This window comes from Papaver somniferum, unplaced genomic scaffold (genome assembly GCF_003573695.1).
Source record: "Papaver somniferum cultivar HN1 unplaced genomic scaffold, ASM357369v1 unplaced-scaffold_107, whole genome shotgun sequence".
Taxonomy (NCBI): domain Eukaryota; kingdom Viridiplantae; phylum Streptophyta; class Magnoliopsida; order Ranunculales; family Papaveraceae; genus Papaver; species Papaver somniferum.
The window spans coordinates 7,435,332-7,506,981 of record NW_020619603.1 but is presented as its reverse complement, the minus strand read 5'-3'; the positions used below and the strand labels follow the sequence as shown (position 1 = coordinate 7,506,981).

The following is a 71,650-nucleotide window of genomic DNA, read 5'->3' as shown; positions in this document are numbered from 1 at the left end:
AGGGAATCATGTTCCTATGGGAAATGGTTCCTAATTTCTGGCATCGTTCACAAGTAACGCAGTAACTGTGGGAGTCTTTAAACAACGAAGGCCAATAGAATCCACACTGCAATATCTTAGCAGCAGTTTTCTTAGCACTAAAGTGACCCCCACAAGCATGATCATGACAAAAGGAAATAATACTGGACTGGTCACTCTCAGGTATACATCTCCTAATAATCTGGTCTGGGCAATACTTAAACAAATAAGGATCATCCAAAAAGAAGTGCTTAACCTCGGCTAAAAATCTAGAACGATCTTGTTTACCCCAATGTTGGGGCATTCGACCAGTAACAAGATAGTTCACTATATTCGCATACCAAGGTAATTGGGTAACAAAGAACAATTGTTCATCAGGAAAGCTATCCCTTATAGGAAGGGAATCATCTGGGGAACTAACAACTAGCCTAGACAAGTGATCTGCTACAACATTTTCGGCACCCTTTCTGTCTCTAATGTCTGGAGAAAACTCTTGCAACAACAGAATCCACCTAATTAATATAGGTTTAGCATCCTTCTTAGATAAAAGATATTTTAAAGCAGCATGATCAGTATATATGATGATCTTAGAACCTAAGAGATAGGGTCTAAACTTGTCTAACGCAAACACAATGGCTAATAGTTCCTTCTCGGTAGTGGTATAGTTCAACTGGGCATCATTCAGAGTTTTGCTAGCATAGTAAATCACATGAAGTAACTTATTTTCTCGCTGACCTAGCACAACAGCAATAGCATAATCTGAAGCATCACACATGATCTCAAAGGGTAGGTTCCAGTTGGGTGCCTGGACTATGGGGGCGGTAGTGAGTAATGACTTAAGCTTCTCAAAAGCCTCTAAACAAGCATCATCAAAGACAAACTTAACATCTTTTGCAAGCAAATTTCAAAGAGGTCTAGACATCAAGCTAAAATCCTTAATCAAACGACGATAAAAACCAGCATGCCCTAAGAATGACCTAATATCTCTTACGGTTTTTGGGACCGGTAAAGTTTTAATAAGATCAACTTTGGCTCTATCCACCTCTATACCCTTTGAAGATAAAATATGCCCTAGAACAATTCCTGAACGATCCATAAAGTGACATTTCTCCCAATTAAGCACTAAATTCTTTTCCTTACACCTAGTCAAAACTAATGACAAATGATGCAAGCACTCATCGAAAGACGAACCAAACACTGAAAAATCATCCATAAAGACCTCTAAGAACCGTTCTACCATGTCAGATAATATGCTCATCATGCAACGCTGAAAAGTCGCAGGGGCATTACATAGCCCGAAAGGCATGCGTCTATACGCAAAGGTACCAAAGGGACAGGTAAAAGTGGTTTTCTCCTGGTCTTCTGGGGCAATAACGATCTGATTATATCCAGAGTAGCCATCTAAAAAGCAGTTGTGACTATGTTCAGTTAATCTCTCTAGCATCTGGTCGATGAAGGGAAGGGAAAGTGGTCCTTCCTAGTGACCTTGTTCAATTTCCTATAGTCAATACAAACACGCCAACCCGTGGTCATTCGGGTCGGGATTAACTCATTGTTATTATCCTGGACTAAAGTAATACCATATTTCTTGGGAACAACCTGAACGGGGCTGACCCACTTACTGTCTGAAATAGGGTAGATAATGCCTGCATCTAATAGCTTAAGAACCTCAGTTCGAACTACTTCTTTCATATTGGGGTTTAGTCGACGTTGCATCTCCCTAGAAGGTTTGGTGTCTTCCTCTAAATAGATATGATGCATACAAACAGTAGGACTTATACCCTTAATGTCTGCTATGGTCCACCCTAAAGCTTCCTTGTTGTTTTGAAGGACGGTTACTAGCCTACTTTCCTGATCTCTATCCAAGTCGGAAGAAACAATCACAGGTAAAGTCTCAGACGGGCCTAAAAACACATACTTCAGGGTATCTGGCAATGGTTTTAGGTCCAACTTAGGAGGCTCTTCTAAAGAAGGAACTAGGGTAGACTTAGAAACTGGTAGTGGTTCGAACTTAGTTTTCCATAAATTACTAGTATCTAACCAAAGGGGTTGAATCTAACAAAGCATTCACCTCATTAATTACATTATCATCATCAAAATCAATCCCAAAGTGAGCTAGGCATTTTTCTAATGGATCTTCTAACAAAGTGTTTGGTAATGACTCCTCGACTAATGTTCCTATCATGTTCACCTCTTCTATATTCGAGTCATCTAGTTCAGAGGGTAGCTTACTAATATTAAAAATGTTCAGCTCAATAGTCATATTACCAAAAGACAAATTCATAATACCATTTCGACAGTTAATGATCGCATTGGATGTAGCTAAAAACGGGCGACCTAAAATCACTGGTATTTGGTTCTCTGGGTCAGGGACAGGTTGGGTATCTAGGATAACAAAATCCACTGGATAAATAAACTTGTCAACCTCTATGAGAACATCCTCGATCACACCACGAGGAATTTTAACGGACCTATCAGCTAACTGAAGTGTCATCTGGGTAGGTTTCATCTCACCAAGTCCTAGCTTAAGGTACACATGATATGGAAGTAAATTCACACTGGCTCCTAAGTCAAGCAAAGCTTTCTCAACACGGTACTTACCTATTGTACAAGCAATGGTAGGGGACCCTGGGTCTTTATACTTAGGAGTAGTGGTATTCTGAATAATAGAACTCACATGACTAGCTATGAAGGCTTTCTTCTGGACACTGAGCTTACGCTTTCGCGTACACAAGTCCTTAAGGAACTTGGCATAAGAGGGAATCTGCCTAATTGCATCTAATAATGGAAGGTTGATATTAACCTGCTTAAAAACCTCCAATATATCATTAAAGTTGGACTCCCTCTTAGTCGGAACTAGCAGCTGGGAAACGGGGCTCTGGGAACAAAGCCGGGCTCAACAGGACCCTCATTGGTCTCTTTGGAGACTCTATCAGTCTCCTCATTTTCTGGCTCAGCAGGGTGAACTACAGCATGTTCACTATCAGGCATGGCAACCTTGTTGTCAACTTTCTTTCCACTCCTAAGGGTTGTGACAGCATTCACATGATTGTACGATTTCTCTCCTTTTGGGTTGGGATCAGTACGACTAGGGAACCTTCCATCTTCTCTCTCACTTATGAACTTAGCTATTTGTCCTACTTGAAGTTCTAATTTGGCAAGACTCTGGGAATTATTCTTCAATTCTTGCCTAGTTTCTTGTTGAAAGCTCATGTGGTTCTTTGAGCATTTCATGGTTATTTGCTAACATAGTGAGAGTATCCTCTAAGGTAGAGATCTTTTTCTCGGAAGTGTTCTGAAACTGGGTTTGACCTGAAGAGTTCTTAAAACCAAAACCTGGGGGAGGCTGAGAATTGCTAGACTGGCCTTGACTCTGGCCCTTAGACCAAGAGAAATTAGGATGGTTTCTCCAACCAGGGTTGTAGGTTTCTGAGTATGGGTCAAACTTCTGACGGTTCTCAAACCTAGCATTGTTATAGACAGCATGGGCTTGCTCTTCACTAACCTGACCTTCCCAAAATGAATTATCGGGCTCTATTCCACAACTAGAGACTTGAGAGGCTCTATTAGGTTCAACAAGGGACCTATTTTTAGACTGACCCATTTCCAAAGCTTCTAACCTTCTAGATAAAGCAGCAAACTTAGCATCTGAACCAAAACTTGTATCTACCACATTGGTGCTACTTCTATTGACCAAGAGTCTTTTAGGGGGTTCAACACAAGATTCCCACTGTTGGGATTTTTCAGCGATAGCTCCTAAGAAGGTAAAAGCATCATCAGCATTTTTACTAGTGAACTCACCAGCGCACATAGACTCAACCATGGCTTTGGTCGAATAGTCTAAACCATCATAAATAATCTGTACAAGTTTCATATTATCAAATCCATGGTGAGGACACTGAGATAGGAGATCATTGAATCGCTCTAAAAACCTATAAAGAGACTCTCCCTCTTGTTGCACACTAGCACTAATTTTCTGCCTAACAGCTGCAGTTTTATGCTTAGGGTAGAATTTCATATAGAAACAGCAAAGTTCCTGCCATGTTTCAATGGATTCAGATGGTAGGTTGTTAGCCAGGTCTTGGCTTTATCTCTCAAGGAAAAAACATCTTAAGTTTCAAGACTTCATCAGTAAGGTCTTTATTCTAATTGTCCCACAGATTTCCTCAAAGTCCCTAATATGAAATAAGGGTTCTCATCATCTTTTCCTAAGAATATAGGGATCATCTGAAGAATACTAGGTTTTATCTCAAATTAGCCGTAGTGGCTGGCAATTTAATGCATGAAGCTCGGTTGGTCCTAGTTGGGAACATGTAATCTTTCAAAGTTGCCATCGTGGCACAACAGAAGTACTAGGGGTACTTTCACTCAGAGAAATTCTCAAAACTGAAGTTTCCAAAAACAGGGCTCTCCAAAGAAGAATCTTCGAGCTCCCTGCTTAAATCAGAAGAACTACTAGGTTTTTCGCTAATCAATCGACCTAGAGTATCTCTTTTCCAAGCCCTAAACAAAATCGGGCATACACTAAAAAAATTCAAAAAGAAATAAAAATCCTAACAGGAAGGTTCTAGCAATCACACAGCAGGCTGACTCGACTTTACCACAGCAAACCTAAAGATTTCTAGCAAACAACAAGCATGATGGCTCCACTTAGATTGTTTCTAGACCAGCTTCTAATCCTTCGAAAGGGAATTCGTTACAATTTGAGCAAACCCCTCTGGAATCAATCCGAGTTAAAGCAAGTTGAATCGAGGCGAGGGAAGCTCAGTGGAGCTTTGATACCCAAAACCTCACCGATCCAATGCGGCGCAGTCACGCATTCAACTCGCAGAAACCGTCAAGAACTTCGAGGTGTGCTTAAAAGTAACCAATATTTTTCGAATGATTGTCCTGTTAAGCTCGATACCCTATAGGTCTCTTTCTAGTCCAAATTTTAGGCTTAGGTTCGCTTTAGGTTTCGTTTTCCTAAGGCGGGCAAGAAGGGAGCGGTGATGAAATCCGAACCCTTATCTTGTTTAGGCCAGGCCTTGCCCTTTACTAGGAATATAAAAACAGTCTGGTTCGTCCTCAAACAATTATCACCTTAAGGAGTCAGTAACCCGCTTGCAGGAGATTCGCGGTGTTTCGATTGGACTTACCTCCCGTACCAGACGGGCGATGAACCGTGAAGTCGACTCGGGCCACGACTCCTATGCGTGTGCGAACCCGAGGGGCCGAGACGATATTAATCGTCGTCCTTCCCTGCACAGTTTATATTTAAGGACCCTTCCGTAGGGTTTAAAAATAAAAATAAAAATGTCCCAAAATTAATGTCCAAAGTCCATAAAAAAATACAAAGAAAAGAAAGTCTAAAAAAAAATTACAAAAAAAAATGTCTCTTTTTTTTCTCTCTTTTTATCAAAAAATAAAAAAATTCTTCTTCTTTCGCTCCTTTAGCTTTGCTTTTCTCCCAAACTTTAAATCACCACAAGCTTTGGCAAAATTTCTTTCGCTCCAACTTCAAAATCTGCAAGGAAACAAAAAAACCAAAACGTAAAGAAGAACAAATAATAAAAAAAAAATCTAAAAAAAATGCTAACTAAACACAGGTCCGCGTCGGCGGCGCCAAAAATTTGATGGTTTTCAAATTGATTGTAGTTGTAGTGGTAAAAGGTTCTTTTCAGACTTGTGAAGAAAACAATTTTTAGATTTAAATTAAACAACAATAAATAAAGTTTCAAAGTTTAGAGAAAAACCAAGACTAGGATTCCACCATTGACCAAATAAATAGTAAACTCTAAATAGTTTCATGCAATTTATCTTTAAAATAATTCTAATATTTGCCTCAAATATGTTTTTGAAGTAATAATTGTAATAAAAAAGTATAAAACATCAAAAGTTATTAAAACTCAGCATGCTTCATCAAATTAATTCACAACTATTCAATAAAAACTAATATTTCAATTTCAATTCCATGCAAATAATCAAATAAAAATATTGCAAATAAATAGTAAAATTAGAATTATACCAATTAATGTGGAACAATGGCTTCCTCCGTCTCCTTGGCTAATGGGTTTAGCTCCTCATCCCAAAAACACACACACAAGATAAATTCATGGCTAAAATAGGTGTTTTTATTGATGTATATAAGATGAAACAGGAATTAGCAACGCTGCAGAAGTGTTACAGCGTCACTGTTACAAAGGGGTAGGTGCTGAAAATTAAACGATACTTTTCTGTTGCTGTAAAACAACGACACTCGTTTCTGGTTTTAAGACTGATGAAGAACGACTGCCTTAGCAGGTCTGTTCTTCCTCTTCTTCTTCCTCCTCGAACAGCAGCAACAACAACAACAATCAATGGTATCTTCCTCGTTTCGGCGCTGAACTCTCTCCTATTTCTCTCTAAACTTTTCTAACCCTTCTTATGACTTGACCCAACCTTTTTATAACTCAACAGGGTCATCAAATCCCGATGAAATCTCCTCTTTTTCTTCTCTGAGGTTGAAACGATAATCAGTTCTGTTTTCTTTTTTTTCCACGTGCTGTTAGCTATATAATAGCTACCAAACTCTTCCCTAGACTTGAATAAGACCATGTACATGTTAATCCAGCGTCAAAGTCCTCCAGAAATCTCTCAAAAATCTTCTAAACTCGAAACAGAACACGTCTCTCTGTTGGGACTTTGAAACCCTCTCTCGGCCATTCCAGCCCAATTGGATGGGTCCAATCGATTGTACTAGGCTTGTTATTGTCTGGGAAGTTCATCCCAATCGATTTGCAGCATTGAATCTCCTTGAACAGCTCAAACAATTTGCTTCAAATAAGTACGATATCGAGCACTAACAATATATACAAATGAGCTATATTAGACACATAAATGTGTCTATAACTTACCAGAGATATACCCAAAAAACCTGTACTCCAGACCTTAGCTATCTACGCAGAACCTTGGAAGGCACTAAAGAATCTCCTTGGTTGGCATACTTATTGACTACAGGAAGAAGTACCCTGATGCGAAATTCCAATTGTTGTACACGAGTTTGCACTCAAGCATACTAAAATTCATATAAAGTGACATAGCTCTACTCAGATAGTTGCACTATGGACATCATATTCGGAGTCAAAACTAATCACATGGATAGATCAAGAAGATGGATATAGAAAAACATATATGGTTTTGATGTTTACTAAGTGAACGGCGTTTGCCATATCTGTCTGAAGGCCTCCGCCAAAATGAACCTATCCTAATGGATTGAGATACTAGTCTAACTAATATCAACACACTGGCATATACAAGGGTACCAGTGGTCGATAACCTAACTCTAGGTCAACACAACTGGCATATACAAGGGTACCAGTGGTCGACTTTATTGAATTTATTCTTTTTTTTTTGTTGTTTTTTTTTGTTTTTTTCAACTTTTTTTTTTTCATGGTATCTCAATCACTCTAATTCACCCTAGCATTGGTAACAACTTGAATCGTGGGCCCCACCTATCACTTAGAGAAACATGGTTTAAAAACAAAATAAAATAAAAATAGAAGTGAAAAGGACTCAACGAGATATGGTGAAACTATCATGTTATTTCTAACACCTGAGCTCTGTGCTTTTATGAATAGACTCTTTAGATGTTTCCATCTATTCAGATTGGTTCCTCAACTCCTACAACCAAAATGCTTCCATCCACTTAGATTGGTTAGTGCAATCCTAAATAGGCATAAATTTCTAAGCTCTGGAGTTTATTTATTGCAACTAAAAAGTTAACAAAAAAGTTTCTTCCCCACCCCCAAACTTAAATCTAACATTGTCCTCAATGTTCTAAAGATGAAATTAAAAGCATGAACAAGGAGAAACTATTACCACTGGAGGGAAAAGAAATAAGGAAGGATATTACCGTATCACATGAACGCGGGAGCCTCCCAGTAAATGCTAAATTTATAGTCATTAACTAGACATCAAATACCTATAAAAGAATTGTCACCTTCCAAAGTCGTATACCAATAGTCGAAACAATTGTGGGTCCATAAGACCAAATAGAACTGCCACGAATAGGAGACAAATGCTCAAGATCAGAAAAATGAGCAGATAGAGCACAACCTGATCTAAAGTTTCTCGCAAGACAACTGGATTTATCTGAGGTGCCCACTTGGGCTTCATATGAGTGTCTCGGCAAACAGATTCATTCGAAAAACGGGTCTCTAACATATGGATTTTCTCCTGGACAATATCAGGAGGATCGGGTTGTGGAGTCTGAATAGACTCAAGCGATACCTCAGATACACTAGGCTTGAGTCCCAAGTTAGGGACTTCTACTGGGGATAATTGACGATCTCCACCCCCAAATTTAGGGTAATCACTATTCTCCGTAAGACCTTTAACTATGGCTTGAATTTCCGGATCCGGGGAGTATTTAAAATACTCTAGAGCTCAAGACTTAGAATTTTCGGTGCCTCTACATAGACTAGTCACAATGTTCCTAATTTCTAGACCATCGGGTTCTTGAAAAAGGTCAATTGCTTTCTCTAAGTTATAATCAGCTGGTTCATCCTCTACTTGCTTCATAGCTGCTATGGTCCACTCTAAAACTTCTTTATTTTCTTGAAGCATGGTCTCTGGCCTATTCTCCTGATCACTATCCAAATCGGAAGTTATAGGAAAAATCTCATATGGGCCTACAAATGCATAATTGGGTTCCAACTTAGGAGGATCTTTAGGCTCTTCGAAATAAGGGCTTAAGGTAGATTCGGTAGATAGTAATGCTTCAAACCTAGATTTCCATCTATCGGTATCTAACATAGGAATAGAACCCAACAGAGCATTTACTTGTTCAATGTTGCTATCATCATCGAAATCCATGCTAAAACAGGCTAGACAACTCTCTAATGGATCTTCCGGTTCGGTGTTTGGTACAGACTTCGGAACTAAGGTTCCTATCATGTTGACCTCTTCAATGCACGTGTCATCTAGCTCAGAATTTAGCTTATTGACATTAAAAATATTCAACTCAATAGTAATATTACCAAAAGATAGATTCATAATACCATTTCGACAGTTTATGATCGCATTAGACGTGGCTAAAAACGGGCGACCTAAAATCACTGGTATTTGGTTCTCTGGGTCAGAGACAGGTTGGGTATCTAGGATAATAAAATCCACTGGATAAATAAACTTGTCAACCTCTATGAGAACATCCTCGATCACACCACGAGGAACTTTAACGGACCTATCAGCTAACTGAAGTGTTATTTGGGTAGGTTTCATCTCACCAAGTCCTAGCTTAAGGTACACATGATATGGAAGTAAATTCACACTGGCTCCTAAGTCAAGCAACGCTTTCTCAACACGGTACTTACCTATTGTACAAGCAATGGTAGGGGACCCTGGGTATTTATACTTAGGAGTAGTGGTATTCTGAATAATATTACTCACATGAATAGCTATGAAGGCTTTCTTCTGGACACTGAGCTTACGCTTTCGCGTACACAAGTCCATAAGGAACTTGGCATAAGAGGGAATCTTCCTAATTGCATCTAATAATGGAAGGTTGATATTAACCTGCTTAAAAACCTGCAATATATCATTAAAGTTGGACTCCCTCTTAGTCGGAACTAGCAGCTGGGTAAACGGGGCTCTGGGAACAAAGCCGGGCTCAACAGGACCCTCATTGGTCTCTTTGGAGACTCTATCAGTCTCCTCATTTTCTGGCTTATAAGGGTGAACTACAGCATGTTCACTTTCAGGTATGTCGACCTTATTATCAACTTTATTTCCACTCCTAAGGGTTGTAACAGAGTTCACATGATTATACGATTTCTCTCCTCTAGGGTTAGGATCAGTATGACTAGGGAACCGTCCTTCTTCTCTCTCATTGATAAACTTATCTATTTGGCCGACTTGAAGCTCTAATTTAGCAAAAGACTGGGCACTATTCTTAAAATTCTGTTTGGTTTCCTCTTGAAAATTACCCTGGCTTTTTACTAACATTTCCTGGCTTTGTGATAGCATCTCCTGGCTCTTCCTTAATATACTAAGGGTTTCCTCTAAGCTAGCTATTCTATTCTCAGATGGGTTCTGGGTCTGACCTGAAGAGTTCTTAGTATAACCAAAACCTGGGGGAGGATGAGAATTACTAGACTGTCCTTGATTCTGGCCCTTAGACCAAGAGAAATTAGGATGGTTTCTCCAACCAGGGTTGTAGGTCTCTGAGTAGGGGTCAAACTTCTGACGGTTTTCAAACCTAGAATTGTTATAGACAAGATGAGCTTGCTCTTCACTAACCTGACCTTCCCAGAATGAGTTATCGGGCTCTATTCCACAACTAGAGACTTGGGCGGCTCTATTAGGTTCAACAAGGGACCTATTTTTAGGCTGATTCAATTCCAAAGCTTCTAACCTTCTAGACAAAGCAGCAAACTTAGCATCTGACGCAAAACTTGTATCTACCATATTGGTGCTACTTCTATTGACCAAGAGTCTGTTAGGGGGTTCAACACAAGATTCCCACTGTTGGGATTTTTCAGCGATAGCTCTTAAGAAGGTAAAAGCATCATCAACATTTTTACTAGTGAACTCACCAGCGCACATAGATTCGACCATAGCTTTAGTAGAATAGTCCAAACCATTATAAATAATCTCTACAAGTTTCATCTTATCAAATCCATGGTGAGGACACTGGGATAGAAGATCATCGAATCTCTCTAAAAATCTATAAAGAGACTCTCCCTCTTTTTGCACACTAGTACTAATGTTCTGCCTAACAGCTGCAGTTTTATGCTTAGGGTAGAACTTCATATAGAAGGCATCGATAAGTTCCTGCCATGTTTCTATGGATTCAGACGGTAGGTTGTTCATCCAGGTCTTGCCTTTATCTCTCAAAGAAAAGGGAAACATCTTAAGTTTCAAGACTTCATCGGTAAGGTCCTTTATCCTAATTGTTCCACAAATTTCCTCAAAGTCCCTAATATGGAAATAAGGGTTCTCATCATCTTTTTCTAAGAATATAGGGATCATCTGAAGAATACTAGGTTTTATCTCGAAATTAGCCGTAGTGGCTGGCAATTTAATGCACGAAGCTCGGTTGGTCCTAGTTGGGAACATGTAATCTTTCAAAGTTGCCATCGTCGGCACAAATGGAGTACTAGGGGTACTTTTATCACTCAGAGATAAATTCTCAAAACTGAAGTTTCCAAAAACAGGGCTCTCCAAAGAAGAGTCTTCGAGCTCCCTGCTTAAATCAGAAGAACTACTAGGTTTTTCGCTAATCAATCGACCTAGAGTATCTCTTTTCCAAACCCTATTAACAAAATCGGGCATACACTAAAAAGAATTCAAAAAGAAATAAAAATCCTAACAGGAAGGTTGTTCTAACAAATACACAGCAGGCTGACTCGACTTTACCACAACAAACCTAAAGATTTCTAACAAACAACAAGCATGATGGATCCACTTAGATTGTTTCTAGACCAGCTTCTAATCCTTCGAAAGGGAATTCGTTACAATTTAAGCAAACCCCTCTGGAATCAATCCGAGTTAAAGCAAGTTGAATCGAGGCGAGGGAAGCTCAGTGGAGCTTTGATACCCAAAACCTCACCGATCCAATGCGGCGCAGTCACGCATTCAACTCGCAGAAATCGTCAAGAACTTCGAGGTGTGATTAAAAGAGTAACCAATATTTTTCGAATGATTGTCCTGTTAAGCTCGATACCCTATAGGTCTCTTTCTAGTCCAAATTTTAGGCTTAGGTTCGCTTTAGGTTTCGTTTTCCTAAGGCGGGCAAGAAGGGAGAGGTGATGAAATCCGAACCCTTATCTTGTTTAGGCCAGGCCTTTCCCTTTACTAGGAATATAAAAACAGTCTGGTTCGTCCTCAAACAATTATCACCTTAAGGAATACAGTAACCCGCTTGCAGGAGATTCGCGAGTGTTTCGATTGGACTTACCTCCCGTACCAGACGGGGGATGAACCGTTGAAGTCGACTCGGGCCACGACTCCTATGTCATGTACGAACCCGAGGGGCCGAGACGATATCGTAATCGTCGTCCTTCCCTGCAAACAATTTGTATTTAAACTACCCTTCCGTAGGGTATAAAATAAAAATAAAAATGTCCAAAGTTTAAAGTCCACAGTCCACAAAAATAAAGTGCAAAAACAAAAAGTAAATTACAAAATATTTCCTAATACAATTCTAAAAAAATAATAATAATAAAACTAAATCCTAAAAAAAAAAAAAAATTCTTCTTTTTGTCTTCTCTTTACGCTTTACGCTTTAAGATTTTTTTTTCAAGTCCTTAGTGTTCACTTCAAACCTGTAAATCAAAGACAAAAAGAAACGTAAAAAGGAACAAATAAAAATAAACAAAAAAAATAAAAAATCTAAAAAAATGCTACCTAAACACAAATCCGCGTCGGCGGCGCCAAAAATTTGATGGTATTTCAAAAGTGATTGTAGTTGTAGTGGTAAACAGGGTCTTTTCAGACTTGTGAAGAAAGCAATTTTTAGATTTAAATTAAACTAGACAATTAAATAAAGTTGTTCAAAGTTATAGAGAAAAACACCAAGACTCTGGATTCCACCATTGACCAAATAAATAGTAAACTCTAAATAGTTTTTATGCAATTCTATCTTTAAAATCAATTCAAATATTTGCCTCAAATATGTTTTTGAAGTAATAATTGTACTCAAAAAGTATAAAACATCAAAAGTTATTAAACCCAGCATGCTTCATCAAATTAGTTCACAACTATTCAATAAAAACTAATATTTCAATTTCAATTCCATGCAAATAATAAAATAAAAATATTGCAAATAAATAGTAAAATTAGAATTATACCAATTAATGTGGAACAATGGCTTCCTCCGTCGCCTTGGCTAATGGGTTTAGCTCCTCATCCCAAAAACACACTCACAAGATAAATTCATGGCTAAAATAGGTGTTTTTATTGATGTATATAAGATGAAACAGGAATTAGCAACGCTGCAAAAGTGTTACAGCGTCACTGTTACAAAGGGGTAAGTGCTGAAAATTAAACGATAATTTTTTGTTGCTGTAAAACAACGACACTCGTTTCTGGTTTTAAGACTGATGAAGAACGACTGCCTTAGCAGGTCTGTTCTTCCTCTTCTTCTTCCTCCTCGAACAGCAGCAGCAACAATCAATGGTATCTTCCTTGTTTCGGCTCTGAACTCTCTCCTATTTCTCTCTAAACTTTTCTAACCCTTCTTATGACTCGACCCAACCTTTTTATAACTCAACAGGGTCATCGAATCCCGATGAAATCTCCTCTTTTTCTTCTCTGAGGTTGAAACGATAATCAGTTCTGTTTTCTTTTTTTCCACGTGTTGTTAGCTATATAATAGCTACCAAACCCTTCCCTAGACTTGAATAGGACCATGTACATGTTAATCCAGCGTCAAAGTCCTCCAGAAATCTCTCAAAAATCTTCTAAACTCGAAACAGAACACGTCTCTCTGTTGGGACTTTGAAACCCTCTCTCGGCCATTCCAGCCCAATTGGATGGGTCCAATCGATTGTACTGGGCTTGTTATTGTCTGCGAAGTTCATCCCAATCGATTTGCAGCATTGAATCTCCCTGATTAGCTCAAACTATTTGCTTCCAAAATCAACAGCGTGAAACCAAGTTTTCCCGCCTTTTTTCAGATTTGAATTATGAAGATGACCTCCCCCTTATCCAGTTCGAGAGTCCCTTTAGTACATGCCCTGAAATGGGTGCCCCTTATCTAACTTAGGGGTGCCTTTAGCAATTCTTCTGGGATGTTTTCCGCACTTTTTCGGGGTTCCTCCGGAGTATTCCTGGGGTACTTCCGGTACAATTCTGGGGCGCTTCCGGCACGTTATCAACGGAGGTCCAAATGCCGCATTTTTAGCCAATTTCGCCACAAAGCCTTATTCTTCCAAAAACACCTACAAATAAATAAAATAACCAAATAAGTACGATATCGAGCACTAACAATATATACAAATGAGCTATATTAGACACATAAATGCGTCTATCACTACACCAGTAACAAAGACAAAAGAGGAAGTCTGTTGTTACGAAGGATTAGTTTGCTAGAAAGGCAAACTTCGTGTATTTATAGACAAGGAAGTTTGGACACCAAGGAATTTCCAAAACCGAAAATATTATCAAGAAATTCATTAAAGCCAAACTTCGGTTTTCATAATTCCTGGAAATGCTCTGTCCAAAAATAATGATTGAAGTCTCTCGGAAAATATAATTAGTAAATGCACATTACTAATTCTGGAATTTCCCTACAAAATGAAATTAATAACCTTAATTAAAAGATTCTGAACAATTATAGAAATAAACATTCTCAACACGTGTTCAAAGTTTGTTGACATCTTTACTTTGTAAGTTCTCTTTCACACTTACAACCTTGAAACCGATTTGCCACACTTCCAAACAAGTTTAGAATTGGTTCATCTGATTTTCAAGAACTATGTGATTGATCACAACCATGGGTTTACGGTTCTACCAAAACAAGTTTTGGTTCTACCTCCATGTGAGTACTACGCATAGTCACACTAGCTTCCCAAAAGATTTGGTTGACTAGGTAATAGGATCGGTTCCCCACATATATATGGTATCTAACTTATATGTGTTGCACATGTTCACAGGATTGGTTCCCCTTTCTGCTGTAAACCTTGCTGCACCCCATACAAGGATCGATTCCCCTTGATGTACTGCACCCCTTACAAGGATCGGTTCCCCCTTTCCCATACTATGATCGGTTCCCCTTTCCCTTACAAGGATCGGTTCCCTTTCCCCAAGGAAGACATAATTCGATCGTACCAAGGTGATTACTAAAGATTGGTTTTACCAATAAAAGTTATACCAATACAAAAGTCAGGCCTTTGTGAATAGTTCTACCAAAAACACAACAAGTTGTGAGCGGTTCCACTTTACCACACATATTGGTTGTTCATAAGATATGCAATGAATAACAAAACCAATAACACCTGGCAATTTCCTTTTCGGTTCAAAAAACAAGTTTATGAATTTACTTCCTTAGAACACATGTAAACATTGTTCCCTAGGATGAAATCCTCACCTCGTACCCATACATAATCACAATAGCATTCAAATGATTATGGAGATGTCTTATCTACAAAGTTTAATGGCTAAGCAATAAACCTCGTATTGTATTCCTTAATACCATGTCTATCTAGAGTTCAAATATGCTTCGCAGTTATGTTTTCAATATGCACGACTTGAAAGATACGTCAGGGAATGAAACAGTTCAAGTCAAATATCACTAACCTCAAGTGGAAGGATGATTGTTGTCGTTGTAGCTCCTTTCTTCTTCAAATCTTCAAGTCTTCGCAATACTTGTAATGTCTCATATCCTAATACTTTCAAGCTAACCTATACGAAGTTTAACTCTAGTACATAATCAAGCGACTCTTAACATGAGTTTTGATTCACTAAAATATGACAACCAAACTTGACATACCAACGCTTGGTGGGTTCAACCGAGCCATGCTCTAACACCTACCATCAACCAAGCTATTATGGACTCTACCTTGTCCATAAAAACACATCTTTTCTCGTGGAAATCAATGAAGGATTGTCGGCCTCCAACTCCAACATCTTCCCCCGATGCAACTTTGATCTGAAGACCATTGCTCATGCTTTGCTCCATTGTTTTGCTTTTTCAGATTCATGGCATGTCAATACAAATGTAACAAATGAATCTTTGGGTAGTGTATACCCACGTGTAATAGCTCTTTAAGTAATTTAATATAATATGCATTCTTCAAAAAAAATCATAACTTTATATAGATCTCGGTCAATGCTCGACGTATACCAAAGAAAGCCTTAATGGTTATGGGGAGTGTTGGAGGCAAGGACCGATTTATTTTCCCATTATTTATTTGTTATTTTTACATGATAAATGTACCAACCCAGCGATGTTAATATTTTAAGGTGTTATACTTACTTCCATGTTTGTGAAGCTTATTTCCACAATAACACCAATGGTCATCATGTTGTCGTTGTTCAGATGAATAAACGTTCATGCCGCATGAAACTATCCATGAGTTTGGAGATGTTTAAGCTCAGAGGATGTTAAAGATAATCCTTAAGAGTATAGTGTTATACAATCATATTTCTGGAAACTGTGTTTGGTATTATGCTGAAAGACTACTTCTTCAATTGCCGAGAAGAAGGGTGATATCTATTAACCCCTATCCAAGTGGAGAGATTTCTCAAGATGACTGGGTTAACAAGTTAAAAATTTGATCCCAAGAGTGATTACAGTGATTACCTTTATTGAATTTGCACTATTTACAAAGCCAATATTACTCTACAACCGCAAAACTTGGGTCGGGTAGATTTCCATGCTTTTGGTAGGATGTCACTTGCTAACGATTATCTTCCTTCCCAACCTCCATCAGATATGGGCGATGTATTTTCATATCCTAGTGATCAATCGGGTTCATCGTCGATTGTGGTACCATGGTATCGAACAGACTTATCCATATTAGGGTAGATTCTACACTGGAGCGGTATCAGAACCGGTTAAATGATTATCGTAATCTACTAGACAGTTTTAAGAGATTCCACTTGAGTGAGATACAAAAAATGAGAGAAGCCATTATGTTTGACATAAGTACTCCGCGATATTCCATGTAAGGTGGTACATGTCCAAGTCATGGTGGTGCAGGCCCAATTCAGGGTCGTCTAGGTACAAGTCCTGGTGTACGTTCAAGTCTCATGGTGGAAGCTAGCGAAGTTTGGGAAGTCGTGAAAACAAACAAAATGTGAGTCGTCTGTATCTGACTGAAATCACCTCAGCCATCTAGGTCTGCCTCAATATGTTTGACTCAAAATTATGTAATCCGGTAATTTGGTCTCATGAATTTGGGATATTTTGTTACCTGACTCAAACGAGTCCAAATCAGGAGTTAGGTCTGAGTCAGAAGTCGAGTCAAATATAACTAATAATTGAAAACAAACAGTTTGATACCTTATTCTCAACGAGTCAGAATTTGACTCAAATCTTAATTGCGAGTCAGATGCAAACAAACATGGTGTAAGAGTTCAATTTTCTTGCAAAAATGTTAGTGGAATTCTCTTAACCCAGACCTGTTCATGGAACATGTTTAGTCAGATGAACTGGCTGAGTCTGCTCCGGGTAGTAGGTCCATGTCTACTTCCACCCCTAGTTAGTAATTATCTGAATCATTCCCCAATGATTCACGAACGTATCCGAACTGACCGAATCCGAATGATACTTCCGAACTATTTGAACTCCGAACCTAGTTCCCGAATTATATGGACCTCACAAATGATTCGCGAACGTATCCGAACTGATCGAATCTGAATGATATTTCCGAACTAGAACTCCTGTAGGTAACTCTCTGACCAGAGGTCTGTTGATTGGTTTTTGTTTGACTTTGTATATACTTTATATTTAAATACAATTATTCAGTTAAAATTTTCTATAGGTAGTTGTTTAACTAGTGTTGTATATGCTGATTTTTGTTAAAATTCTATAAAATAGTTTTATAATACATTTATGTGATTAAATTATTTACTTCTTGTTAAATAATCACACTAAAATATTTTTTTCCATCTTATAAATCATATACAAATAAAATTAGTCTAGTAATAAGGTCATAATACTTATCAATTTATCATATATGTAAGCCAAATTTTAAGTGCGGAACTCACATTTATAAAACGAATATGCACGTTCCGAACTACTGTATGAATAACGAACCGTTGACCGAATCCGACCTATCTGAATCCGTAAAACTTCTGGTACGTATGGCGTCCCGAACTACTACCCGTTCCCCGAATTGCTAACTAGGCTTCCACCTAAAAATGAAATAAAAACAAGAAGGGCTATCTTAGTCATTTTCCCACACCATTTATAAATATTTTTGTTTAAAAATAAAAATTCATTCCAATGACCTTGTCTCCCTCTAGAATATATATTTATGCACACCAAATATATATATATATATATATATATCCTCGAGTTATTCATCTTTAACCTAAATCCCAAATGAAACACACCTTCTGACCTTCATTCTACACCAACAAACAATCAGAAACCAGAGCCACCACCATTGAAGAAGAAGTAATGGAAGAAGAGATGAGCAGCAGAAACCTCACTTCACCAAACAGGTAATAATTTTTCTGAAATCCTATGAATCAATTTCTGGAAATTTGATAAAGCCCCACATTCATATTCATGTTGATTAATCTTTTTTAAATTTCAAAAATTGATTTTGTGGGTGGGTTTAGAATTGATTTATGAATGGAAGTGTATTTGTAGTTACAGAGGATGGAGAGAGTGAGAGTGAGTGATTAGTTGAAAGGGCAGGACAAATCAAATTTTTTAGGGTTTTGACTTTTGAGAAATACCCATTTTTCTGATAATCAGTGTAATGCATTTGGGTATGAGGATTTAGGGGAATGATTTGAAATTTTATTAGTTATATATGGTTTGTAATTGATTTATTCACCACCTCCACCACCACCAGTTTATTCTCCACACCACCACCACCTCCACCAAATTCACCCCACCACCAGCACCAGTTTATTGTGTTGGAACCCCACCACCACCAAATTCAACTCCACCTCATTCGTCTCCACCATGTGTATTGAATTTGAGTATGAACCTCCACTTCCATGACTAACACCATCAGCAGTTGTTTATTTACCGCCACCTCCATCATCTCCACCTCCATCGCCAGTTCCTTCATCGCCACCATATGTCTATGAGAGCCCACCACCACCTGCCCCATCACCACCAGTTACAGAGGTTTCATATGCCGTCACCACCCATCTATTGTTAAATCTTTTGAGAATTTTCCTCTTACCTGTACATACTCCTATGGAGTGGTGCGGTGGTGGTGGTGTGTTTGTGTGTGTGGAAATGCACCTTCTCCCAACGGAATGAGTACAATGACTTGTGAGGACAGCTTTTATGGGGGAAATCGCCCTATGGCTTCTGCAGGATCTGCCACTGTGTGTGTGTGTGTGTGTGACAATTGAAATATGTAGAACTGATATATGTATATCTGCAGCGGCAAAGCCAGATATAATCCTATGGGAGGAGTGGTGGGTGGATGTGTGGGGTCTGGTGGGGCTAAATTGCGCTATCTCTCTAAGGAATGCGTAAAATGGGGGCAGCTGACATGAGGGCAGATGCCCCATCGCCTATGCTGGCTCTGCCCCTATGTGTATGTGACATTTGAAATAAGCTGAACTGATATTGATTCTCACTGAAATAAGTACTATTTGGTAGTTAAGAATGAATGGTTTGATTGTTAGAGTAAATCAGTTTTACCTTACTTTTATTTCTGGTTAATAATCATGATATCTTAGTGGCTGTTGCTATAACTTTTCCCTTCTTTGTTCTTGGTAAGGTGAGATATAGTGTTGGTTTTATCCTAATGCGTATGTAGAACCAAATACAGGGGAAACATCTGGGCAAGGTCTAAATTGTTCGTTTCTACTAGTAATTTGCACATCTAATTTGCACAACTTGTTAAGTCTGAAAATGTTATTTGCCTTATCATTTTGAAGGAATCGACTTGTTGATCTCATTCCACCTGGCAACCATTATTATAGCATTGTTGACTGCTGAGATTGACATTGGATTATGTGTAGATGGTAATCGAGATTACTTGCTGCAAATTTTTGTGTGTGGTTAATGGGGTATGTTTTCCTATTGTACACTGCAGGATGGTTGTTTCAATACCTTCTCTGAAGATTAAGGAAAATATGCATTTCCAAGCCACGGTTACATGCTTGTCACAAATGAAAACCATCAAAGTTATCGAGGAGAAATTAAATGCTAGCCAAATGGAGAAGTTTAGAGACACATGTTTCGGGCATCTAATGTGCATGCCCAAACTCAAATTCTGTGGAAATGTTGTGCATAGTCTACTGTTAAGAGAGTTAGGCGGTCCTTGCATCAACGACGAGGCCATGCAGTTTTTGGTAGGAGGACATGTGATCCAATTCTCCGCACAGGATTTTTCACTAGTAACAGGTCTTTCTTTGAAAACAAGGCCAAACATAGAGAAAGACCCACTCTTTTTGTCTCATAGGCTTCGGCATAAGTATTTTTCCGGTTCCAAGTCTATTAGCATGTATACATTGGAAGAAACTTTTATAAATTGTGAACACGAAGATGATACTATAAAATTAGCATTAGTTTACCTTTTAGAATTTTTCTTGTTGGGTAAAGATAAAAAAACGTACATAGATTTGAGATTCCTCCAAATAGTTGATGACTTAGATGAATTCAACATGTACCCTTGGGGTCTAGTTTCATATGAACGGACTTTTTCTTCCTTGGCTATTGCACTGAGGAGGCGAGCAGAGAAGTTCAAAGAAAAGCAACGAACAAATCCTAATCACTGGCATGAGACTTACTCCTTGAGGGGATTCCCCTTTGCTTTCCAGGTATGAACTGTAAGTTTGTTATCTTTATCTGTTGTAGAAACCGTGTTAAAACAAAATGTGAAAACTTGTTTTTCGATTTTCAGGTTTGGGCCTATGAAAATATTCCCAAACTTGGGGAAGCATTTGCCAAGAGGATCGATCCTGTGAATTGTTTTCCTCCTATTCTGCGATGGACGTGTGAGACTGCCCCATCCTATGTTGCCATTCAAACTGAGGTCTTCAACTGCAGCAATGTTGGTATTTAGTCCAATAGTGTTTTCCTACTTTGTAGCGCTGCTTCGAACTCGTAACCGCATCTTAACGTTTATATTTTTATTTATCTGTAGTTGGACATTTTATCACCTGTTCCCATCTCTTACAAGAAACCACAACGTTATTGCAATGTCAAAATGGAGAAGAAGGATGATGATGAATCAGATCCGATGGAAGAGTTGGAGGACAACTCTGATCACCATGACGCATATGCAGAGGATGCATACGAGGAGGAGTACGAGCAGAAGCCATCAAAGAGGGTGAAGCGTAATCAGGATGTGTTCGGTGAGATTAAGGAGCTGCGCGAGGAGCTTAAAGAGGTGAGGCAGCTGTTACGAATGCGTGACATGGAGATCATGGAGTTAAAGGAGCTGGTCACTACACAACAACAAACCCTGTATTCACATATGCTGGAGTCCAGAACCGAGTTTCGGAAGTTGGTAAGAAAAGCCTTTTTCTTTGAACTCTTGAATTGTAAGTACGTTCAGTTTTTTCATTACTTGCTTAACTCATTTTCTGAATGTTATTTGTTCAGAGGGCGGGCAAAAGAGGTGGACGTGGACGAGGATAATCAGGAAACGGCTATGCAGCAGTCAACTTGAACAGCCAGGTAATGCAAACAGATTCTGAAGTCTTCAACAAATTCCAGGATTTGGCAGATGTCCAAAAGAGATACCAGGAACCGGATTGTCTGTAAAAATGAATGTTTGGAGTAAAAAGTGTAAATATTGCAGTTCTGGTTGTCTCTTACTCTGTGTGGTTTAAGCAACTAGTTGTTTCTTTCAGTAACTTTCTTTTCAGTTTCACTACCTTACTGTACATCGAAACAACACAGAGAACATTAGTCCCAATGGGCACAGGAAGAACATAGTTAGGAATCTGTAAACACCAGTTGGTGAAGTAAAACTGCAGAAATAAACCAGGGAAAACTGTCATTCTTTCGATGTCTGAAGGATTGCCGTTGCGACTTGCGATACCTGGAAAATTTGTAGTTACCGAGACTTGAACTCCAGACTTGCTCCAAAATTTACCAAAAGTTCTTCACATTCCCTAGGGTTTATCCCCATCCACCATCTTGAAAATCTAAGATTGAGTTTTTTGTAATCCAAACAATATCATCATTGAAAATTGCCTTTTTCAATCATTTCAAAACATCAACAAGGGCAAATTTGACTTTTTACAATCTCAATGAGTAAATTGAAGACAAAAGCAAAAGCATATACCCTCTGAGCTAGACTCTCTCACAGTCTCTCACTCCTTCTTCTCAGTTCATCATCTAAAGGCATTTCTCAGTTCACCACCAGTAGAGAAGTAATGGCAACGGCAATGACAACATGGGTTCTGCTAGCTTCACTGTTCTTAGTCACTGTTTCAGCTGACAGTAAAAGTAAGTAGATCCACTTCAACTTCTACTGTTTATTTTCTTCATTTCTTATCCAATCTGAAAATCATACAGTAATTGCAGGCTTAATAGTTCAAGTGGGTTAGTTTCAAATGTTATTCTGATTCAGATATGAGTTTAGTTTCTTAGTTTTTCTTGAAATTTTGTATTTGGGGTTTCTTTTTTCTTGTCAAGTAAAGATTGTTTTCTGATTGAGTTTCTAGAATTCTCAAATGTATGATTTCTTAGGAATGTTAATTCTTCTAGGTTAGGATTCATCTGAGCATTGAGTAACTTCACTATGCTGCGTTTCTGTATCTTGGAGCTGAGAATGAGGGCAGTAAACCAAAACAATTTCATCATTTTCTTGTACATTTAGCGAATAGAATTTGTGGGTTTTCCCTGTAATACTGTATGTCATTTGGCTTGGGAGTAATCAGTTAGGAGATTTGCAAATTGAGACAGGAAACTGCTCTTTTCTTCGCTTTGCATCTTAAGATTTGAAGCTTTAGTGTGGAGAAGTGAATTAGGTGCAGCTATTGGTTGAAGCAACCGATCTCTAGTCTAGATTGCCAACGGAGCATTGAATAAATTCACTATGCTGCATTTCTGTATCTATAAGGAATCACCCATATGTCACCTGTAAGGAAATTTTGTGTCTTGGAGCTGAAAACAAATAAATTTTAGTACTTTGATTAAATAGAGTTTGTGGGTTTTCCCTGTATGACTGTATGTCCTTTGGGGTGGGAGTAATCAGTAAGGAGATTTGCATCGATACAGGAAACTGGCCTTTTCTTCATTTTGCATCCCAACGCTTTTGGGAAACAAATTATGCTTGTAAAGCTTTAGTGTTGAGAAGTGAAATCTCATAGTCCGTTAACTGTGAATTACATGCAGCTATTGGTTAGAGATTGCCAAAATGTTCCCATTTGATTTCGCCGAACAAACTGTTCAGATAGAGCTTATGGTGTAAACTGTAAACTAATGAGCTGCTCAATGCTCCTGGTCATTGATTTCGCTTCTGTCCACGTTCCTGTCATTTTCTTAGAGATTTTTCTATTGTTCTGTACATTTGTTTTCTTGATTTTGATTTTTTTTTGTTCGGGTCTTTCTTATAAGCTTCATACTCTAATAACTGGAGTTTGAATTGCAGATAACACTGCAAATGAGCTTGTGTCCGTACTCAACAGCAACAGAACTGGGCACAAAGCATCACTTCTTGCAGACAATCAAGGACTAGCCTGCATTGCTTTGCAATACATAAAAGCATATCAAGGAAAATGCGATGACGTAGATAACAAAAAGCCTCTTGACTCAGACATTGCTGATACATTTGCTCCCAGCTGTGGCGTCCAAGCTTCAACCTTGACACCAATAACCGGGCGGCTAATAGGTTGTCAATCTAAATACATCTCTGCACCTGAAGCGTTTTCTACCCTTCTGGTTCCAAGCAGCAAGGGGCTGGATATATTGTACAATAAAAACCATACTGAAGTAGGGGCAGCAGTTAAAGGTACCGATGGTGGGTCACCGTATTTTTGGTGCGTGCTTTTCAGTAATGGAAAATCGAATAGCAGTTTCGTCGTAGATGGAGGTGAGATCAAAGCGCAAGGACCTGGATGTTTCAGTGGAACAAGCGATGATTGCAGTAGTGCTAATGGATCTTACAGGGTTCTTTGGTTACAGACAATTGGAAGTTTGATTGCTGTTGTTTATGCATTAGGTTTCTGAACACTTTCTGCGCGCATTTTGTTTAGAAGTAGTTTTGATCGATATCAGAGATGTGCTTAAACTTGTTTTCTGGATTTGTTTTTGTATTTGTAGTGTTAAAGCAATATGAATGTTTCACAAGCCTCTCAATGAATTCACATTTTTTTGCAATAAAGCTGTTAAGCATAGCTGACCGGAGGCGTCTGAATCTGACTCATTACTTCTGAATCTAACTTATTACATCTGACTCAAAATTTTGTCAAAAACTTTTGAATCTAGTCCGATATGTGTGAGTCAGGTATAAAATTGTAAAATTGTACCCGAGTCAGAATACTATCTAGCCAAATATATGAACCGAGTCAGACATCAAAAAAAAAAAAAAAACCTAGTCTACCCCTGACTCGATGTGAGTCAGATATTAGACAGTTTGTTTTTAATTTTGAGTCTTCTTTTTGAATATCATGAAATCTGATAACAAACATTAGAATGATCCAAATAAAAAAAGATAGAAACTGATCACTAAATTTAGCAACTCCAAAACAAATTTTGACACAAAGGAAGAAAAAAAAAACAGATTGAGTCATGCTCCAGGCACCAGCCTTGCAACAGAAAAGAAAAGAAAAAAAATACAGGAAACTTTCAAAGAAGAATCCAAGGAAAAACCTTCTCAGTCCGACGTCTTTTCCCTCTGCCCAAATTTTCATCGCTTCCATTCTTTCCATTCCATTTAAGTCTCTGGAGCTCTCTCTCTTTTCTCTCTTCAGCCTCAGGGTTGCTTCTACAAATTGGAAGTACTGTTGGCATTGGCTTTAGCACAAACGGCAGGTACAGCTTGCCTATATCATATTCATATGCATTACCCAAGCAGAGCTCTTCAACGCTTCTAGTCTGGACATTGAATCCCCAAACCTGTTGCGGCCAACCGAGCAAAACAACATTAAAGCCTAAAACTCTGATTCTTGCAAATCCACTTAGCTGAGAAGGAAGTTCTATATAGGCAGGGCCTAATAAAATATTCTTGTGCGTTATTTCCCAGTTGACCTCGTTGAGCACCCAAACACTCAGAGTCAGTTCCTCGCCTGTAACTTGATTCTACCGTAACAGAGCCAGGCTTCTGATTCCCCAAGAATACTTTCGAAGTTTTTCCCATCATCATCTGGCAAATCAATCAAACTACATCGGTGGCCATCACTTCCGTTGTTCTTAATGAAATCGTAAACTAACATTCTACCCAACCTGTCAATCCAAAACAAAACACCATTAAGGATAACAGAATTAGCATACCCAAATCAGAAGAAAACATATGAACATTAAATTTCTTTGAAGGGACGTTAAATCTAGGGATACGTACAACCCAATAGCAACAACTTGTGAATGATGATGAGTACTCAGAGAATACACCATTAAAATCAAGATTACTAGGTGGGGATCTAGGTGGTGAAGGAAGTGAAACCCATTTCTGAGTGAGTGGATTGCAGACATGATACCTGCCTTTCTGATGTTCTGAATGTTTGGAATAACAAAGTAGAAAACCATTACTAGAACCTAAGGCGTAAAGTTTAGCTCCTTGGGATGGTTTCTTATTTATAAGACACTTAAGCGAGAACAAATGTTCATTACTAGTCATAAACTCTGAATGTAATTCAGGATAAGCATATCTAAATTTCAATGGGTCGTCAATAAAACCTTGATAAGTAATTGAATGATATTGTATCCATGGAAGAGACTTATTATTGGTTCTGAACCATTTGATAATGAGGTCTGAGAAATTAGATAACCATACCTTTGAAAGACATTTCAACTTATAGATCGACTTCAGAGGAAGATAAGTAAAGATCTCGAGCAATATATCATCTGTTAGTGATGATGAACAAAGCATAGAAGTCGAAGAATGAGAGGAAGCCATAATTTTAGATGGTAAGAAAAGAAACCGTAGATCAGAAAAATCCACCAATTAAAACAATACAAGTAGGGAGCAAAACACTACACCTGTGGCTCTTCCATGTCCAATGGTACCTGCATCCACCAAAAGCTATCATCATCATATGATCAACACAGATGTATCACAAATTTTATTTGGTTTTAAGCTAATAAAATCCTGACGGGTGAATAGATTTTCATATTAACCAATGTTTAAGAAAATTCAATTATCCCTGTCATTAAATCCGCCCCAATCAAAACTCTGTAACCTAGACACTTGCAATCTCTACCATGAAGCATTAGTACATTGCCTCACTCCTACACAATTCCAGTGTGGACTCTTCGTAGTGCTCTACTTACACTGTTTCATCCCTCAAGATAATGAGTTCTTTCTACTTCGCAAGAAATTCAGCAAATAGAAATGTAAACACAGCACAAAAGAAGCCAAATCCAAAGGCTTGTTATGAAAAGAAAGCCAAACTGATGGAGCTAAGCGAAACCAAACAACTTATAAGATTTAAAATTAAGGTTTTCTCAATCAACCAAAACAGGTTGGTGAACATGGCGCTGATCTCACGGCTAAAAACATATACTGGAGGAAGTTTCGCGCTTGTTCAACTTTTGTTCATGAGTTTATTAATGAAAAAGTTCTATACAAATATGGCATATATTCTAAATAACAACTTCAGTAAATGGTAGCACGACTCTGTGTCCCCAAAATATTGACTGAATAACCCTCATTAGCAGTCAATCCCAGTGTGACAGTAAAAACCCACAACATATAGATAGAAATGTTATGTAAGCCTAAGAAGTAAGAAGTAAAATCATTGATACAGATCAAAAAGAAGATAATATTAACGAAAACAAACCAAAAATCCTACACACTAATTTGTTTTTAACTTGCTTTTCCACGCTTCTCCGGCCTGTTCTGTATAGAATTGAAACACACCTAAGCGAGGTATTTTCAAACAACAAAATCATAACTTGTTCCAACATGATTGAACTTGTGCATTTTCACTACATGCACATAATTAAGAAATTCTAATCGACATTTAGTCGAACATTTCCATGGCATAATTTATGCCTCCAACAGTCACATACAATTCAACCCAAATTTTGAAACATTAGACTCAATCCCTGAAGTAAACACTATTACATGCCTCCAACAGTTTTCGTATTTCAGAATTATCCCCAAAACAATTCCCAAATCAAAATCATCACCACAAATTTCATCGATTTCAAAGATGTTGATTTGGACTTGGGATTCATGGTCTTCAATCGTGTAAGTAATATTCTCATTTTCAGTGGTCGATATTCATCAAAACTATCAGATAGATCAAATTAAAACTATCTAATCTAGATTTGATGTTCGTCAATACAATACTCACTACATCCAAATTATCACTAAATATTGAAATTGGAGTAATCATTGAATAACAAAACCATTGATAAACATAAGTAAATCCCTAAAACTGACAGAACCCTAGAATTAGAGAAAATAGCAGGAAAAGAATTTGATATGGGAAATGTACATACCTATTCAAATAAGAGTAAAGTTCGATTCCATTGGAGACTCTTTCGAAGATTCAGTTTGGGTTTTTTCAGAGAGTTGAGTGAGTAAAAGGAAAATTCTGAAAGAGAGAAAAATAGACGTGTTTGTTAATTGTTAAGTATCTGGGGGCTGTTTAGGCTAGTTAGATGGGACGGCAGATTTTAGAGATGGATATAATCCAACGTCTAACAGTAAAAGTACAAAAATACGTGCAGGAAACACTAGGATGCGGACACGTCATGAAATTGGTTATTTTATTTTATTTTTTTTCTTTCAGATTTCTTTCATATTCTAACAACACCGATGGAGCTGATAGAGGCCACCCAGGTATGGCGGGAGCAGGTTTCATTTGCAGGGACTCGAATGCACAAACGATAATGGCTCTTGCTCAACCGCTAGGATTAACCTCAGCGCTCACAGCATAAACTTGGGCAACAGTATTAGCAACCAGAACTGCGACGGAAAGAGGATGGCCTAAAGTGTTATTTGAGGCAGATTCTGAAAGTCTCATACACTTCATTAAAACTCCAGAAGAAGCCCCTTGGTATATTTCAGAAATGGTGACAGAAATTAAGTACCGGATGCGCCAAATTCCATGTTATGTTATTCAGCACAATTACGGAGAAGGAAACCAAGCAGCAGATGGTCTAGCGAACTATGCGGCGGACGATAGCCAAGCTGGAAACTACTCAAGCTCAATATGGGACCAGACGAACCCGGCTTTTCTTAATCATATTCTATTAGGCGATTCTAGGGGAATCACATTCCCTCGTGTAATAACAGTTTAGTTGCTTTTTATTATATGCATGCTTCAAAAAAAAAAACAGTAAAGCAGACTGGGTTGTAGTTACACCAAACATTCTCAAAAAATTAGGATGCGTACACGTTATGAAATTGGTAAAAAAAAATTGTTTTTCTTCTTTCAGATTTCCGTTGTTCGCATTAAAGCGGACTGGGTTGTAGCGACGCAGACGTAGACACCAAAAATTCTCAAAAAACTAGGATGTGGACACGGTATGAAATTTGCAGTATTTCCAAATAAAATGCATATATTATGGATGCAATTTAATTTCTCAACAATGTTGGTGAATTCAACTAAAAGACTATATCGTTATAGAGGCGCCAAAGAATGAAACAAATATGGATGAAAACTGGAGACAAAAACACAAAACAATTTCATCTTACGGTCCAACAAGGAAGAAGGAAAAACCAAATTTATTGCGTCCAAAATGGCGACCAAGAATGGTTAATAACTCCTAATGACATTGTTGAGGAGTTGATTTCTTTCTTCCAAAACTTATCTCAAGAAGATGTATGTGACGCCCCAATTACTAAACTTGCTTAGCTAACAGTATTACAACCTAACTGAAGAATCAATTTCATATTGATGATCTTAAGAATCTTAATTGCATAAAGTTAACTAAAACCAAACTTAACCCAACACTCCGATACTAATGAATGAAGAACTCTCAAATGATATTAATATATTAGTATGTTGTTTTACAATAAATGAAGAGTACACATACTAAAAAGATACATGAATGTAACACAATTTCGGTAACGCTCTAAACTATGAACATGGATATCTTCACGTGCATCATTTCTTTTGGTAACTGAAACTGAAGCGGGAACGAGTGAGCACATCATCCCAAAAGGGTGCTCAATGAAAACATATAACTCTCAAGTAATCACTAACATGCTTCACAGTTCTAAAAGAAAATAACGTGAAAGAAACAAGAATAAACTAATCATTCAACTATTCATGCATCATGAAGTAAGTCTCACTCTAACCTCGCCAAACTCATTGGAGAAGACGACGCGAGGGCAACCATAATCAATAATAATAACATCGTCCACACAGAGTGCCCATACAAAGCATGATTTAGAATATTACTCTCAAGATCAGAAAGTTAGTCATACAAGTATAGTATGCACACGAGTGATTTCCCCAAAATAAAATAGTATATATAATAATGAAACGGGGAAGAAGCCGCTCTACTAGGTAATATTATAACGGGGAAGAAGCCGCCTACTATATATTATTTATATACTATCAAAACAGGGAAGAAGCCGCCCTACTATTATATTGAAACGGGGAAGAAGTCGCCCTACTAAATAATATTATAACGGGGAAGAAGCCGCCATACTTACCTTAACAAAGAGCCATGGGGAATCACATACACTCCTTGCGAGGAAATCATACAACGCATATTACACGCACATCAAGACACATACAAGCATTTGCATAGATAGTATAACACACAAACGTGCCAAAAGTAATAAAGATTCTTCATGCTCACAATAGAAAGAATGCTCAATGATTACAAGAAGGTTACAGAGTTTCCACCTGGTTTGATGACAACCCTTGCCTACCTTGCGTTATAAACTCCATTAGCTCATCCATCCGTTTAATTGTTGTTAATAAAGACTAACTGTTAATCACACAATCACTCCAAGAGTTTAGCCAAAAGGCTCATACAAAGTTCACAACATAATTTCCTATAATTCTCTAGTTATAAACTAAGTGAACTATCTAATGCTTCTAGGCCCATTTATAGTTTTACATCTCTTTCATTCTCTACCTTTAATACTCTAAGAGTTTACTAACTCAATTGGGTTGCTTATATGGTCCATTAGATATGTCTTAAAAAGATCCACAACTATGTAGAAGGAACCAAAATCTAATTTGGACCGTAAGGGGCTCTAAAATATCAAACTAGGAATACATGGTAACTAAGCCCAAGTCAACCAATCCAGCCCATTAATTTAAGGTCCAATCCATCTGAGTTAACTAACGGTCACTAACAGTCATTCTCAGGTCAGAAGGTCAATTAACGGTCACCGTCAGTCTAAGGGTCAAGGTCTGGTCAAAAGGGTTAACTCTGTCAAGATTCACTGAGTCAACTAAAGAAAAATGAATCATACTGAATAAGCTCAGCTAGACAGACTAAGGGTCCTTCTCACACAACTAGATTTCTAACTCTACAATCTTAACTCAAATTCAACTTCAATCTAATAAAGCATCAATTAAATCATTCAAATTATAACTCAAAATGGATTTCTAAAGATAACACAACCTACGTGCAATTGCAGCTCTAAGAAACATTCTTACTCAATTCATCCCAAAGTTGTTTATCTCTATCATAGCTAATTCCTCACCAAATCGTTCTTAATTCAACTACTCTTTTGTCATCTCACTTCACCTATAATAGCTCATAAATCCCCTAATTCCTACATATAAACTTCAAATCAGACAACACTGTGCATCTACAAAATCGACAAACACTCGTCCATTCTAGATATGGTCAACAATAAACACGGTATCCAAATCACATAACCTGCAATTCCATTCATCATGACAACTCTGCAATGCCACCACTTTCTAACCATCACTTATACATACTACTCCAACTCAAAGAACTTTGACTGTAATTCAACAAACCACCACCAATTACATAATTTCATTACCCATTCATCTCAGAACTAATTCATACATCTAAAACTCAGCAGCAACACAACTCTGCAACTGCAACTCCAGTTCTGCAACAACCAACACACCCCTTATAACAAATCTGCCGAATCATTACCAACTGGAATCTTCATTCCTAATTCTCCAACTCAATTCTAAGCAACATTCTTACTCAAGTCATCTCAAAGTTGTTTAGCTCTATCATAGTGATGTAATTGTAGAAGTGGTAAATAAAGTATCGTTCGCTCGGACTTGATGAGATCTAATTTAAGACTTCAAAATAAAATAAAGAAAATATATTCACAAGGTTATCACATATATCCAGAGGTATTAATACTCATGGTTCCACCATTAATCAAAATCGAGTGATGCATATATTGATTCATAACAATTATAGCTCTTTTATGGACTCTATTTCTTTTGCTAAAAGTAGATTTTGTAAAACATTAATTGTAAATCACAAGAATGGCGCATCAAAAGCTCTAAGTCTAAGCATACGTCATCAAACGAAATCACAAATAATTAGTAAAAATTATAAATCAATTGAGTCAAGTGCAAAAGTCATAAATAATCAAATATAATTACCAAACCATTGTGAAATAAGGCTTCCTCCGTCGTCCCAGTGATGCGGTTTAGCTCCTCATGCTCAAAGCACACCCAAAATAATTATTCATAGCTCAAAAGGTATTTTTATTGAAGAAATAATATAACACAGAGATTTGAACGATGTATTGGCGTCACAAGATTCTCAATTAGTTGCAAACTGAAGATAATAGTTACTAATGGACTGTTACAGGAGTTTAAAATTTAAGACCCTAGGAAACGACTGTCCTGCACAGATTTATGTTCTTCAGCTTCGTTTTCTTCCTGCTGCTGCTGCAACTCCTCCTACAGCTTGAATTTTAGCTCTGCAGCGTACCCCAAACCCTCGACAGACTTCTGTAGTTTGAAAACAATCTATTTAAACACCACATGAAAATATCTTTGAGAATAAATCCTTTCCTATCTTCTCCATTTCTTTCTTGCCAAGAACGGACTTTCCCTTTTATTTCTCTTCTACGCGTCTTCTGTTATCTTGCAAACTCTATCTAAGGACTAAAACAGATCCAACAGAATACGTCGTCTCATTACTGCACGTAACTTCCAAGAATAAGTCAAGCAAAATCCCGTAACTTTCCTCCTCCCCTGTTTTGCCGAGAATAGAATAAATCTTCCTCTTTTAACGATTTCCAAGAATTTACGAATCCTGTTTTCTCGAGACAGCAGCTTTCCAAACAATTTGCCGATAAAATTCCGACCAAATTTCTTTTTGATTCTTGCCCAAAATACCCGTGAGTATATCTCTTTCAGGGGGTTAGTCCACGAGTGAGTTTGGGGGAGTTTAATGTATTTTGAATCTTGGGGATTTTGAGGGAGTGTAAGAGAATGTGGGGAGTTTGAGAGAGTTTGATGTTTTGAGTGTGGGGAGTTTGAGAGACTCTCCAGAAATCTCTACTTTTTTGAGAGATTTGAAGTGAGGAAAAAATACACTATAAACTCCCTAGATATCCCCAGAACTCCCCCAAAAACACCAACTCCCTATCATTCTAATTTTAACGACTAACAGGGAGTTTGAGAGTTTCTTTCAAACTCCCCCACGACTAACAGGGTTTTTTAGGGAGTTCGGGAGACTCTTCTAAACTCTCCCACGACTAACAGAGATTTCGAGAGACTCCTTTGAACTCCCCCACGACTAACAGGAAAAAACCAAACTACACCCAACTCCCCCAACTCCCTTGAGGACTAACACCCTGTTTGTTTCGCTTCAATCCAATAATTGGGCCCTGTTTAATCGAACAAAACACCCATGCTAACCCTGTTTGAACTTAACAGACCCAAACAAACTCCTTCCTGTGAAGAAATTCCGATGAAAACTCCACAAACTCTCGCCTGAAATTTCCGTGAAATGGTCATGCCCCTGTTTGGAGTCATCTTGATGATTCAGCCAAATTCGATCAAAACAAAACCCATTACCAGCCCTGTTATACCAAAAGAAAGACACCCATTTTATTTTAGCCCTTTAGTCTCATTATAGATCGCCCAAATCGCAAACCCTAATCTGCTGCCTTTGAAAACCAATTTTCCCGCCTTTTTCCTGATTTAAATTCTTGAAGATGACTTCCCCTTATCCAGAACAGGGGTGAGGATAGCAGGTGAGGTGTAAATAGCAATTAGGGTACCCCTCATCATTGAAGTACCCCTCAGTAATTGAGATGCCCCTTATCCAAACTGAGAGTCCGAATAGTAAGTATCCTCCATGTTCCTTTATCAACTTTTCGAGCCGATTTCTCCACACATGTTTATTTATCCAAAAACACCTACAAAGACATAAAATACCAAAATAAGCGCAAAATCGAGTACTAACATTACAAAGAATTGAGACTAATATAGAAACATAAATGCGTCTATCACATAGCCAATTCCTCACCAAATCATTCCTAATTCAACAACTCTTTTCTCATCTCACTTCACCTATAACATCTCATAAATCCCCTAATTCCTACATATAAACTTCAAATCATACAACATTGTGCATATAAAAAATCGACAAACACTCGTCCATTCTAGATATGCTCAACAGCAAACACAATATCCAAATCACATAACCTGCGATTCCATTCATCATAACAACTCTGCAATGCCACCACTTTCTAACCATCACTTATACATACTACTCCAACTCAAAGAACTTTGACTGTAATTCAACAAACCACCACCAATTACACAATTTCATCACCCATTCATCTCAGAACTAATAATTCTTACATCTAAAACTCAGCAGCAACACAACTCTGCAACTGCAGCTCCAGTTCTGCAACAACCAACACACCTCTTATAACAAATCTACCAAATCATTACCAACTGTAATCTTCATTCCTAATTCTCCAACTCAATTACAATTACATCTCCACCACCAACACACATCTCTTCCCCTGTAACATCAACATTAACAACACCACAACTAATTCACCTCATCAGTTCATTATGAGACCAAATTAAACCATACACATCAGACCCAACCTAGGAACTTCAATTCTCAAACTCAAATATTCAGAACATAAGGATGATAAATGAATTCTGGAATCTTAAATTGATCTTACCCTTTTCTCATGAGTCTTGAATCAATACCAACAACCTTCATTACCATCTTCAATTCTCACAAAACCCTAATTCTTAAATTGGGGAAGAACATGAAACCTTAATTCTTCGATTACTCTTCTTCTCTGAAATCTAATCTTTGAATTGACACAACAATCATCTTCTTCTATTCATGTTCTCGATACCCATCTTCAATTGGTGTCTCAAATCAAGCCTTCACCTAACAAAAACCCTAATGACGATTCTCTGGAATCCTCTTTTTCTGCTGAACCTAAATCAACACATAACCATCTTCACCACTAAAACACCTGTCTGACTCTTTACCAGCTTAATAACAATCTTAGGATCATGAATTGATTCTCAAATTCATCAACATATGATGAAGAAAAGAAGAAGAAATAAGAAGAAAGAGAAAGAAGAAGAATGAATCAGCCTTATCTGCTCGATGGGTTCTGATAAGGACAAAGGCAAATGATAAAGGCACACATCACTTGGATACGGGCACCCAGGTGGTTTATCTGAGAAATGAGATATCTTCTTCGTCCGGTATCTGAATGACACGTTCGAGTAGTCCATTACGCATAACTTTTCAAGATCCATCTTGTGGTACTAGTTTAGTATCTAGATCGTTGTTTGATTAATTTCTATTAATCAACGTTCATGTTTAACTAATCGAGTTATTATTGACTAAATCGTCTCTTGACTAGTCTAATAGCGTTGACGGGTTTAAGGGTCCTTACAATGTAAATACCCAGTCTCCATCCAATATGCATCCTATTTCTTTCCTTATGGACTCGAATTTAAATAACTTAATTGCAGCAGTACCTACCGGTGAAGACATTTGAAATGTAGTTAAAAAAATTAAATCTCTAAGCTCTCCATGCCTTGACGGATTCCCTGTGTTATTTTACAAGAAATGTTTGTTAATTGTGGGAATAGATGCAACATACATCATTCAACGTATTTTTTACTTCTGGAGAAATTCCTAGGATGGTAAATCATACCCATATTTGTCTCATTCCTAAAGTCAAAAACCCAACTACAGCTGTAGAGTGTAGACATATTGCTTTATGTAACGTTCTCTATAAGCTTGTATCTAAAATTATAGCTATTAGACTCAATACTTTTATGGGTAAATTTATTTCTTGGTCACAGAATGCATTTGTTAAAAGCAGACATATTACAAATAACATTGTCATTGCAAAAGAGTTATTTCACTCTATGTATAAGTCTAAATCAAAACAAGGTTTCTTAATTTGCACTGAAACCAGATGTATCAAAGGCATATGACTGTGTTTCTTGGTCTTTTTTGAACTTAATGCTTCACCAGTTGGGTATTTATGGCCACTCTTACAATCTAATAATGGATTGTGTTACTTTTCCCGGTTTTCCAGTTCTACTGAATGGATCTCCATGTGGAAACTTTAAAAGTAGAAGGGGTCTACGTCATGGATGCCCCCTGTCTCCCTGTTTGTTCAGTATATGCTCTCAAGTTTAATCTCTTCCTATGGAACATTATGAGTGCTTAAATCTATACCGTAGCAAAAAAATTAACAGTCAAGCACCCACCATAAGGTATCTCATGTATGCAGATAATTTGTTTTTTTTTGGGAAGAATTCTGAATTTAATGTTGAGCAATTATAATTTATTCTAGATAGATACTCTGCATTCTCCGGCAGATAATAAACTATTCTAAGTTTTCAATTCACTTCAGTAAGAGTTGTTTTATCAACAATAAATGTATTACAGTTCAGATATTAGGAGTCATGGAAATGCATCTGGATGAAAAATATTTGGGCACTTATCCGTTAAAATCAGAACGCATTATAGACACTTTTGAACCATTGGTTTCTAAGTTTGGTACTAAACTTGCAGGTTGGAGAACTTATTTCGTAAATTCCAAATTATACAATGGAGAACTGTATTCTTCCTAATGGAGCTCTTAATAAAATCTTTCAAATCCAGAGAGCTTTCTGGTGGGGTCATGATGTTACCATAAAGAAGTCGCATTTCATTAAATGGGAAAAGGTAGAAAGATCAAAAGAAGATGAAGGTCCAGGAATTAAAAATATATATGGAATCGGTAAACTTAATATCTTTGATAACTAAGTTGGTTTGAAGGTTTCTAACTAGTCAAGATACATCTTGGGTAAAACTTTATTAAACAAAATATTTACATGATACTTCTTTTTGGGATTATTGGGAAAAACCAGGTCATTATAATACGTGGAAAGATGTAAGGACCCTCAAGCTCGTCAACGTTATTAGACCAGTCAAGTGACGAATTAACCATTAATAACTCGATTAGTTTAACACGAACGTTAATTAATAGAAATTAATCTAACAAAAATATAGATACAAAACTAGTATCGTTAGATAGGTCTCGAAAATTTATGCGAGATGGACATCTCGAACACGTCATTAGGATATCTGACGAAGAAGAAATCATCGGATTAGTGAGAAGGAAAAACTAGTCATTTTGCTTTAAACCACCTGGCTGCCCTTATCCTTTTATTGGGTTCCTTAATCAGTTTCTGGTCGGCCTTATCAACAAACGTGTCGAGAGAAGAATCGTTTTATTTCTTTTCATCTCTTTCTTCTTCATCTTCATCTTCTTCTTTCTTCTTCTCCGTTCTTTCTCTCCTTCCCTCTGTCGATCTCATTCTCAAGGGATTGAGCTTGAATCTCTCGAGAATAATTCATATAAATCTTATAGTCATTGAATAGAAGAAGTAGGTGTTGGTGCTATGGTTGTTTGAGCACGGGAAGAAGAAGATTGAGTTGTTGTTATAATTGATTATATGGTTTCTGAAATTAGGATTTGTGGATTTGATTGATGTTATGAAGACTTAGAAGATGAAATTAGAGTTGCAGGTGAATGATTATAGATGGGTATGATATGAAATAGGGGATACGGTGGAAAAATCATTAGAATCTGAAGTTAGGGTTTTTGAAAAGATGAACTGAATTAGGGTTCTTGAGTTGATTGAGGGATTGTGTGAAATTGAAGATGAAATTGAAGGTTCATAAGTCTAATGGAAGATGGGTTTGTTCTTAATTGATGTTTGATTGAAGTTGCAGGGCTATTGAGGATTATTTAGGGTTTCTTTGTAAATCGTTGGTGGTGGTAGATTGAAATGATCTGCTGAATCGAGTCAGGAGAAAAGAAGGATTTGATTCAATTGTGGAGTGAAACTTTATTGAGGTAATAGTTCTTCTGATTTGATTATTGAAGTTATTTAATCTTTTCAATTGAGTATAAGAAGTAGACATGTGAGTTAAGATATGAGATGAGTATGTAAGGGAGTGCGGTTGTAGTTAGATTGTGTTAAATTACATAGAGCTGAAGTGGAGAACTTGTTGGTGTTGTTCAATTGGTAGTAGTGTGGTGGTTTTACAGCTATTGGAGATTTAGGAAAGGAGACAACATGTGCTGAGTTTAGTAGATCTTTTTGATGCTTGATTGTAGTTGAAGTTTAAATGATCGGGTTAGGCTAGTGGTGTTGATGGTATGAACTAAGAGGTATTGTAGCATATGAATGACATGAATTGGTAGTGGTGACAGCGTTGTAGTTCATGGAGTTTGCAGTGTAACTGAAGTGGTGTATGAATTGTTATAGGTGCGAGGAGAATGAAATTGGCAGGGTAATGAAGTTGGGGTATTGCAGCTGAACCTAGAACAAGGTTTGTTGTGCAGTTAATGTGAGTAGTGGATAATCTGTGTATTATAATTGAAGTAAAAATTAGAGACTGGTAGAGATGGAATTAGAACTGGTTTGGATATGTGTGTTTGTGGTTTAATGAGTTGTTTGACAGTTCAATTGAGGAAGTGAATTGAATTTTAGATAAAGCCGAGTTAATCGTGTTTATGAAAAGAAGATGAATCTGAGATGTGTTGTAATGCAGTGTTATTTGAATTGAGTAGAGAATGGATATGTATGAGTTCTGTAGATGACCTGCAGCTGGTGGATTGAACTATAAGGTTTCTGATCCAGTAAAAGAAGATTATGTGATTGAGGTTTTGGGATTAGGGTTAGATGAATGTGTGGAGTTGAATCTCTCTTGTAGGATCTTAGAGCTGCAATTGCAGGTAATCTGAGCTTATTTTTGTGGATAAATTTTAAAGTTTGTATGAATTAAATGTATGTTTGAAATGAAAGATGAAGTTGTAGGATTTATAGGTGAAGTGTAACTGCATTTGATTTATGCCTGTTAGTCATCCCAGTCAGTTTAGCTGACTCACCTGAATCAGTCTTAGTGACTGAGTTGACCCAGTCTTGACTCGTTTGACCAGAATAATTATACCTTGACTTCTTTGACTTATGACTTTGACCAGTAGATCAGACTTGACCAAGATAACCTGACCTTGACTTGGACTTGACCTTTACCTGACGTTTACTGTTAGTTGACCATGTTAGACCTGACGTTGACTGTTAATTGACCAGATGAACCAGGCCTTAGCTTAATGGGCATATTTAGTGAATTTGGGTTTATAGCCAGTTTTCCTAATGAACAGGTATTGAACCACTTATGGTCCGAATTAGATTTCGGTTCCTTCTACAAAGTTGTAGATATTCCATAAGACGTACTTAATGGACTATAGAACCAATCTAATTGAATTAGTAAATCTTAGTTATGTTAAAGGTAGAGAATGAGATACCATAAATGGGCTTAGAACCATAGAATAGATGATTCTTCTATGAGCCATTTTGACTAGATTCTTAGAGTTCTTGTGTGATTAACAGTTTGTCTTATTAACAACGATCGATTCAAATGATGAACTAGTGGATCATGGATCTCGAGGTAGGCGTGGCTTGTCATCAAAAGAGGTGGGAATTTACATTTAACTCTCTTGAAACCATTGTTGTTTCTTTTACAAAGATTTATGTTTATAAACTCATGCATCGTATATTTGTGCATTCCATGCATTGTTAAGTTTGTATTATGAGTGTTTTGTTGATTCTTTGTAATCTTTCCATGGTTTGGAAATGACTTGTAAGGTTTGAATGTCAATATGAATTTTTATGGGAAATAAGAATTTCCACCTGTGGTATATATGATACACTCCTTTACTTTTATACCTAGAGCTTTTATGATATATTGTTCAGCAGTTTGCGAGTTCAGAATTGTCGACATCCATATATACGATTAGGTGAGGATTTGCGAGTTCAGAACTGCATAACCATATTATACATTGTTTAAGAAGGAGTTTGTCCATATACATGTTTGTTTATTACAGTGACTTGGTCACTTTTTAATGTTTGGGAAAACATGTACTGTTTTCTATGTCTTGCCATGATTTCTTGAAAGTTAAATGTTATATTCCTACTGGGCACCCCTTTTAGGGATGATGTGCTCACCCATTCCCACTTTCAGTTTCAGAGACAGATCAGAGTTGCGCAGCGAAAGCTTCTAAATGTGTGGAGTGGAATCTCTCTTGTAGGAGCTTAGAGCTGCAATTACAGTTAATCTGAGCTTATTGTTGTGAATAAGTTTTAAAGTTTGTATGAATTAAATGTATGTTTGAAATGAAAGATGAAGTTATAGGAATTATAGTTGAAGTGTAACTGCATTTGATTTATGACTGTTAATCATCCCAGTCAGTTTAGCTGACTCACCTGAATCAGTCTTAGTGACTGAGTTAACCCAGTCTTGACTCGTTTGACCAGAATAGTTAAACCTTGACTTCTTTGACTTCGACCTTGACCAGTAGATCAGACTTGACCAAGATAACCTGACCTTGACTTGGAATTGACCTTTAACTGACGTTTACTATTAGTTGACCATGTTAGATCTGACGTTGACTGTTAGTTGACCAGATGAACCAGGCCTTAGCTTAATGTGCATGTTTAGTGAATTTGGGCTTATAGCCAGTTTTCCTAATGAATAGGTATTGAACCACTCATGATCCGAATTAGATTTTGGTTCCTTCTACAAAGTTGTAGATATTCATAAGACGTACTTAATGGACTATACAACCAATCTAATTGAATTAGTAAATCTTAGTTATGTTAAAGGTAGAGAATGAGATACCATAAATGGGCTTATAACTATAGAGTAGACTTGTATGATTCTTGAATGAGCCATTTTGGATAGATTCTTTGAGTTCTTATGTGATTAACAGTTAGTCTTATTAACAACGATCGATTCAAAGCATGAACCAGTGGATCATGGATCTCGAGGTAGGCGTGGCTTGTCATCAAAAGAGGTGGGAATTTACATTTAACTCTTTTGAAACCATTGTTGTTTCTTTTACAAAGATTTATGTTTATAAACTCATGCATCGTATATTTGTGCATTCCATGCATTATTCAGTTTGTATTATGAGTGTTCTGTTAATTCTTTGTAATCTTTCCATGGTTTTAAAAGGACTTGTAAGGTTTGAACGTCAATATGAATTTTTATGGGAAATAAGAATTTCCACCCGTGGTATATATGATACGCTCCTTCACTTTTATACCTAGAGCTTTTATGATATATTGGTCGGCAGTTTGCGATTTCGGAATTGTCGACATCCATATATACAATTAGGTGTGGATTTTCGAGTTCGGAATTACACAACCATATTATATATTTTTTTAAGTTAGGAGTTTGTCTATATACATGTTTGTTTATTGCAGTGACTTGGTCCCTTTTTGATGTTTGGGAAAACATGTACTGTTTTCCATGTCTTGCCATGATTTCTTGAAGGTTAAATGTTATATTCCTACTGGGAACCCCTTTTAGGGATGATATGCTCACCCATTCCCACTTTCATTTTCAGAGACATATCAGAGTTGTGCAGCAAAAGCTTCAAGGGTTGATTTCGTTAGTTGGTTAACTTCTGCTATATTTATTATGTTGCATGTTCTATTTGTAAACCAAATGACTATTGTATAAGTATCATTTGAGAGGATTTCTTGTGTGTATATATATATATATATATATATATATATATATATATTTCAGAGCGGGGATAGTTTCTGGGTTAAGTTTCGTAGAAGATTTTTTAATTAAATGTTTTAGTAAATGTTTTTAGATCCTTAGTGCCTCTTTATTTAGTTAATCTCTTGGATTAGTCAGCTTCTAGCTTTGGGAGCGCTACAAAAGACATGCTTTTTGTCATAGATTTGCTGAGAACTAATTGTTGTTGGTTTATTGGTTCTGGAGATTAAATTCACATATGGAAGGATCCCTGGATTCCTACTTTTTTTTCGGGATTTAGACCTTCTAAGTTGTTGGACTCTAATATCCAAGTAAATAAACTCTCAGAACTTCTTACTCTGCATTAAAGGAGATGGATTTTTGTTCGAGATTTTCCATCCAGATGAAGTTGAAGCTATAGTCAGTATTTACATTCCGCAAGAAGAGGAGGTTGTGGATAAGCTAATATGGCTAAAACCTGCTTCAGGTAACTTCACAACAAAGTCTAATTATAAACTTTTATCAGATAATAATGTTGCCACAAGTTTCTGTTTCTGCTTTTCCTTGTATTTTCGGAAGAACATGAAAACATAACCAAAGATCCATATTTTCATGTGGAAAATATTATATGAAGGTATGGCAGTCTACAATAATCTGAAAAGATTCAATAACCAGGTGAAAAATATTTTCCCATTCCGCAAAAGTGAAGAAGAAACAATACTACATCTCCTCTATAACTGTCAATATGCATGATTTGTATTTCAATCAAGTCCTATTTTCATTGACATTTAAAATAACTCCCATCCAATGAATGTTACTCTCAATTGGTTGATATATCCATACGATGGCATTATGCTGAATCTAGGTGCCTGCATAGTCTGGAACATTTGGAAATCAAGAAACAATTTGTTCTTCAAGGTTCTCAATGCATGCAAAAAGCTCTACAAGATTTTAAGATGTTTGATCTGCACCATACACTGAATTTTTGCTCAAACTCAAATATTACCCATATCAACTCAGTGGTTTGGGAGTGTCCTCCTCCTCTTGTCATAAAGATAAATATAAATGCAGCACTCAACAAAGGGAAAAAAGCTATGTGGGCAGTGAATAGAGATTTTTTTGGTAATCATTTGGGAAGTGGAGCTACTTGCTTCGACATTATCTCGTCAATGGTAGCAGAAGCTAAAGCTTATGGATTTGGTTTACATTTAGCAAACAGATTACAAGTGACTAAACTAATAACAGAGGGTGATGTTGGTGACATTCTTAAAACAATTACGGGCTGCGCAAGCGACATACCTTGCTGTATTAGATCCAATACCCTTTCCATCCGAGCTCACGTCAAGGAATTTTGTGAAGTAAAGTTCACGGATGTATCTATAGAAGCCAATTTTATTGCGCATGATTTAGCTCAATGTCTCAAATTATGTTAACAGATGGTGGGTTCATAATGAACCACCAAGTTGTATTGTTCAACATCTCATCACTGATGAGGACCAATATAAATAAAAAATATACAGAAAAACAAATGTCGGTAAATTATTCATAAATAACAAATTTGTATAAGAATAAACATATATACTAATAAAAAAATACATATATAAAAAAATCAAGCCTTTAGTAGACATTTGTATTAAGATAGTGTATGACATATGCATGTGACGTCACCACCAATGTTCTGTCCTGGAGATGCGCGCGGCCAAGTGTTGGCTGCGAGTCTGACACGGTTATGTGACCATTTCAGGCTCGTCCCTGCTACCCAGAAGTAGGGGTGTCAACGGATGAATATCCGTCGGATATTTATAAATCAAGCGCTATCGGATATTTGATATCCGATAATATCCTATAGGATATAAAAAATCAGATAACGATTCTGATAGGCTAAGTTATCTGATATCAGATATTTATCCGATAATATCTGGTTCTGACAATAAATGTTAAAAACCCTGTAAAACATGTTCATAATTGAAATTTAAGTTCAATTTCTCAAACATCTCATATCGGATATCGAATATTTTTCCTTACTCTTCTACTCGACTATAATATGGTTAGGATAAATCACAAATAAGTCCCTGTTGTTGGAGTTTTGATTAAACTCAAACTACTCGGACCAAATCAATGAACAAATTTAATACAAAATATTTTGAATTAATATTTCCAGCACATGTTCTACCGTTCTATCGGATATTAACAATTTGGATGGAGCCTAATTCGATTCCGATATATTAAGGAAGAAATATCCGATGATATCCGATAAAACAGATAAAATCCTATAGGATCTCGATTCCTCGAATACTCGGAAACAGATATTGCCAGGCTTACCCAGAAGGGGGGAGATGTTTATGGGTCGGGGTTCAGTTTATCCGGAACCGAATCGAAACTGAGACTACATATTTCGATTCAAAACACTTTTATTCCATGCCCTTGCTTATGAACTCCCACCAGCATCCTTACAACTACCTTTTCAAATCATGTTCATCTCTGAAAACCTTAAAACAAATCCACGGAAGAATTCTAACAACTGGGTCATCAAAGAATCTAGTCTTAGTGACTAAACTAATCACATTAGCATGTAATTTATCAGAAAACATGTTTTACGCTCGTAACATGTTCGATGAAATTCCTCTTGGAGATAGGGATGTTTTCATTTGGAATACTTTGATTAGAGGTTATAGTGATAAAGGTCCTTGTAAAGAAGCTATAGTTGTTTACAAGAAAATGCATGAGAATGGGTTCTTACCAGATCATTATACTTTTCCTTTTGTTATACGGTCTTGTGGGGTTATATCGGGTTTGAGACAAGGGAAAGAAGTGCATTGCAATGTGATTAAACACGGATTCGATATGAATGATTTTGTTCAGAGTTCTTTGGTTGCAATGTACTCTAGGAACGGAGAGATGTCGAGTTCGGAGCTGGTTTTTGGTGAGATTGTTGAGAAGGATGTAGTTACTTGGACTTCTTTGATTGCAGGGTATGTACAGAATGGGTTGTTTATAGAAGGGTTGAATGGTTTTCAGAGGATGGTGGCTTCGAGGATTCAGCCGAACAAGGTTACGCTTGTGAGTGTTCTCCCTGCTTGTGCTGTATTGAACTTATTGAATTTGGGTGAGACGATCCATGGGACTGGAATTAAGCTGGGTGTTGATTTGGATATTTCATTTATTAATGCGTTGATCTCTATGTATGGTAAATGTAGAGTTGATGGCAACAATGAGAATGTTAACAGGGCCAGGATTTTGTTTGATGGGATGGTTGTTCGAGACACGGTTTCATGGAATGCAATGATAGCTGCGTACGAACAGAACAAATTGGGTTCTGATGCTATTCAGTTATTTCGAAGAATGCTATCTCAGAATGTGGATTTCGATTACATTACTCTGGTTAGTGTGATTTCAGCTTGTGCTCAGTCAGGAGATTTTAACAATGGAGAATGGGTTCGTCATCTCGTTACTCGTAAAAGACTTGAAAACAGTTTGTCAATCACAAACGCTCTAATTGATATGTATGCTAAATGCGGAAGTATAGATTTGGCTCAAGAGGTTTTTGACAGGTTACCGGAGAGAACAGTGGTTTCATGGACGGCAATGATTTATGCTTGTGCAGTTAATGGACATGGAAATGATGCTCTTGACATGTTCTCAAGGATGTTAGAAGAGAAGGTGAAACCAAATAGTTTTACATTCATTGCTGTTTTAACGGCTTGTAAACATTCCGGTTTGGTTGAAGAAGGAAAAAAATATTACATGAGCATGAAAAAGGATTACTCCATTGTTCCTAGTGTAGAGCATTGTGCCTGTATGGTAGACCTTCTATCTCGAGCTGGTCTTTTAGCAGAAGCATACGAATTCATCGAGAAAATGCTAGTTGAACCTGATGCAGGTGTCTGGGGATCTCTGTTAAGTGCTTGTAGTATCTACGAGAATGTTGAGATGGCTGAGCGCGTTGCAGAACGTTTAAATAAATTAGACCTGAAGAATGAGACGTATTATGTGCTTATGTCTAAGATTTACGCGCAAGCTGGTACTCCGGAGAAAGCTGCCAGATTCAGAACCTTAATGAAGGATAGAGCTTTGAAGAAGACTCCTGGCCTTAGTTCAGTAGAATTTTATCTAAGATCTCATACATTCCCCTCAGAATCACATTCACATCCTTCATGAGAAAGCTAAACAAGTGGACTGCGCTAAGCTGGAGAATTTTCTGTTGCTGTTGCTGCTAGTAGGGTAAGAACTCAATATCCTGTCATTCCTTGGGATAAAAAATTATGGAAGTCTAGCGTACCATTGCTTGTAGTGTTTTTAAGTTGGTAACTGGTATTTGCTCAACTGATGAGAACATGAGAAATAGACCAAAGAGGTTTTGGAAATGTTTCTCGAGGTAATCCTGGAGCTGCAGGATATGGTTTCATTGGGAGAACAAGTTCTGGAGATTTTGAAATTACAGTTGCTGGTGGTTCGGGTTTGTCAGCTATCTAGCTGAAATTATAGCTGCTCTCTGTGCAGGTGATTGGGCAGTGGCAGAAGTATCATATTGTGATCAGATTTAATTCTAGTGCAGCTGGCACGCCCGAGTAAAGAAAGTACCGTGCTAAGCTCTTAGTCATCTGTATCATGTGTTGTTGTCTAAAATCTCTGCACAAGCTGGTACTCCCAAAAAAGCTGCCAGATTCAGAACCCAGGATAAAGATTTGTAGAAGATTGCTGGGCATAGTTCAGTAGAAATATGCATTCCCCTCAGATCGTCAAATCCTTTATAAGAAGGAAATATAACTGGACTTCGCTAAGCTCGTTACCATCTGACGAAATTTCACCAGAACACCTTACAAATTTACAATTGGTGTCAGGTAGAACCTGTAGCCTCTCTAATTTCCCCTCATGAACACGCGAAACTAAGCTCGTTACCATCTGACAGAAGTTAACCAGAACTCCTACAAGCTCTGTCAGATAGAACCAGATACTCGTTTTGGACCATCTTCTGAAGTGGGTTTAAGCCGCAAAGGACAGTGCGAGGATGAACTGGCTGGAGAAAAAAAAGTTTACTTTAATTCGGGCATGAACAGAACAACTACTGCAACTCAACACAGATCACATCATAGTATCTGGCATGGATTCGGTTATTGAAAGTTCAAAGCTACTCATTCTGGCATATATAATGCAGAAACAAGTGGACTGCGCGCTGAGCTCGTTATTGTCTGACTGAAGTTAATTGTAACCTGTTGCAAAAAGAAAGACAGCGCATGTATGACATTCAGAACTGACTGAGGATGAAGATCAAACCATGTAATATTTACTTCGCCTCGGGCATAAACAGAAGACGCTACTACAACTCAAACACAGATCAAATCAGAGTATCTGGAGGATTTGGATCATCGAAAACTCAAAACAACAATCATTCTGGCAGATAATAAAAACCGGTAGATTGCAGAATCAATGTTCAGTATATTAACAACAACTAACAATTTCAATAGATATTTATTTGTCAACACTTGTTTATACGAGCTCTACAATGAATGAATGATAATTTTTCTTTTTTAATGCTTCTCAACTTTCTCAAAGGCAAATATGAAACAGGAGGAGTACAAAATGTTTAAAAAAAAGAGAAAAAAAAAAGATAACGCCGACTAAGGGGATCGAACCCTTGACCACGGGATTAAAAGTCACGCGCTCTACCACTGAGCTAAGTCGGCTTTGGGTGCCCACTTCAAGAAAAGATCCATAAAATAGGAGAAGCTATAAAATTTGGTTTGGAAATTTTAATTTCAAATTTCAAATACCATATAAAAAGTCCCTCCAAAATCTCAAACCCCAAAAAGAATCATCTCTTCTGTTCCTTCTTCTTCCTCAGAAAATCAAATTCCCAAATCCCTAACTTTTTAATCTCATCATTGAAAATGAACAGCAGCATAGCAGTATTACTCAGCGTTATCATCATCGTTCTAATCATCATCACCATCAAACTCCTTCGTCACATAATCCGCCGTCACTTTTCCGACACCACCACCGCCACGACAACATCACCACCATCATCATTATCATCACTACCACCACCATCGCCACAACCACAGATCATTCACTCACCATCACCGCAAATCCGTACTCACTCGCTCAGGTTTCTATTTAACAACCAGATCTCACCAACACCTAATCCCCAATCAGATCAACACAATCAGGAGCTTATAAATTCTCTACCTACTTTCAGATTTGAATCAATCAAAGGAACTCGTCAATCTTCTTCTTCAATTTCTTCATCCGAAACAGCTACGGCGACGGCGACGCTTGATTGTGCGATTTGTATTTCGAGATTTGAGAAACAAGATCAATTGAGGTTGCTTCCGAGTTGTTGTCATGTATTTCATTCTGATTGTATTGATCAGTGGATTTTGCTGTCGAATTACAATTGTCCGATTTGCAGATCTGTTGTGAAACTTTCAGTTGACGGTGAAGATGATGATGATGGAGAATTGAAGATGATTTCGTCGTCTTCGAGGAGTTTCAGGATTGAGATTGGAAGTGTGAGTCGGAGTAGTAGAATCGAGATTGGAAGTTTCTCTGCTACTGCAAGTGATTTGCAGAATCGGTCTTACTCGCTTGGATCGTTTGAGTATTGGGTTCAGGATTTCGATGCTGAGGTTTTCGTCGAGTTGGAAAGGATTAATGAGAATCGAGCTCAATCTGATGAAGTTTCAGTTTCTGTTGGTGGCGCTGGTGGTGGTGATGTTGAGGAAGCGGCGGAGATTGTAATTGAGAATCCAGTTCGAGCTGAATCTGATGAATCTGCGTCTTATGCTAGATCTCTGTCTTATTCTTTGCAGTTTTCTGATAGGTTTCATGGCGGAAATGGACTGAGGAGTGGTGGTGGAATGGATGAAGGCGGCGGCGGCGGTGGTCGAAGGGTTTGGGATTTGGAGGGAAATCGATTCGGGGAAGAAATTTCTGGATTCTTTGGTTTTCTCTCGAGGGCATAATCGGTAATTTTAGATAACAGTCAGGGGTATAATTGTCAGTAGATAATAGTTATAGCCAGAGTGGCAGGAGTAGGTGATAACATACCACGGAAGTAGGTTAAGAAATAGGAAAAGTCAATATGATTCATGAATCAACGGTGTGGATCAGTGTACAGTCAACATGATGAGCTGTAGTTTCTGATAGTGGTGGAGTTAGGATTGATGAACGGATGAGATTTACTTGTAGGGTCTGATATACAATTGTGGGATGCACCTGAATATTCAAACATAATAATATGTTGGACTCGAATTTCTCAGATTATAGATTCCATCTGAATGATCTGATTCATGTAACATTTTGATTCAGACAGTATATTACGTAGTATAATATGGAAATACTTGTTACAATGAAAAAGATAGAAAATATGAAGCTGCATTTGATTTGTTTGTTTCAATTTACGCCGACAAGTGTTACATTTTTCTGAGTTAGGACAGTTGCATCCAAAAGAATCAACATTCATGAAAGAAACTCATACATACCAGTACAAAACTTCCGAGTTCAAGCAGGACTTGTTTTTGATTTGTTTCCGCAAACCCTCTTTAACCATTTCTTCTGTGTTGAAGTGAGATTTGAAAACTGTGAATGAGATGATGAGAGGTCTTGTCTTGATGTTGCTGTTGTTTCGTTTGTGGTTGGAAGTTCAGCAGGAAGTGCAGTTGCAGCGCTTGTTAATGCATTTAGAACGAGGAATGCTAATATTGGAGAGAGATCTAATCCTCCAAGTGGTGGAACTACTCCACGGAATATGTTCAAGTAAGGATCACATATAGTGCTGAAACAATAATAACTATGTCAGAAGCACAACCCCATTCATTATGTCGAACCTGCATTCAAAGTGAACTCTACTAATGTAGTGTATCCTAAATGCCAAATATTTCTATGCTAAAGCACAACCTTTCAGAAGTGTCCATCATGGATTTCATGCTTATAATGCATTGAGCAGTGATACTATCAACACGACACCTAGTTATAAAGCCAGCCATATGAACTATATGTAAATATATTAAGAATGTATATGTTTCCGAGAATCTTAAAATGCTCCCTAATCTATCTTAAGCAAGTTCAGCAGTTGAGCAACTAGGATGTCCCTAAGACCTGAAAAGTCCAAAGTTGTGGATTTTGTGGTAGTGTTTACGGAGTAACATACCTGAGTGGGTTAGTGATGGCAGGAGGAGAGTTAGGGAACCAGGTCAAAACGAGCCTGACAACCAAGATTGTATTGTAAATGTTCAAGAAGTTCAAGACACCATTAGCTGCCACAAGACCTGCTACTGAATCTCCTGGTAAAACTGCAGCAAAGTTGTGTTTGGATAACGAGTTTGACAATATGAATTCTCTGCGACGCATCTGAAACACAAAGATGCAGTGCCTTGAGCATAATTTGATGCATAAAGACCAAGGCAAAGAGCCAAAAGGTTTGAAATAGCATATATGTGCAGGCACAAGCATGAAACTCATCAGCAACAAAAAAATGACCCTGACACTATCTCAATCATGACTTAAGCAAAGTACCTATTTGGTGGTGCAAAAACTACATTCTGGTTGTACAATGGGAATTAAGATCTTAAGAGTCATCTATACAAAGCAACACATATTGCGATATTACCATATTTTTTATCCAAGTCCAAGTTACAGTAGATAACCAAGGAGAGTAACAGAATTCTGCAATTCCAGTTATGCTAACACACGGACACAAGTTTAACTATCCGAGTTTGTTGAAACAAAATCCCACCACCCTATTAGAGGTGATTTAACCAGTTCAATACTGTAGTCAACCCCAACTGCACCAATGTGATGGTAGCATCTACGTTTTCTCTTAGAAGAACAAATCCATATTCCGATTCAATGGGGTGTGAAGCACAACACTACTAACTCTAGGCCAGTTACTTGTTCATAACACAGACCAGTACAGTTGGTAAAATTGGGGATAGCATTCGACCACGTCTACGAGGTATGGTTTGAAGATAAGCACCCCCACCACATCAATGTAATCTTCCTCACCACCACCACCACCACCCCTAACCATTCTTCAAATTCTCTCTGTAAAATAACATTCTAACCATCCCACATTTTGAAATTATAAGTACAGCTCAAAAAATCCAATTATCCAATAATGTCAAACATTCCAAATTCAGCAAAATTCAGTCCACAAGAAAAAATTCCAAGACATGGGTTCTGTTCCTAACATTATCATGACCCAAAATTCATATCCACACATAAACAAATCAAAAACAAAAAAGATAACACTTTGACCAAAATTACCTGACAGAAATCATTGATATTGTTAGAGAAAGAGAAGAGCTTCTGCACCACTGGATTTCCAGCAGCAATGGTTTCCAAATTCCTCAGAAACTCATTACCTTTTGAGATTAAAGAAGCTTGGAAATTTTGGAGAGGATTATTGGGTTTTCTAGGGTGGTGAGGGGAGGATGAGAATGGCTGGAATGGTGTATGAAGAAATGCTGAAGAAAGTAGACAATTTGATATCAAATTTGGTTTCTCATCAGTAATCTTGATGATTTCATCTGAATGTTGATGGTCATGATCTTGATTACCCATTTTTCTGTGTGGGTGTGGACTGTGGAGTTGTTGTCTGGGTTGGTTGGACTGTTTGGTGCTTGGTAAAGTTGAGGTTGAAATGGGAGGATAATGTTGGGGATAATAAAGGGGAATATTAGAGGATCCTAAGGGTTTTTTGGGGATTGAGTGAATATAATGGGATGTCACTATTTTGAGTTTAGCCAGCGGTTATGGGGTAACCATATTTTTGTCACATAATAAAATGCACCATTGATCTTGCTCAATGTCATTGACCATGTTTGGTCCTGTAGTAGTTCAAAATTGTCTTATAATAGTAAATAGTCATCCACCACAAATAGCCAACAGTTTAACATTATATCAGAGGTGACTCGATACCCGGTTCAAATCTAATCCTTAACTCGGATCTGTTTGAGTCATATAACCTGACATATTGGACCAAGCCACTCACTCACATATTTTTGAATCAGTTAAGTCAGATCTAACTTAAATAACAAACATATTGAATCAGATCTGAATTAGTTAGGTGGTTGTTGTCTTGCAAAGAAATCTGAAATTATACTTCAAAAACAAAAACAACGTCATTACATACTAAACAATTCAACCTGTCTTGCAAAGAAATCAAATTATTTGATTATATTTATAGATACTTAAGGGGAGGATATCATTTAATATTAACTGAGAATAATTCCTAACAATTAGAATATATATCTCCAGCCTATCTAAAATATATCCTCAGCCTATCTAAACATGGTATTAATATTGAAAGCGAATATATACCCGAACGGCTAGTTTGCTGGTATATGAATATGGGTTAACTAATTTGATTTCGTTGATGCTTCAATACGCTCCCTCAAGTTGAGCGGGTTAGCGTGAATGGTCAACTTGTTCCTTGACTTTTCAAATCTGAGTGCAGGGAGACCCTTTGTTAAGATATCTGTTGTTTGATCATGAGTGGATATGAAACAAACATTGAGTTTTTGAGAAGCGACCCATTCACGGACAAAGTGGTTGTCAATTTCGACGTGTTTCGTTCGTGAATGAAAAACCGGATTTTCTCTATGATATGTCGTGGTAACATTATAACACCACGACACTGGAGGAGTTGTTTGCTTGATTCCCAATTCATGAAGAAGACATTGAATCTAAATAATTTCAGTCGTTGTGATAGCAAGACCAGCTATTAGGCTTCAGTGATGGAGCGAGAGACAATATGTTGTTTACGAGCGCACCAAGAAATGGTATTTGGTCCAAGAGAGATGCAATAACCACTTGTAAAACGTCGGTCATCTAAACATCCAGCCCAGTCAGCATCAGTAAAGGTACTGATGGAGAAAACAGAACTTAATTTAGAAATGCTAATCCCAAAGTCTACATTATGCTTCAAATAGTGAAGGTTGTGTTTGACAGCAAGCCAATATTCGTCAGTAAATGCATGCATGTACTGGCAGATTTTATTACCGCGTATGAAATATCTGGACGGGTAAAGGTGAGATACTGCAAGGCACTAGCAATAATTCGATATAGAGTGGGATCTGGAAAATTAGAGCCACTATGTTGATGAAGTCCGTTTCAACTGCTCATAGGGGTGGAGATCGGCTAAAGAGTGTGCTACAATATTACTTAGTCTATTAGCGGACTTAACGACCTATTTTATTTTTAATATCTAGAATTATATCCTGGTTAAACCAGTGAACACTAGGATTTTTTTCATTTATTGTTTTAACTACATTTTCGCAGCTTCGTTCCAGAATAACTTGTCGAACCCTTGTAATAGCAACCCCCGTTCCTAGTATATAGGGAGTCCGATGAATGTACGAATCACTAATTGAGCTATATGTACTTAATGGACTTAAATTTCATATTAATGAAAATATTTACTGATATACTTATTATTTGGTTAATATGGAACCAAATCAACTCATTACACAAATAAAACATGTTATTGAAGAAAAATCAAAACCTATAAGGGGATTTTGATAAAATATCCTCGTTATAAAATATATTAGATAAAAGTACTCCCGTCTTTTAAAACTTTTCTAAAGTATTTTTTTTTTCATTTCCATCCAATTAAATACTAGGTGGCAGTTATCTCATCTATGAAAAGTCTTATTTGTCTCTAAATCACATCTCCTTGGTGGGGAGGGTAAATGATACGATGATCTTAAAAGCAGTATAACGATCCTGAACTAGCTCGACGAACCTGGAAGCTGTATTACTATCATGAGCCGACTCGACGAACATGAAAAATGTTGTAGAAGCCTAGAAGATCAATTCTTCGTCAACCAAAAACTCCAAGACACTTAAAAATGACGAACCTTTTGGGAATTATGTAACAAACTTGAAAACGGTGAAAAGCTAATTTTAACAAAAAACTCCAAGACACTTAAAAACCAACATACATCTTTGATTTTGTACAATTTCATTGACCATTCTTCCAATAATAAAAAGTAGCCTAAATTATACTTTTGTTTATTTTGGTATGTAGGATCTGGATTATTGGATCGGTGTTTGCCTGGTATAAATAACAAATGATCTGATTTTGCATACAATTTAGTTCAGATGTATTTGAGTCAAGCGCAACTTGTATCTAATTAGTTGGTCATAATTTGACAAGATTCAAAAATAAAATAAAATTATACCATTGTTATCTAGTAATTTTTTAAATAGATATACAATAAGGAGAGAGGATCCGCTCATAATGTTATTCTTACATTAGCTCACAATATGGATGCTATCTTCTTTGTATAAACAATGACATGTTCATCTCATTATGCAATACTACTGTTTCTACTGTTTCATGTTCTTACATATCATGATTTTTCCATGACAACATATTATTTGAATCCAATATTACTCAGGGAAAAAAAACAAAAAACTTGACATCTTATTTTCCTAAAATGGTTGTTGGTTTTGTGTGTTTGCCAGGGAGACTGAACTATTGAATAGTGCTTCTTCACAACAGAGTATTTGAAATCCACCTCTCAAACATGCCATAACATTCTTCTGGTTTGTACTCTGGAGCTGTATGACCACCTCCCTAAATACAATAACAACAAAGAAATACTATTTAAGACATGTTATATATAGTAATTATTTATTCTAGCAGTTTTTATGTCATGCTATTTGTAACAATACTATTTATCAAGATGAATATTTCGGTAAAATTTTCGTATGTTAACTAGCTAGAATTATGTAGTAAGGTCTACTTGCCTTAACAGTAGCATATGTTAAGCCATTAGAAAAGGTCACTGTGTACCTAAAAAACAAGATAAATCAAGCCATGATTAAACATATCCATTAATTTAAATATAAGAGAACTTTGTACTTATTATCATTATTACATAAAAAAGTGTTATATAATAGAATTAACATCCAATAAATGTCAAATTTGTAAGTAGTATGTGTCAAAGGAATAAATTCCAGAATCAATTTGTGTGGGTTACATGTTGATATTTATATCCGACTCAGGCATTATATTATATCAAGCAATGGCCAATAAAATAAAAATATATTAGGTAATTTTCTAATTATCTCACATATTAATTACTTTTTAGGAAGTGAGTAAGTAAAACACTCCATAGTTGTACCAGGAAGTCTACAAGTTTGTAAGTGGGGACAAAAAGAAAAGTAAAAATTGGGGAATATGCAAAGTTATAAGGATTATCAAATTCTACGGGATTAAAAAAAAAATTATGATTGAAGGGTTGCTTCTTTAGTGGGAAATGTAATCTTCGTAGACCCAGTAGAATCTTGTTCATTAGACCCTGTTTAACTTATCACAATTTGGTTTAATAATTTAACATACCCTGCAACTTGTTCCTTCACGTTCCATAGACGCCAATCCTCTGCTATGGTCAAGTTGGTAAGTGACCTTATCCATGCTTTCGTCGATATATGTGGAACCATCATGTCATGGTCACCACTGCAATTTTTGGATAAGAAACATTGTGATATTAAAGTAAGACTAATCAAACTACATGCTAGAACATTAAGTGAAATATAACAAAAGAGAATGAACAACGATACTACATCCATCAGAGAAAATTCCGAGAGAAATCTGGCATCCTAGTTTCTGGATGAATTCTTCTCCTAAAGATTGATTCAACCTCTAATCAAAAAGGCATATTTTGATCGAATTTCATCTCTTTAGCACATTCACTAATGAGCATAACATTCCTATTTCTCCGATAGAGATAAATGCTTATAATTATCTTTTAGGGAAATTTCCAAACAAACAACTTCAACCAGTTTTTTTAATTTAAGGGAAATTTCCAAACAAACAACTTCAACCAGTTCTTTTAATTTATTTCTCTGTAAAGTAGTATGTATTCCAATATAATTTAAGAATTCTCCAGTGAACCCAGTTTAGACATGTGGCATAAGCTTGGGACTATAGATTTCAACTTTAGCAGAGTTTCATATCCATATTAAAATTTACTTTGGACGAATATTTTTATAGTAGTTTTATAAGAACTGCTGAAGAAAAACTAAGGAAAAACCGTCTTCTCACATGTTTACTGGGACCGGGATTAATAGGGGGCCACTTTCGGGCTTCATAATTTTAATAATGTGAGAGGGTAGCTTTCCCGTGGTTTTTTATCCACAAGTTGTTAAGAGTTTTTTGATATTTTTACGTGGGACTAAGGAACTATCTTTGTTCAATAAAAAAAAATACGTTCAGTAAAAAAAACACAAAAAAGGAACTATCTTTGTAGTTTAAAAGTGTTCCAGTAGAACCTACTTAGGCATGTGGCATAAGCCTGGGACTAATTGATTTCAACTTTCATTTAACTTTCTATCCCGGGTCTAACCACGGAATTCCCCATCAAATTAATGCCCATGACTGATTCATAATTATTGCAACATTACATCCTCAACAGAGTAATAAAAACCCATATGACTCTATATAGAGAAAAGACAAAACAATACACAGATAAGTCCTCACCTGTAGATGAGATATCTGTAACCTCTGGAGCTTATGTTCTGGTAGTATTCTATACTGCTTGTAACTTCCATCTTATATTGTAAATCACTGTTGCACCTAACCCATTTTTTAATCGTTCCCTGTGTTCAAAGCTAACTCGTTGGTGATTAAAAAGAATATGTATGTTAGAAATATTTTTAAGGTAAATATTTTTTACTTCAATGATGAGAAACTGATTGAGGAACATAATTGTGTAAATATTTTTTTATTTCTAATAATAGTTAACAAAGGGAGGATTCACTCATAGCGTTACTCACATTATCTCACACCTACGACACTTGTTTTTAGAAATCGTTAAGAATAATTAATACTCCTTTCTTCCCATTATTAGTTGACCTACTTTATAATTAAATTTAGTTATAAAGTAGGTCAACTAATAGTGGAACGGAGGTAGTATAATTTAAGAATCAAAATCAATTTACTCAAAACGTGTACATACCTTCCTAACATGGAGTGCTTTTTGAACCACATCATTGTTTGCCCAATACTCAAACAACACTGAACCATAATTTTTTTTTTCGAATACATAACAATGTAAGTAAATTCCAGTCCAAAACACTCTATAGTTACACAAAGTAGAAAATCTGACAACGTACCCGAGAGCAACCATAAGGAAGAAGATGTTTTCTTGTGAAGAAACGTTCATCAATTTTAACAAGAGACCTTCTCCTTCTATAGTTTGTCATCCAGTTAAGTTGTGGGATAGTAATGAGGCTGTTATTACAAAGTGGTTCCATGACTTGATTTTGATTTATTCCTGAGATTAACTTTAAAAGGGTCATCAAATTATTAACATTATAAGATTATTAAAGTTAACTTATACTACCTCTTCCGCTCGTAAAATGTGATAGGTAGAATTATAAAAATAAAAGACCCATTTTGTCTGGGATCCGCAGAGCTATTAGAATTATTCCAAAAAATATTGTATTGTAAAACAACTTAAACTCACATTGTAATATACTTGGCGGTCGTTTGAACAATTCCCGTTCGAAAGATCAAAATCCAGAAAATTTCCTTGACAATTTAGCCTCATTGACTGTACTTAGTTTGCGAAAGGATAAATTATTCACAAGTTAGAAGATTATTTAAAGAAGGAAAAAAAAGTGCCAAAACAATGATTTTAAGCACTGAGATTTATTACCTGGTAGAGTTCATAAGATATGAAACCCAAGTTATACGCAAATTGTACTTTTGCATTTTCTTCCATTCGAGCGTCAGTAACCGGATTTCCCAACGTATAACCCTAGTTGAGGGAACAACATGAGCTGCCTTCAAATATTAGAATGACACGCATTTTTGTTTACCTACGAGCCTCTCCGGTAACAACAATTGGTAAAACTGTTATAATGATAATAACTACGATCTAGGGTCAAAACTCAAAACTTGTTCACTATCTTAATTTTCCGATGAAAATAAAATATGACAAACCTTAAAGTTTAGAAAAGGGTACTTTGCATTGTCGATATCTGCAATCTTATAAAAATATTAAGGTTATTAATTATAAATATTACCAAGAAATTATCATTTATAGGAGACATGATAGTAGTAAAATAATTATCACCTCTGATCAGATCTTGAACTATAATTGGGACTATTATGCCTGAGTATGAATCACCGGAAATGTAAAGTGGGTTGGATCGGAATTCAGGATTTTGAGTCAACCACTGCCACGTAAAGAAGTGAATTATCAGATTTGTTAAACACTATATGGACTACTTCCGTTTTAGAAAAGGTGATACTTTCAGGTTTCCTGAATCCGAGGGAGTATCTTTTAGAAAATCCTACCTTTATAAGAAACTCATAAGTATTTTCAGCTGATTCGAGATCTCCGATTGTCGATTCATGCGAGGACTTTGAATGTGAGAATCCAGTGCCCACAGGTTCATCCAAGAAGATTATGTTGGCAATCTGAAAATTACTCATGAATCAAATTATGTGTTTGGGGGTAGTAGAGAGTTATGGGTTACCATTGATCCATTCTTACTTGGAGGAATATACCTTAGTCCATGAGTTCGGATTTAATGACAACGTAGGTATACTACCATTGTTGTATTGCACTACCTTGTCAATGTAAATAGGACCAATTTCGATAGCTAACGCACTGAACTCCGAGCAACGAGGACCACCAGTGAGCCATAAAACAAGAGGATCTTCTTTAGGATTTCTCTCCGACTTGACAAAGTAGTAAAAAAGTTGATTAAAACCGTCGACATCGTCCTGTGTTGAGGATTTACTACTTCTGCTGCCAACACCAATATACCTGCATCATCATCAACCAACACGACCGTCTAATGAATAATCGTCGCTTATCATCACACATGATATTCTGTTTAATTTGTGATGAAGTAATAATACAAACCCAGTTTCGAGATGGAAAGGAAGTGGTTGTACTGCTAATCCAGGTAGATAAGTGACCAGCTTACCGCTTGAGACTGCTTCTGAATCCTGACTCATGCACAACAGATGGAACGATAAGAAAATGACAGACACTCGGATAGGAGTACTAGTCGTCATTGTTTCAAGTCCAAATTAGAGAGGTGGAATTTCTATTGCAAGGTGGGTTTTCACATATTTACCCTTATTTATGATGCATGAGAATCATTGAAATTAATTTAACGAATCTAGTTACCGGAAATAGATTAAGAGAAAATTAGAATAAAAAATAGAAATTTATGAAAACCTAATATTTTTTCTTCATCTAAGATTTTAGAATTCCATCTTTATAACTTGGATATACGGAATATCTAACTTAATATATATGTACACAAATCACTAGGGCATTAATCGGTACTTCCACTGTTTTAAAATTGTTTATAGTCATCTTTATTACTAGAATCCTGATTGGTCAAAGGTTAACTCTAGTACATACTGTGGTTAATAATCCAAATTCCCATATTAACAGAATTTTTTTCTTGCAAAGAGCATATTAAAAATCATACGCAGACCTTTAAAAACAGTAGAATTAAAATTACGTTGGATACTTTGAAGTTTTCGTGCTGCACAAATTCAAATAAAAGCTTAGTTATCTGAATTTTCAACTTAACATGACTGACATATGTGACATTATGCCCCTTTTCTAAACAAGTTTGGCTCCATCGTATTCGGTTGCATTTATTTTTGGCTCCTCCTAATAATATCCTTTGTCTTCTTTCTTTTTGGATACACCGGGGTATTGGGTTTGATGGTCCCAAGTTCCTAATAAGAGAATTTGGAACCTTATTTTCATGAGCTACAACTAGGCTAGAACACAACAGCAGGGTCTTTCAAGAAACGGGAAAGATCCCTCAACAACATAATATGAAATTCAAAGGGCTGAAGATCTTAGCTTTATAATCACGTGTTGAAAACATAATTCCAATTGCTAGCTTAATTTACATACATTCGCTTGGAATACATTTTGTTCGTAACCCTCCCTTAGTCACTTGGCCTGAAATAATAATACGAACAGAAAATGACCCACAAAGAACATATAAATTTTCATGACACACAACTAACGAAAGATTCCTAGTGAGAAAGAGGCTGGAAAAGCGCGAAGGGATACCGCATATTCTGTATGTTGAGACTCAATTAACTTTAGATAATAAACAAACTTAGGTCTTTGTATAGCAGTTTACCGAATTTTCAAAAGCAATTATAATAGATGTAGCAGAACCAAGAATGGTGTTACTATCAGAGTTTACTCTTGTTTATATAAAATCTTAAGATTCAATAATTGTTGAGATCTTAGACTGGTTAAAGTGTTTGAATGCTATCACATTTTGATGGTTTACATTTGAATAAATGCTGGTATATTTTGAATGTTGTGACCAATTAATATTTTTCTTCTAAATGAAAAATAACCACAACTGCTAGAAAAAGTCATCAAAGAAATGACAAACAACCCAAACCATAGTTGTCAAAAAATTGACTTACAACAGAACCAAAAGTTGCCAAAGAATTAACATACAACTCTGACCATAGTTGTCAACAAATTTTCTACAACCCCAACAAGTGTAGTGTAGGAGTTATTTTCACAACCCAGATATGAGTTGTGTTAGGCATTAAGAGGAAATTTCGAAAGACATTCACAACTGAAGCAAACATCGTACAAAACTAAACGAAAACTATGTTTACGACTCTAACTGAAGTGTTGTAAAGATTTGAGGACTTTCTACGACCTCCTATGCAACCTATCGATAAACGTCGTCGTAGACGTACGAAAACTCTTTTCGGGAGTTGTTGATCACTGTTTTTCCCATAGTGATATGACATTGTATAAGAATATTACCACTTATACAGCATGGAACTTAAAAATCGGTAACGTATCCGTACCCTCGTACCAATATCGGGGCTTCACATATTACCGCAAGAACCTTTCAATAACTGTATAGTGAGAAAATATTATTACATCTAATCAAATCATGCACAATAATTGAGATTATAACGCCAGAATATGAATCACCAGAAATGTAAAGTGGGTTAGACTGGGATTTTGGATTTTGAATCAACCACTGCAAATCAAGTCATGAAATTTATTAATCATTTTTTCCGGAAAGTTACTTGTCAAATATTAAATTCCCACCTTTAGAAGAAATTCATAAGTGTTTCTAGCTGATAGAATGTCACACATTTTTGATTGATCATGTGAGGACTGTGAATAATATGAGAATCCAGTGCCCACAGGCTCGTCCAAGAAGATCATGTTGGCAATATATTTTTATATTAATGATGATATTAATGATCGTCCTGAGTTCGAAATTCGTTAGTAGTAATATATTTTTATTGATTGGGAGAAAAAAATGAGTGTGGGATAAATTACAGCGAAATCGTAGAAACCACACCTTTGTCCACGAATATAAATTCCATTTTAATGTAGGAAAACTATGGAACTCTGGGCCATGAATGTCGCAGGTCAGCAGATTTGTACATTTTCGAGTCAGTAATTCAAATATCTTATGAGAAAATGGATTTTCGAATAGGCAAAATGATCAACACTTCGCTTCGATAGTCTCGTCCAATTGAGGGATGACTTGATTAAAAGCCTAGTGAATAAAACAAAATAGAAACAAGTAAGTAAAAGTACTAATCTTATTTAATTATGGTAAATTTACTTAATAATGGTCTAATAAAAAATTTAATTTAAGAAAGCAATCATTTTTATAAAAGTTTTTAAAGTATGTTCTAAAAACGTCAAGGTATTAATTTAGGACTATGGGGATTTTTCATCAAATCAACAATATTAAATATTATTATGAAAAATAATCATGGTTTATAAATTTGTACCATTACGGCTTAAGAGAATAGGTATGGTCTATAAATTAAACTGCAATGACTTTCATGGTTAATAGTTTTAAAAACAAAGAGTCGTCGTGGTTAAAAGATGAATTTAAATTTTGGAGTACATAATTCGTACATCCTTAAGGAGTTATTCCTGGTAATTATGGGGTTCGAAGTCTTACTTCCGTTGTGAGAGGGAGCATACTAACCATCAGACCACTTAATGGTTGGCGAACTGTTTGGTTTCCATGCGGTTGTGAAATAGAAAGAGGGGTGCTAAACTCACCGAATTATCCACCGAAATTTCTTCTGAGAAAAAAATGTGTGGCAGTTATCTAATATGACTCTAGCATTGAGATTATAAAAGTGGAAATGGATCCTCCCATTTATGAGTTTCGGTGTAAATTTAAGGAATACATTCTCGGTACATCTAGAAAGCTCATGTAAAAGTGGAAATGGGTCCTCCCATTTTTATCCGCCTCACTTTTCGATTTGTCCTCATGTAAAAGTGGTTGAAAATTTTCAGTTCAAGCATTAGATTTAGGTGTATTGAATTATTTTCTAGGAGAAAGCCAAAAATAAATAAATGATGAGTTATAATCTTATGATATACCACGCAATCATTTTTCTTTTTTCTTACTCATGGTTCACTTTCTTTTTCTTCGGGTAGACTATCATGAAAATGACCGAAATATTCGTAAAACCCATAATTGTCATCTCATAAACCCATAATTGTCACAACTCTTTCATTTCAAGTCATAATTAAACAAGAATATCCTATTATTGAAGTTGCAACCCTATTGGATGTTTGGATCTTTATTGGGTCATGAAATAGTAAATCCAATAACCGCATATCCTATCATTTTGTTAATGCATAATATACCCTCAATTGAATTAGTGTAATTAGGGTGATTAGCTAAATTAATTATGATTAGTATATGAATTAGGATTAATCATTGCACTAATTTTTTGAAAATCAAAAACTTTTTTTCACCGATTTTTTTTTCTCTTTTTTTTTTGTTTGATTGAGTAGGAGGATTCTGAGATTTTTTTTTTACTTTTTGAAAATCAACCATCTAATATGGTGAAGCATATCCTTAAATTACTCAGGATAACCTTAGATATAAAGGATTTTGTTGATTCAAATCGGAAAACATCCATTAAAAATCTGGGTTTTTTGAGGTTTCGGCTAGTAAAACATCAATTCCCAATCGCAATCGACACTTATTCGGCTGACAAATGATGAACAAGTATTGTATAGGGCTGGGATAACATTGCATCTCAACCGCAACTCGACACTTAATTTATGGCTGGGAAAACCTAGCCGTAAGTACTCCCGGTTAGGAAAACCTTGTCGTAAACCTATACGTCTGACTTTTATATATTTTGATTATCAGAACCATTTACGGCTGGGAAAACCCAGCCGCAAGTCTTAGATACGGCTGGGACGATCAAGCCGTAAGTTCGATTGCGGCTGGGAAAACCTAGCCATTTTTCAACCTCTGTTTTTTTTTTGTCTTTTTTTTTGTGATTATCATTATAGCTTAGGCTGGGAAACACTAGGCGTAATTCTTTTCGGTTGGGAAAAAAAATCCTTAATCTAGATTCACGATTGAGAATCTAAGAACTCCCGACCGTAAACACTTTCAGAAACTATTTTATTTCTACCCGAAATTCGATCATTTTCATCATGATGAAATTATTATCATCATCTTTATCATGGTCTATGAATGAGAAGGAGAATGAGAATGAGAAGATTATAATTTTGGGATTTCTTTATGATCATCATCCTCATCATGATTAAATTACGATCATCATTTTCATCACGATTTATGAATGAGAAGAGAAGGATGAGGAGAAGATAATATATTTAGTTTCTTTTATGATCTTCATCTTCATCATGATGAAATCGTGATCATCATTTTCATCATGATTTGTCAATGAGAAGTAGAAGGGAATGTTATAGATTTAGGATTCTTTTTTTCTTTGATGAATAGTAAAATTTAGGTAAGAGTGCTTTTGACTTTTTCATATACCTTAGGTCCCCATATCACATTTTGGCTACATAATCATTTTAAGCCCCAAAATCCTATTGGGTTGAAGCCCCGATAGGATTCTTAAACAAATGGTGCTTGGGAGTCACAAATAGAAGAACTTTCACAGAAAAAGGAATAAGAATGATTGAATAATGGAGTATGTCTGCATGTGAGCATGTAAACTGCATGATGATTGAGATCATGATAATTGCTGATGCGTATTTGATATGGCTAGCTATTAAACTGCATATGAGCATGTCCAATCCTTCACAATGGAGTATTTGAGAACCACCGTTCAAACATGTTGTAACATTCTTTTGGGCTGTACTCTGGAGCTGTATGACCACTTCCCTGATTGTAAAGACAACAATAATAATATTTAATGCTGGACACACTTCTTTGTAGGTAAAATAAAGAAAAATTCGTCAGTCGATTATTGGTCTAGGTACTATCCCTTAATTTTTGAATAATTAGACGGTGTCGGGCAAAAATTAGTTACCAAAACACAAATAACCCTTCATTTATCCATGTTAAAATCACTACGACCGTGAGAGTTGCACTGTAAGTCGTACATAAAAGTTGGCTGCTAGCACATCTCGAACTAACAACAGATAACACATTGCCAACAAGAACTAAATGACACACAAAATCAAGGAAGATGAGTCATGAGAGTGGAGCCAATGTTACTTGCCTTAACCGGCGCATATGTTAAGCCATTGGAGTATGTCCTTGTGTATCTACAAAAACATAAAAGTTCGAATATTTCTTAAGTTACAATACAATTTCTTGAATATTTCTTTGAATCATTTACTGAGTTATTTATCAATTATCATCAAGATTCACGTATCCTGCAACTTGCCCGTCCACGAACTACGGACGCCACTCCTCTGTGATGGACAAGTTGGCGAGTGTTCGTATCCATGCTTCCGTAGATATATGTGGAACAATCATGTCATGGTCACCACTATAATTTGAAGATCAAAAGATATATTTTAAAAACAAACATTTTGACATCTGACTCGAATATTGATTTGATTCAGACACCAGGTTAATGAATACTAATTTAAACATATTTTTGGTACTTGTAATTTACCTGTAAATAAAAAATCTATAACCTTTCATGCTAATGTTCTGATGATATTCTATAGCATTTGTTACTTCCGCGGTATAGGGTAAGTCATAGTTGCACCTCATCCATCTTTTGATTGTTCCCTGCTCATTGCTAACTCAAAATTATAGTGAGCATAGTTTCATAAGAAATTAAGAATGTAGAATTTTTTTACCACAGAAACCAAATTTTGGTAGCACAACTGTACGGACCTCTTTAACATGGAGTGCTTTTCGAACACGATCATCATTTGCCCAATGCTCCAATAGTACATAAGTATACATCTACAATGGTTATGATATTATGCTTATAGGTACAAATCAGAAAATGGATGATTGATTCATGCAGGTAATGAGAGCAAGGGAAAAAAAAAAAAAGGAGAGGTTACCCGTGGGCAACTAGCACCAGACGCGTGTAAACCTTCTCCGATTGTAACAAGAGACCTTCGACCTCTATTTTTCACCATCTCTTTGGAGTTTGGGGAAGTAGTAAGTGCATTATGACAAAGGGGCTCCGTAACTTGATTTCTGTTTATTCCTGCGACCAACTACAAAAATGAAGGGAAATCATAATAATGTCCTAAGATCATGTTAGCAGATAAAAAGGATTCCGATAAACGTTTCCAAAAATATTTCAGTAGTAAGTTTTACTAGTTTGCACGTAACTTTCGTGCTTAGAATCTCAGTCCTAGCTAGTCGTTTATTTGCAATTGATTAGAATTGTTTGCAGAAAGGGGTTGTCTGAATAACACAAAATGTACTTTGGCTCACCTCTTCAAATTCTCGGCGATCGTTGGAACAATTCCCATTTGAGATATCAAAATTAAGAAAATTTCCTGTGCAGTTTACCCTCGTTGACTGTTTGCAAAAGAGTATAAACCAATAATAATCAAAAGGTTATTACTACTTATTTTGAAAAAAATAGGAAGAAGGTTATTGACTAAATGCATCACCTGGTAGAGTTCATATGATACAAACCCCAAGTTATGGGCAAATGGTATAAATGAATTTTCTTCTAGTCGCCGATAGGTAACCGGATTGCCCAACGAATAACCCTAATTAAGGGAACACAACCAAAAATCTCTATAAATGTAGAGCATTTTACCTACCAGCTAGATTGCACTCTCTGACGAACCTTAAAATTGAGAAATGGGTACTTTCCGACTTCAATATCTGCAATGTTACAGTTCCATATGACATTGTGTTAGAGTATTACCACCTATACAGCATGGAACTTTAAAATCCTCCTATCAACATCGGTGCTTCATAAATTACCACAAAAACTTTTTAACTACTGTATAGTAAAAAAAATTATTACCTCTAATCAAATCTTGCACAATAATTGGGATTATAATGCCAGAATATGAATCACCAGAAATGGGAGGAAGACAAATCAGGTCATGAAACTTATTAATTTATTTTTCCGGATTTTTTTTTTCTTTTGATCGGTAAATTAAAATTTTATTGAGAAAAGGAGAAAAAAGAGGTTCATGAAACATGAACATCCAAGACAAACAGACCGACCAAAAAAGCCAAAGAAAACAACAATAACAATAGAGTTAATCTCCCAGGCAAACCTAGAAAGAGACTCAAACACCACTGACGAGAAGGAAAAAACATCGACAGATCAAGGAGGTTCAAAAACCGTCAATTTTCACTTGGTCATGAAGTCTTTCAACTGAACATTATGAAATTCAGATTGCCGATAAAGCCAATATGCGACCATGTTCCTAATTTTTTGAATTAACTTCACCAAAGTGAGAGGTTTGTTGTTGAAGGCTCGGTTGTTCTTCTCTTTCCAAAGACTCCAAAGAATGGCTGCAGGTAAAACTTTTATCACCAAGGCTTTACGAGATTTCTTCTTAGGCATGGGCCAAGTTTGAAGTGCAGTTGAGATTGTATGGGGAACCGTCCATATAAGACTAAACCCGACGCCAAAGAAATTCCACACATTGCTGGCGACAGAACAATGCAACAACAAATGGGAGGAAGTCTCTTCGGCATTAACACAATTATAACAATGATTGACCCAATCTTTCTTCCAACCACATTTACACAGCTGATCTTGAGTAAGAATTTTCTCTTTGGAGGCAGACCAGAGAAAGAAACTGACCTTAGGATGCCAACATTTGGACCACAGTCTTTTGGGGTGCACATGAGATTACTCTTCAGCTGAAGTATTGATCTGTGCTAACCCATTATAACATTTTTTAACTGAAAATTCACCTTCCTGATGCGAGTCTTTCCAAACTCGATTGTCGCAGGTGTTGTTTGGCCTCAAATTGCTAGTTTCGAGGAGATGTAGGATGGTTGCTAAATCAGAAATGACGTTGTCATGCACTCTGCGAATAATTCCCAAATTCCAATGCTGAGAAGAACTATCAAATGCTTGAGCCACTGTTAATGATTTGGTTTCAGATGCATTGAAAGCCGCCGGAAAAAGCTGAGCTAAGGGAGCTTGACCGACCCAATTATCCTTCCAGAAACTAATTCTATTCCCATTCCCGAGCTGGGATTTGCAATTTGAGTAAAACAGATTTGAAAAATTGTGAATACCTCTCATACTGCAACCATAAACTTGCTTAGGAGGGTTAGAATTACAACCAAGAGGAGCTAGACCATACTTCTCTTCAATCAACTGCTTCCAAAGAGCAATGTTTCCATCATTGAACTTCCACAGCCATTTCATGATCAAGGCCACATTCATTAAATGCAAATATTTGATACCAAGCCCGCCTAACTTCTTAGGGATCTCTACCTGGTCCCAAGCAACTAAGTGATACTTTTTATCATCCCATCATCCCACAGAAAGTTACGCATAATTCGTTCCATCTTTTTAATGACATACATGGGAGCCACAAAAATGGAAAAGAAATAAATGGGAAGGGCGGATAGAACAGAAATTAGCAAAGTTAATTTACCTCCTCTCGAAAGAGATTTGGAGATCCACGCGGCCAACCAAGCTTCAAATCTTTCAATGAGTTTGTTTCATTTGATGTTGGACCTATATGGTTCCTATTGGAACAAAGGAGAATATTTGGTTTCTCTATTTATGATTGGCTCACACTGCAAGAAAATATTCTCTAGATATGTTGCTATCTATACGAATATGTGGCATGTATAGGATATATATATACACGTCTTGTAAAACCTCCATTGATAATAAGAAACCCTAATCATTCTTCTCCCGTGGACGTAGGCTATAGCCGAACCACGTTAAACTGTGTTTCTTCTTTAATCAGTTTTAGTTTATTGCATAACATCTTATGCAGATCCAATATTGACTGCATAACATCTTATGCATACTGCATAACATCTTATGCATACCAACATGGTATCAGGGGATCGTTAACGATCCTGGCCGTTTCTCTGTAATCAAGTTTTTTTTTTTCTCTGTGTGTTTACTATGGCACAATCAGATCATAATACTAGTTTGCGTTTAACCTCTGTCTTGCTGAATGATGTCAATTATGTAAGCTGGTCCAGGGCTGCTGCTCTTGCTCTTGGGGGTAAAAGAAAATCTGGGTATATTGGTGAGAATAGTACCTGTCCAGATGCTAAGGATCCAAATTATGAAGATTGGATTGCTGATGATCAACTTGTTCGCACGTGGATTCTTCAGTCGATGGAACCACATATTTCGGAAATCTTCCCGTTCTCAGAATCTGCAAAGGATTTGTGGAAGTCTGTTGCTAGTCTGTATGGCTTACGGAATAATGCTGCTCGGGTGTTTGAGCTGAAACGTGAGATTGCTGAGGCTGAACAAGGTACGAAAAGTTTTACTGAGCATTTTGGTTATTTAAAAAAGAAGTGGGATGAACTGGATATATATCGTCCTCATACAACTGATGTCAAAATTCTCTTGAAGAGGGATGAGGAGGATAAAATCTTTGATGTGCTCAGTAGCCTCAAACCAGAGTATGAATCTCTTAGAAGCACTATTCTCATGAGTGCTGAACTGCCAAGTCTGTCTAATGTTTGTGCGACTGTGCAGCGTGAAGAGACGCGTAAGAAAGTTATGAATCCTAATTCTAAAAGCATTGTAGACCTGGATGCAGCTGAATCAAGTGCTCTTATGAGCTCCAAAGATGATAAACGACGAGCCATGCCATTTGATAAGGACAAGAATTCTCGTGCTAAGGGTAAGAGAGAAGTTTTTCATTGTGATCATTGTAATAAAACTGGTCACACCAAGGATCGTTGTTGGGATATTTATCCTCATCTTAAAGCTACTTTTGACAAAAATAAGCTTGCTCGAGCTGCTGTAGATGACAATTCATCCTTTACCATAGACCAATTGAAGGATTTCTTTAACCAGTTGGGTAATAAGACTGAGCACAAGGACAACCATACTTCAGGTAACCTACTAGCCTTTCTTACTAAGCCTGTTTCCAACCTCCAAGTTTGGATTATTGATTCAGTATCTACAGATCATATGACAAATGATCCTTCGTCAGTTCATGCATTTATTCGCAGCTCTCATAAATATGTGTCCGTTGCTAATGGCTCTACTGCTCCTGTGATGGGCAGTGGGAAAGTGCATTTTTTTCCAGATTGTCCGCCATCTAATGCACTTGTTGTTCCATCGTTTCCTACTCAGTTGTTATCTGTTGGTCAAATCACTAATTCTCTGAATTGTGATGTTACATTTACCCTACCTCGGTCATATTTCAGGAATGAAAGACGAAGAAGACGATTGGTAGAGGAATCTTTTCTCATGGATTGTACCTGTTACGTTCTAGTGACATGGCATGTCTCACTCAAAGATCTACTCCGCAGTTCCTTTATCATGAAAGACTTGGACATCCTTCTAGTCGTGTTTTTTCTAGGATTTTTCCCACTTTTTCTGTCCAGACTCAAGTCTGTGATGTTTGTCAGTTTTCTAAACAATCTCGTTTTCCATTTCCTAATTCTGTGAATCGTGCTACAATGCCTTTTGAATTAATTCATTCTGATTTATGGGGCCCTGCTCCAATTGATGCTTATGATGGGTATAAGTATTTTGTTATCTTTCTAAATGATTGGTCACGTGCTACATGGATCTATTTACTCAAATCCAAAACTGAAGTTTCATCTGTATTTGCGGATTTTCATTGTATGATACGCAACCAATTTGATGCACAGGTTAAAATCTTTAGATCAGATAATGGCACTGAGTTTGTCAAAGGCACTCTTCCGGGTTATTTGCGTAGTCATGGTATTATCCATCAAACTAGCTGTGTTGGTACTTCACAGCAAAATGGTGTTGCCGAACGGAAACTACGTCATATTCTTGAAACTACTCGTGCTCTTATGATTCAGATGCATGTTCCAAAGAAATTATGGTCTCATGGTTCTCTGACGGCCACTTATTTGATCAATCGTCTGCCTAGTCGTGTGCTTGAGTTAAAATCTCCGTTAGAGGTGTTGAAACGTCATCATCCTGGCATTTCTCATCTCAGAGTTTTCGGTTGTGTCTATTACGTACATTTACAGGCAAAGCATCGTGATAAACTGGATTCACGGGCAACTAAATGTGTGTTCTTTGGTTATTCATCTACAAAGAAAGGTTATATTTGTTATCATCCACCCACTAGAAAGCTACAGATTTCTCGTGATGTTGTATTTGATGAAGCAGTGGCTTACTTTCAGTGTGCTTCTGGCAGTCGGTCTCAGGGGGAGTGTTACACAGATTTGGCACCACTTCCAGTTGTTACTGAGATACCTACTGCAACAGATTCCCACAGATATAATGGTGGTGGGGTAGAGTTGGTGGACTTACCTAATGCAGTGTTGGATGTGAATAATGAAACAGTTCATGAAGAAGCTTCAGACAATAATGTTAGTGTTACTGATGATAATACAGGATTACAAGATGTGTCGCATCAAGTTCCAGAATCTGAGGTTATGGTTCCACAAGATCATCAACCAGTGGTACCAATTGTCAGAACCTCAAGTCGTGAGAAGAAGGCTCCAGAGAAATACAAAGACTTCTTTACATATCATTCCGCTACGTATCCTATACAAGCACATTTAACTTATGATCATGTAGGTTCTTCACACTCTGCGTTTCTAAGTGCTATATCTAGTCATCAAGAACCTAGAAACTACAATGAAGCAAAGTCTAATCCAAAATGGAAGGCACCAATGGAGAATGAGCTGCGTGCCTTAGATGTAAATAATACATACAGTATTGTCAAGTTGCCTCCCGGGAAGAAGACTGTTGGATGTAGATGGGTGTACAAAATTAAATACAGAAGTGATGGAACTGTTGAGCGTATAAGGAAAGATTAGTGGCAAGAGGTTTTACTCAGAGATATGGAGAAGACTACACAGAAACTTTTGCACCAGTTGCAAAGATGAATACTTTTCGTGTTCTTATGTCTCTTGCAGTTAATAAAGATTGGAAATTGTTTCAAATGGATGTGAAGAATGCATTCTTACAAGGTGATCTAGAAGAAGAGGTGTATATGAGTATACCACCTGGACACCCTCGAGAAGGAGAGAGCAATATGGTTTGCAAGCTTAAGAAGGCAATGTATGGTTTAAAGCAATCACCATGTGCATAGTATGCAAAGCTAAGTTCAGTACTCATCCAGAATAAGTTCAAAAGGAGCTCTGTCGATTCTTCCTTGTTTATTAAAAGAAGTAATCTTGGTACAACTATAGTTCTAGTGTATGTTGATGACCTTGTGATTACAGGAGACAATCAACAAGAAATTAGAAATCTTAAAGCAATGCTTCATTCCAGATTTGACATCAAGGATTTAGGAATACTGAAGTATTTCCTGGGATTAGAAGTTGCTTACTCAAAGAAGGGTATTTTTCTGAATCAAAGAAAATATGTGTTGGACCTGCTGAAGGCTACAGGAAAAATGGGAGTAAAGCCTTGTGATACTCCTACAGAAATTGGAAACAAACTTGATAATGATGGTGATGTGTTAAGTGATATTGGGTCATATCAAAGGTTAGTAGGCAAGTTAATTTATCTCACTGTTACCAGACCTGACATAGCACATGCAGTAAGCTTAGTCAGTCGTTATATGCATACACCTCGTGTTAAACATCTAAATGTAGTAACTAGGATTCTACAGTATTTAAAAGGATCACCAGGAAGTGGAGTTTCGATGACAAAGAATGAAGCCTATTCAATTTCTAGCTACTGTATAACAGCATATTCAGATGCTGATTATGTGGGATGTCCAGTTGATCGTAAATCAACAACAGGGTACTGCATATTCTTTGGTGGTAATCTGGTTACATGGAGAAGCAAGAAACAAAATGTTGTTTCTCGATCAAGTGCTGAAGCAGAATACAGAGCCATGGCTTCAACAACTTGTGAGATTGTTTGGATGCGAGCATTACTTAAATATTTGGGTTTTCTGTCACCTCAGCCAGCTAAGATGTTTTGTGACAATCAAGCAGCGATACAAATCGCATCAAATCCTACCTTTCATGAGTGTACAAAGCACATAGAAGTGGATTGTCATTTTGTTAGAGAGAGGGTATTGGCCAAAGTAATATGCACTCCCTTCGTTCGTAGTCATCAACAACTGGCAGATGTTTTTACTAAGGGTTTACCTGTCAAGCAATTCAATGGAATTCTATCCAAGTTGGGCTCCATTGATGTCTTCGCACCAACTTGAGGGGGAGTGTTGGAACAAAGGAGAATATTTGGTTTCTCTATTTATGATTGGCTCACACTGTAAGAAAATATTCTCTAGATATGTTGCTATCTATACGAATATGTGGCATGTATAGGATATATATATAAACGTCTTGTAAAACCTCCATTGATAATAAGAAACCCTAATCATTCTTCTCCCGTGGACGTAGGCTATAGCCGAACCACGTTAAACTGTGTTTCTTCTTTAATCAGTTTTAGTTTACTGCATAACATCTTATGCAGATCCAATATTGACTGCATAACATCTTATGCATACTGCATAGCATCTTATGCATACCAACAGTTCCCCT

At 36.8% G+C, this 71,650-nt stretch overlaps 6 protein-coding genes, 2 long non-coding RNA genes and 1 other non-coding gene across 10 annotated transcripts; 4 read left to right on the top strand and 5 right to left on the bottom strand.

Moving 5' to 3' along the window:
- Positions 1 to 18,005: 18,005 nt before the first annotated feature.
- LOC113327751 lies at positions 18,006 to 21,482 on the top strand. 2 transcript variants are annotated; one of them, XM_026574880.1, is made up of 5 exons: positions 18,006 to 18,150; positions 19,716 to 20,442; positions 20,526 to 20,657; positions 20,769 to 21,134; positions 21,230 to 21,482. In XM_026574880.1, exons 1-5 carry the CDS (start codon positions 18,107 to 18,109, stop codon positions 21,263 to 21,265), a joined length of 1,305 nt encoding a protein of 434 aa, XP_026430665.1. In that variant the 5' UTR covers positions 18,006 to 18,106; the 3' UTR covers positions 21,266 to 21,482. The 2 variants fall into 2 exon arrangements, with proteins under 2 accessions (XP_026430665.1, XP_026430664.1); XM_026574879.1 differs by having other exon boundaries at positions 20,526 to 20,675.
- Positions 21,483 to 21,916: 434 nt separating this feature from the next.
- LOC113327764 lies at positions 21,917 to 23,937 on the top strand. The gene is made up of 2 exons (XM_026574897.1): positions 21,917 to 22,081; positions 23,229 to 23,937. Exons 1-2 carry the CDS (start codon positions 22,009 to 22,011, stop codon positions 23,804 to 23,806), a joined length of 651 nt encoding a protein of 216 aa, XP_026430682.1. The 5' UTR covers positions 21,917 to 22,008; the 3' UTR covers positions 23,807 to 23,937.
- Positions 23,938 to 24,284: 347 nt separating this feature from the next.
- On the bottom strand, positions 24,285 to 27,378 carry LOC113327809. The gene is made up of 4 exons (XR_003349226.1): positions 27,242 to 27,378; positions 25,775 to 25,801; positions 25,569 to 25,639; positions 24,285 to 25,021 (listed from the first exon to the last, which is right to left on the bottom strand). It is a non-coding gene; the product is annotated as an uncharacterized LOC113327809 (long non-coding RNA).
- Positions 27,379 to 43,186: 15,808 nt separating this feature from the next.
- On the top strand, positions 43,187 to 45,012 carry LOC113327970 (pentatricopeptide repeat-containing protein At1g11290, chloroplastic-like). The gene has a single exon (XM_026575075.1). The coding sequence runs from the start codon at positions 43,187 to 43,189 to the stop codon at positions 44,924 to 44,926; it is 1,740 nt and encodes a 579-aa protein (XP_026430860.1). The 3' UTR covers positions 44,927 to 45,012.
- A 1,368-nt stretch (positions 45,013 to 46,380) lies between these two features.
- TRNAK-UUU lies at positions 46,381 to 46,452 on the bottom strand. Its single transcript has one exon. It is a non-coding gene; the product is annotated as a tRNA-Lys (tRNA).
- Positions 46,453 to 46,656: 204 nt separating this feature from the next.
- Positions 46,657 to 47,730, top strand: LOC113327969 (E3 ubiquitin-protein ligase ATL4-like). Its single transcript, XM_026575074.1, has one exon. It carries the CDS (start codon positions 46,657 to 46,659, stop codon positions 47,728 to 47,730), a length of 1,074 nt encoding a protein of 357 aa, XP_026430859.1.
- A 289-nt stretch (positions 47,731 to 48,019) lies between these two features.
- Positions 48,020 to 50,389, bottom strand: LOC113327715 (ylmG homolog protein 2, chloroplastic-like). The gene is made up of 3 exons (XM_026574856.1): positions 50,033 to 50,389; positions 48,918 to 49,117; positions 48,020 to 48,542 (listed from the first exon to the last, which is right to left on the bottom strand). Exons 1-3 carry the CDS (start codon positions 50,327 to 50,329, stop codon positions 48,269 to 48,271), a joined length of 771 nt encoding a protein of 256 aa, XP_026430641.1. The 5' UTR covers positions 50,330 to 50,389; the 3' UTR covers positions 48,020 to 48,268.
- Positions 50,390 to 53,264: 2,875 nt separating this feature from the next.
- On the bottom strand, positions 53,265 to 57,809 carry LOC113327968 (serine carboxypeptidase-like 13). Its single transcript, XM_026575071.1, has 12 exons — positions 57,655 to 57,809; positions 57,294 to 57,555; positions 57,081 to 57,203; positions 56,857 to 56,959; positions 56,724 to 56,761; positions 56,437 to 56,538; positions 55,959 to 56,062; positions 55,735 to 55,855; positions 55,257 to 55,375; positions 54,117 to 54,233; positions 53,522 to 53,567; positions 53,265 to 53,348 (listed from the first exon to the last, which is right to left on the bottom strand). The coding sequence occupies exons 1-12, from the start codon at positions 57,807 to 57,809 to the stop codon at positions 53,265 to 53,267; spliced, it is 1,374 nt and encodes a 457-aa protein (XP_026430856.1).
- A 6,915-nt stretch (positions 57,810 to 64,724) lies between these two features.
- Positions 64,725 to 65,034, bottom strand: LOC113328395. Its single transcript, XR_003349384.1, has 3 exons — positions 65,013 to 65,034; positions 64,830 to 64,867; positions 64,725 to 64,749 (listed from the first exon to the last, which is right to left on the bottom strand). It is a non-coding gene; the product is annotated as an uncharacterized LOC113328395 (long non-coding RNA).
- Positions 65,035 to 71,650: the final 6,616 nt, after the last annotated feature.

Excerpts from the sequence above, each read along its gene's own strand:
- LOC113327751 (XM_026574879.1), top strand. The coding sequence starts at position 18,107 with ATGGAAGAAGAGATGAGCAGCAGAAACCTCACTTCACCAAACAG. Across the intron at positions 18,151-19,715 it reads AACCTCACTTCACCAAACAG|GATGGTTGTTTCAATACCTT; the intron begins GTAATAATTTTT and ends TGTACACTGCAG. Across the intron at positions 20,676-20,768 it reads AGGTCTTCAACTGCAGCAAT|TTGGACATTTTATCACCTGT; the intron begins GTTGGTATTTAG and ends ATTTATCTGTAG.
- LOC113327764 (XM_026574897.1), top strand. The coding sequence starts at position 22,009 with ATGGCAACGGCAATGACAACATGGGTTCTGCTAGCTTCACTGTTCTTA. Across the intron at positions 22,082-23,228 it reads TGTTTCAGCTGACAGTAAAA|ATAACACTGCAAATGAGCTT; the intron begins GTAAGTAGATCC and ends TTTGAATTGCAG.
- LOC113327715 (XM_026574856.1), bottom strand. The coding sequence starts at position 50,329 with ATGGGTAATCAAGATCATGACCATCAACATTCAGATGAAATCATCAAG. Across the intron at positions 49,118-50,032 it reads ATATCAATGATTTCTGTCAG|ATGCGTCGCAGAGAATTCAT; the intron begins GTAATTTTGGTC and ends TTTGTGTTTCAG. Across the intron at positions 48,543-48,917 it reads GCCATCACTAACCCACTCAG|CACTATATGTGATCCTTACT; the intron begins GTATGTTACTCC and ends TTATTGTTTCAG.
- LOC113327969 (XM_026575074.1), top strand. The coding sequence starts at position 46,657 with ATGAACAGCAGCATAGCAGTATTACTCAGCGTTATCATCATCGTTCTA.
- LOC113327970 (XM_026575075.1), top strand. The coding sequence starts at position 43,187 with ATGCCCTTGCTTATGAACTCCCACCAGCATCCTTACAACTACCTTTTC.
- LOC113327968 (XM_026575071.1), bottom strand. The coding sequence starts at position 57,809 with ATGACGACTAGTACTCCTATCCGAGTGTCTGTCATTTTCTTATCGTTC. Across the intron at positions 57,556-57,654 it reads CCTTTCCATCTCGAAACTGG|GTATATTGGTGTTGGCAGCA; the intron begins GTTTGTATTATT and ends ATGATGATGCAG. Across the intron at positions 53,349-53,521 it reads TAACATATGCTACTGTTAAG|GGAGGTGGTCATACAGCTCC; the intron begins GCAAGTAGACCT and ends TATTGTATTTAG.